This window comes from Macrobrachium nipponense, chromosome 17 (genome assembly GCF_015104395.2).
Source record: "Macrobrachium nipponense isolate FS-2020 chromosome 17, ASM1510439v2, whole genome shotgun sequence".
In the NCBI taxonomy this organism is placed as follows: domain Eukaryota; kingdom Metazoa; phylum Arthropoda; class Malacostraca; order Decapoda; family Palaemonidae; genus Macrobrachium; species Macrobrachium nipponense.
The window spans coordinates 58,629,962-58,702,050 of record NC_087210.1 but is presented as its reverse complement, the minus strand read 5'-3'; the positions used below and the strand labels follow the sequence as shown (position 1 = coordinate 58,702,050).

General features: G+C 37.3%; 4 protein-coding genes across 4 annotated transcripts; 3 read left to right on the top strand and 1 right to left on the bottom strand.

Annotated features, from left to right (window-relative positions):
- The first annotated feature begins 3,176 nt into the window (after positions 1–3,176).
- On the top strand, positions 3,177–5,642 carry LOC135195919 (golgin subfamily A member 6-like protein 24). The gene has a single exon (XM_064222423.1). The coding sequence runs from the start codon at positions 3,177–3,179 to the stop codon at positions 5,640–5,642; it is 2,466 nt and encodes an 821-aa protein (XP_064078493.1).
- A 17,764-nt stretch (positions 5,643–23,406) lies between these two features.
- LOC135196269 (acidic mammalian chitinase-like) lies at positions 23,407–29,118 on the top strand. The gene is made up of 10 exons (XM_064222973.1): positions 23,407–23,559; positions 25,210–25,355; positions 25,743–25,886; positions 26,227–26,358; positions 26,543–26,794; positions 27,055–27,240; positions 27,530–27,661; positions 27,999–28,169; positions 28,361–28,459; positions 28,917–29,118. The coding sequence occupies exons 1-10, from the start codon at positions 23,430–23,432 to the stop codon at positions 29,043–29,045; spliced, it is 1,521 nt and encodes a 506-aa protein (XP_064079043.1). The 5' UTR covers positions 23,407–23,429; the 3' UTR covers positions 29,046–29,118.
- A 2,454-nt stretch (positions 29,119–31,572) lies between these two features.
- On the bottom strand, positions 31,573–46,532 carry LOC135195918 (probable chitinase 10). Its single transcript, XM_064222422.1, has 18 exons — positions 46,374–46,532; positions 44,924–45,066; positions 44,125–44,268; positions 43,740–43,871; positions 42,784–43,035; positions 41,969–42,154; positions 41,528–41,665; positions 41,238–41,367; positions 37,437–37,580; positions 36,827–36,969; positions 36,017–36,160; positions 35,548–35,679; positions 34,835–35,086; positions 34,047–34,232; positions 33,486–33,623; positions 32,632–32,802; positions 32,318–32,416; positions 31,573–31,991 (listed from the first exon to the last, which is right to left on the bottom strand). The coding sequence occupies exons 1-18, from the start codon at positions 46,423–46,425 to the stop codon at positions 31,857–31,859; spliced, it is 2,721 nt and encodes a 906-aa protein (XP_064078492.1). The 5' UTR covers positions 46,426–46,532; the 3' UTR covers positions 31,573–31,856.
- Positions 46,533–54,503: 7,971 nt separating this feature from the next.
- Positions 54,504–63,902, top strand: LOC135196268 (acidic mammalian chitinase-like). The gene is made up of 10 exons (XM_064222972.1): positions 54,504–54,662; positions 57,835–57,983; positions 58,641–58,784; positions 59,625–59,756; positions 60,436–60,688; positions 61,075–61,259; positions 61,974–62,105; positions 62,360–62,533; positions 62,676–62,789; positions 63,582–63,902. The coding sequence occupies exons 1-10, from the start codon at positions 54,611–54,613 to the stop codon at positions 63,738–63,740; spliced, it is 1,494 nt and encodes a 497-aa protein (XP_064079042.1). The 5' UTR covers positions 54,504–54,610; the 3' UTR covers positions 63,741–63,902.
- Positions 63,903–72,089: the final 8,187 nt, after the last annotated feature.

Sequence of the window (72,089 nt, the reverse complement as noted above, 5' to 3'; positions counted from 1 at the left end):
TTATGTATATATTTACTAAGAGTAACAAGCAAAAATATCTATACGGGAACTCACTGTTACAGAGACTTGTATGTAAAAGATTGAATAAATCACTTTTGACACCAGGGGAAGCATATAAAGAGAGGAGAAAAGTGTAGAATGGGCAAATGGTTTATTAGGTAACGTTGAAGAGTGGTGCACCTGAACTGTTGTTGAGGGTTGGTGATAATTGTTTATTGAAGAGGGGCTCGAGTATGGGTAATGACTGGTTATCTGTTGCTTTAGATAAAATTATGAAATCACTATATAGAACACTGCGTTTACAGCCACATAAATACACTGTCGAAGATCGCATCAATTCTGATAGGGTGTCTTTGAACTTGAAAAGACTCCTGATTTTAAGTTGGGTACATCAAAAGTGGATGTCTTAGGCTAAAAAATGTCATTTAAAAACGCTTTCAAGATTTTTTCAAATATGTGAGACAAAAATTTCTACGAAAATATTTGTGCAAAGAAATAACCTCTTCAATTGCACGATGAATTATAAACTCTATGTAATCAAGTTTTACATGCATTAAGTTTAAAAATCAACGGACAGATTCTGAATATATTTATACCTAAACCGATAAAAGAGTTATTTATGAAAACACCCGTTAGAAATTGGTCATTACTCCGAAAAACTGTTATGGCTAAAGTGGCAGTTCGTTATTAGATTGTAAGTCCATGAAAGGAGTTTGAAACTAAGTAATAAATATGCATGTTCTTTATCGTAAAAAAATACAAAAGTATTATCTATGTATCCTTTACATAAGAAAAACAGGTTTAAAAGACGGACATTAATCAAGAAAATGCTCGCGAAAGTGGAACCAAAGGGAGAACCCATTGCATGCCGTCAGTTTGTTTATATACTTTTCTTTTTTTGTTAAAAATGAAATAGTTATACATCACAGGCAATTTCAGCAGTTTCAGAAAATAATTAGTAATTAAAACCTTCAAAAACACTATCTTGAGAGCGAAACTCAACATTAATTATTATATGTAATAGTTCAGTGACAGGGATGTTTGCGAACACTGAAGATACATACCGTAACTAACCACAAAATTAGTCGGGTGTTGCTGTAAAATCTCAGGTGGAGGAAATCATTAAGGCAGAAACGACAAGAGCAGATAAATGGCGTCATTCCATGCATGACAAATAGAAAGCAGGCAAAGACCACGTGAGTAAAATCACATTTTGGTCTCATACAGACGTTCCTGTCATGTCAACGAGTAAAAAAAATACATGAAAAAATTAAAGATGTCGTTGTCACGTCAAAGCTACGCGCAATATACTTTTTCTCTTGTCACTCACGTAATAGTACAAGCATATTTAGTTTCGACTGGGAACCATAAAGGAAACAAGGTGTGATCCGTCCTCCAGCTTACTCGGTGCGCGTATAAAATCTATGGTCAAATAGTACGTTTGTTTCACCAACGAAAACTTTAAAAATACGCTATATTTTAATAGAAATAATTTTTCTGTACTGTTTAACGTGCACATTATTTATTTTCTACATTTTCATTCTTAATAAATAAATCATAAATATCCTATCCTAAAATTCCTTTATCTTTAAACAAGGCAAATCACATTTTTCAGACATTTTTAGGCTTTTCCATTGGGCTTTCCTACAACCCCCATCCGATACCAAGAACAACAAAGTAGTTTGTGGGCTTACTTCCCGAGCAAGCGAAAAGGAAATACAAGCATTTTGAGCATAGGACTAGGGACAAGATAGAACACCGGCGCGAAATGCTATGAGTGACTAATTTTCTTAAAAAAAAAAAAAAAAAAAAAAAAGACACATTCTCTCGAAGGGTGTGCTTCCTGATTGGCGTCATGATTTTAGATTCACTGGTGTGCCAAGAATCTTTCTCCAAGTAATTTACTTTTCAATTAGTAGTGGTTAATGTTAACAAAACAAATGCTATGATGAGGTGACCCATCTATAATCACGCCCTGTAGCTTGCTGATATTAGCGACTCTGTCAACCGGGTTTTGTTATCCCATTCTAGCAGAAGCTTGTGATTAGTTAGCCCCAGTATCTTATAGGAAGGCTTGTGTTTAACATAAAAGTTTAGGCTAGTATCTTTAAATTGTCCTTATGACACAACAAACAACCATAACAGCAACAGCAACCATAACCATGAACAGTAACTATAACAACAGAGACTATCACAGGACAAAGGCAAGAACCGTAACAACGGCAGGAACAGTTACAGTAGACGTAACAGCAGCAACAAGAATAAACTTAACCACCATAACCAGAATAAAAACCACTGAAAATGAAATAGGCCTAGTCCTATAAAACAAACGTTATAAGCTGTCAACCGACACAAAGATATTGAACCTATAGGTCTACATCATTTTTGATGATTCGATTATTTTGAAAGGATATAATTTTTTAAGGGAAATTCGTAACCTAATTATATACAATATGATTCAATCATATGGCTATTTTAAATAGAGCAAAGGGCTGTTCAGGGCTATGAGTTTTCACAAGACAGAAGAATCCGTGGCCTAGCCTAACGGAACACTATTTTTAGAGCATTATGTTCAAAATGGAAGTCGATAATTCTTATGTACACTACAGCTAAAGTCATTTGGTATATGGATTGTCCATTTGTTATATATATGTATATGTATGTATGTATATGTATATATATATGTATATATATATATATAAATGTTTATAATATATATCTATATATATTGATATATGTATGTATATGTATTATATATATATATATATATATAAATATCTATATATATATATATTGATTGGTAAATTGGTATGACGTTTTAGTTGCTTAGCAATTCAAATACGTTACTGCTTCTCACATATTTACAAATATCCGTTGTCTGTGTGGTTAAATGTTATCCCCTACATTGTCAAAAAAGAAAACTTTAACAGTAACATAGATCTACCGACCCTTTATAATAATGTAAATCGCTCTTCTCCCAAAGATTTATCTAGAGGAGTATAAAACTACTTACCGTCATGCAGGCGATTAATAAGTCAGAAACGATGAAGAGGAAGAATCCCTCTGAGCCAAGCCGTGAAGCCCCTTCCGGAGTCTTCCCTGGAATGAAGACTTTGTTGGCTCCAGGAACAAACGCCTTCAGAGCCAGAATCCAACGTCCGTTTGAAAAACTAAGTATGGAGACAGCGAGAGTCTACGGGTATAACGCTTCATACATCATGATTGCCACTTACTGCTTTTTGCTACTAGTGCTTTATTTCTTGTGCTGTGACATGTGCGCTTCAATCTGTGAGGACTGTGTACCATTGTTTGGTTCTCAACAGATTAATGTTGGCGTACATGATATAATGTCATCTTATGATATAGCGGTTTCTCGGAATCCTGAAATCTTTGAGGAACAACCCAGCAGCATTGATGCGTCTCGCTTTGCTCTCGCCATCCCTGGGATGGCACTGTTGGCGGGCTTGGCGCTTGCTGCTTTCTGTTGTTACCAGATTAAAGGAACCCGAGTTGACGACTCGAAAGAAATCGTTTCGCTAGAAGACAGCATGGAAACGGAAGGCAGTTACGACAGTGAGGATGATGCAGACTTGGACAATGATGACGACCTGGACTCCGAAATTGACGACGACGAAGACAGCCTGGAATTGGAAGATGAAGAAGATACCGACCTGGACAATGATGACGACTTGTACCCCGAAATGGACGACGAGGCTAGGCTGGTAGACAGCCTCGAATTAAAGGAAATTGACGACGCCGAAGATGACCTGAGCACCGAAACGGATGAAGAGATGAGCCGAGAAGAGGACTTGGATAATTGTGAAGTCGCCGTAACACAAATGGAACACCTCTGGAAAGATGCTCAGCAGGAGATCGAACTGCTCCGAAAGCAGCTACTGGAGAGAGATCTGCTGCTTGAAAAGAAAGAAAACGACGGCAAGGAAATGAAAAGTCATTTCGAAAAGGAAATAAATAAGAGAGACGAAAAAATCGTCAACCTCCTCCAACAAGATGAACAATTCAGAGGTGAAAAGTGCCTGTTGGAACAGGATTTAAGATTGGCTCGAGATCAGCTGGAAACGACGGAAAGGACAAAGAAAGAGCAGACGTCGAAAATAAACTCCCTGGAGAACCACCTGCAGGAAAAAGACCTCTTCCTCAAGAGGAGAAACGAGGAGGAGAGCGAGATGAGACGGCTCTTCCAGCAGGAGATGGCTGAAAAAGAGAGAGAGCTGGAGGCCACCTCACAGAAGGAAACAGAACTCAGCCTGAAATTAAAGGAAAGTGAAAATACTAATGAGTTACTTGACTTGGAGAACGAAGAGTTCTGTATGATGACTGAAGAGTTGAGGAACGTTTTAGCTGAGAAAGAGAAGGAAGTCCACCTTCTGAAAGAATCCCTCTCCTTTAAAACTAAAGAATTAGAGGAAGGTCAAGACCAGCATGAAATAATAAAGAGACGAGTGAAGGAAGTTGAGGTTGATAACTCGACTCTCAGAGAAAAGCTGAGGATCACTGAAGCGGAGAATGTTAACATTCAGCAGATATTAGGAGATGAGCTTCAAGCGATGAAGAACTGGGTGGCCGAACTAGGAAGAGAAAATGCAATGAGTAAAGAAGAGTTAGAAGGAAAGGAGCTCGAAATAATGTTACTGGAAGAATCTTTAGAACAGAAGGACACCATTCTGCAAGATACTCTTCATCACTGGAAAGACACTGAAAAGTTGTTGGAAGGAGCAAAGGAAAAAGAGAAGGAGATGGAGGCTTCTCTAACGACCTTAGAAGAAGAGCTCCAGAAGAGGAACCTTCAAATCGAAGAGTTCCTCACAAAAGAAGAACAGTCAAGGTGTGAACAACAAGAATTCGAGGATAAACTAGACCTAGCTCTCCATTATGCAATCGAGCTGCAGACGTTGCTAAAGGAAGCAGAAGAAAGGGAGAAGAAAATCAAAGAAGATTTAGAAGAACAGAGGAATAAAAACCATCTGTTAGCTAAAGAAAAGGAAGAAGAGACTGAAATAAGAAGGCAACAGCAGGAGAGACTGAGGCAAAAGGAAAAGGAAACAGAGAAGCAGCGTGAACGCCTGGAAGAACTCCAGGATAACTTGGAAAGCGCTCTGCGTCAAGAACAGAGCCTGGAACGCTTGCTGGAATCTAAACAAGAAGACCTCATCTGTTTGAAGAAGAAGGAGAGTAAAGCCCAGCTGGAAGTGCAGAGACTTCTCAAGGACTGCGATATGCTGAAAGAAGAGATTCAGCTACAGGAGCAAAATAGAATGAGAGAAGAAAAACGTCTCAGGGAGCAGCTAAGAACACAGGAGGAGGCTTTGAGGGAACATGACAAATACATGTTGATGATGTTTCTACATGGGACTGCTCAGAGGAATTTCCAGCTAGAACACATTGCGCTGGAACATGGAGATGATATGATTGAAGAAGGGAAGAGAGAGAAGTGCACAGAAGGAGCAATAGGAAGGAAAGACACGGAGAGCGAGGAAGACCCCTGTGAGAAGGCCCGTGAGACAGAAGAGAAACAACGTAAGGAGTACTGGAATGCCCAGCGGGAGAAAAACGAGGATTACGAGAAACAATGGGAGGGCCTCAAGCACATTGTGGAAGATGTTCTTCACGGAGATGAATAAAGATCTTCAGGATATTCATCGTTCACTGAGGAGGAAGGCATTGGCTGCTGAGTTCCCCCAACTCATCAGCAAAGGCACTGTCTCAAGGAACGAACAAACTCGCCTGGTGAGAGTCAAAGGAAGAATTTTCTGGAGGTAGGAGGACAAGCTCTCGGTATGAGAGCAAAAAGCTATTTGGAGGTAGGAGGACAAGCTCTCAGCTTGAGAGTCAACAGCAGTTTGGAGGCTGGAGGAAGAGCTCTCAGCTTGAGAGCCAACAGTTGTTCGGAGGCAGGAGGATGAAGCTCTCAGTTCAAGAGCCAAAAGCTGTTCAGCGAACTAGAAGGCCACCAGAAGGCCAACAAAAGGCCACCAGAGGGCGCAAGTTCAATGCCTTTTATATATGCAAAATATGGGTTATGCAATGCATAATGGGCTGAATACTTGCATATACTACTGTGGCAACCTCTGGCGCGGCGTAAAAACCCGTAAGTTCAATGCCTTTCACATATGCAAAATATGGGTTATGCAATGCATAATGGGCTCAATACTTGCATATACTACTGTGGCAACCTCTGGCGCGGCGTAAAAACCCGTAAGTTCAATGCCTTTCACATATGCAAAATATGGGTTATGCAATGCATAATGGATTCAACACTTGCATATACTACTGTGGCAACCTCTGGCGCGGCGTATAAAAACCCGAAGTTCAATGCCTTTCACATATGGGCAAAAATAAGGGTTATGCAATGGCATAATGGGCTCAATCAATTGCATACTCTACTGTCGGGCACCCCCTCTTGGCGCGGCGTAAAAAAACGTTTAAAAAAAAAAAAAAAAAAAGTTCATTGCTTTAAAACCCACATTATGGCCAAAATATGTTAATGCATGCAAAATAATGGGCTCACACTGCATATCTACTGTGGCAAAACCTCGGCCGCGGCGTAAAAAACCCGTAAGTTCAATGCCTTCCAAACAATATGCAAAGATGGGTTCTTGCATGGCAATAAAAATGGGCTCCAACACTGCAATATACTACTGTGGCAACCTCTGGCGCGGCGTAAAAACAACCAAACTAAGTTCAATGCTTTCACATATGCAAAACCCAAATATGGTATGTTCAATGCATAATGGGACTCAAACACTTGCATATACTACTGTGGCAACCTCTGGCGCGGCGTAAAAACCCGTAAGTTCAATGCACTTCAAAATATTTGCAACATATGGGTATGCAAAGCATAATGGGCTTTCAATACTTGCATATAACTTACTGTGGCAACCTCTGGCGCGGCGTTTAAAAACCCGTAAGTTCAATGTCATTCACATATTCAAAATATGGGTTATGCCAATGCCATAATGGGCTCAACACTTGCATATACTACTGGGTGGCAAACCTCTGCGCGGCGTCGTAAAAACCCGTACGTTCAATGCCTCACATATGCAAAATATGGGTTATGCAATGCATAAGGGCTCAACACTTGCAATACTACTGGTGGCAAAACCTCTGGCGCGGAGTCTAAAAAACCCGTAAGTTCAATGCCTTCCATATTTGGCAAAAATATCGGGTAAAATGCCCAAATGCAGAAATGGGCTCAATAATTGCAATTACTAACTGTGGCCCAACCTTTCGGCGCGGCGTAAAACCGTAAGTTTCAAGTCACATTCAAATATGCAAAATATGGGTTATGCAATGCAAAATGGGCTCATAACTTGGGCATTATACTACTGTGGCAACCACTGGCGCGTGCGTAATAAAAACCCGTTAAGTTCAATGCCTTTTCACATATGGCAAAATATGGGTTAATGCAATGGCATAATGGGGCTCAATACTTGCAATTATACCTACGTGGCAACCTCTGGCGGCGGCGTAAAAACCCATAAGTTCAATGCCTTTCACATATGCAAAATATGGGTTATGCAATGCATAATGGGCTCAACACTTGCATATACTACTGTGGCAACCTCTGGCGCGGCGTAAAAACCCGTAAGTTCAATGCCTTCCTTATATGCAAGATATGGGTTATGCAATGCATATGGGCACAATACTTGCATATACTACTGTGGCAACCTCTGGCGCGGCGTAAAAACCCGTAAGTCCAATGCCTTTACATATGCAAAATATGGGTTATGCAAGTTCATAATGGGCTCAATACTGCACATCTACTGTGGGCAACCTCTGGCGCGGGCATAAAAAACCCGTAAGTTCAATGCCTTTCACATATGCAAATATATGGGTTATGCAATGCATAATGGGCTTCAAAACACTGCATATACTACTGTGGCAAACCCTCTGGCGCGGCGTAAAAACCCAACCCGTAAGTTCAATGCTTTCACATAGCAAGATAAGGTTATGCAATGCATAATGGGCTCAACACTTGCATATACTACTGTGGCAACCTCTGGCGCGGCGTAAAAACCCGTAAGTTTCAATTGCCTTTCATATATGCAAGATATTGGGGTTATGCAATGCATAATGGGCTAAACAACTTGCATATACTACTGTGGCAACCTCTGGCGCGGCGTAAAAAACCGTAAGTTCAATGTATTTCAAACATGTGCAAAATATGGGTTTATGCAAATGCATAATAGGCTCAATACTTGCATATACTACTGTGGCAACCTCTGGCGCGGCGTAAAAAACCGTAGTTCAATGCCTTTCACATATGCAAATATGGGTATGCAATGCATAATGGCTCAATACTTGCATATTACTACTTGGTGGCAACCTCTGGCGCGGCGTAAAAACCCGTAAGTTCAATGCCTTTCACATATGCAAAATATGGGTTATGCAATGCATAATGGGCTCAACACTTGCATATACTACTGTGGCAACCTCTGGCGCGGCGTAAAAACCCGTAAGTTCAATGCCTTCCATAAGGCAAAATATGTGGGTTATGCAATGCTTAGGGCTCAATACTTGCATATATACTGCGGGCCTCTGGCGGCGGCGAAAAAACCCGTAGTTCAATGCTCACATATGCAAAATATGGGTTATGCAATGCTTAATGGGCTCATACTTGCATATAATACGTCAACCTCTGGCGCGGCGTAAAAAACCCAGTAAGTTAATGCCTTCACATATGCAAAATATGGGTTATGCAATGCATAATGGGCTCAACACTTTGCATATATACTGTGGGCAACCTCTGGCGCGGCGTAAAAAACCGTAAGTCAACGCCTTTCACATATGCAAAATATGGGTTATGCATGCATAATGGCTCAAACACTTGCATATACTACTGTGGGCAACCTCTGGTGCGGCGTGCCTTTCACATATGCAAAAAATGCAATTGGCATAATGGGCTCAACACTTGCATATACTACTGTGGCAACCTCTGGCGGCGGCGGTAAAAAACCCGTTTAAGTTCAAGGCCTTGCTATATGCAAGAATGGGTTATGCAAATTGCATAAATGGGCTCAAACACTTGCATCTCTACTCTGGCAACCTCTGCGCGGCGTAAAAACCCGTAAGTTCAATGCCTTCCATATATGCAAGATATGGGTTATGCAATGCATAATGGGCACAATACTTGCATATACTACTGTGGCAACCTCTGGCGCGGCGTAAAAACCCGTAAGTTCAATGCCTTTCACATATGCAAAATATGGGTTATGCAATGCATAATGGGCTCAATACTTGCACATACTACTGTGGCAACCTCTGGCGCGGCGTAAAAACCCGTAAGTTCAATGCCTTTCACATATGCAAAATATGGGTTATGCAATGCATAAGGGCTCAACACTTGCATATACTACTGGTGGCAACCTCTGGCGCGGCGTAAAAACCCGTAAGTTCAATGCCTTTCATATATGCAAGATAAGGGTTATGCAATGCATAATGGGACCTCAACACTTGCATATACTATGTGGCACCTCTGGCGCGGCGTAAAAACCGTAAGTTCAATTGCTTCCATATATGCAAGATATGGGTTATGCAATGCATAATGGGCTCAACACTTGCATATACTACTGTGGCAACCTCTGGCGCGGCGTAAAAACCCGTAAGTTCAATGTCTTTCACATGTGCAAAATATGGGTTATGCAATGCATAATAGGCTCAATACTTGCATTATACTATGTGGCAACTCTGGCGCGGTGTAAAAAACCCGTAAGTTCAATGACTTTCACATGCAAAATATGGGTTATGCAATGCATAAATGGGCTCAAATACTTGCATATACTACTATGGCAACCCTCTGGCGTGGTCGACAAACCCGTTAAAAAAGTTCCCAGCGTGTGCCTTTCAACATATGCACAATTATGGGTTATTCAATGCATTAAATGAGGCTCAACACTTTTGCATATACTATGTGGCAAAACCTCTGGCGCGGCGTAAAACCCGTAAGGTTCATGCCTTCCTAATATGCAAGATAATGGGTTATGCCAATGCAATAATGGGCTCAAAAATACTTGCATATACTACTGTGGCAACCTCTGGCGCGGCGTTTTAAAAACCCCCGGGATTCAATGCTTTTCAAGATTATGCCGAAATTGGGTTATGCCAAATGCATAATGGGCTCACTACATTGCAATATACTACTTTTGCAACCTCTGGCGCGGCGTACAAGCCCGTAAGGGTTCAAGCCTTTCAACATTATGCAAAATAATGGGTTTAATGCAATGCCTAATGGGCTCAACACTTGCATATAATACTGTGGCAACCGCTGTGGCGCGGCGAAACCACCCCCGTAAGTTCAACGCCCTTTCACATATGGCAAATATGGGTTATGCATGGCATAATGGCTCAAAACCCACTTGCATAATACTACTGTTGGCAACCTCTGGCCGCGGCTGCCTTCACTATGCAAAAAATGGTGTAGCCATGCATAATGTGCTCAACACTTGCATATACGACTGTGGCAAACCTCTGGCGCGGCGTTAAAAAACCCGTAGTTCATGCCTTCCATATATGCAAGATATGGGTTTGCAATGCAGACTGGGTCACAATACTTGCATATACTACTGTGGCAACCTCATGGCTTCGGCGTAAAAAACCCGTAGTTCAATTGCCTTTCACATATGCAAAATATGGGTTATGCAATTCATAATGGCTCAATACTTGGCACATACTACTGGTGGCAACCTCTGTCGCGGCGAAAACCCTTAGTTTCAATTGGCTTTCACATATGCACATATGGGTTTATGCTAATGCATAATGGGCTCAACCACTTGCATATACTACTGGTGGCAAACCTCTGGCGGCTGCTGTAAAAACCCGTACGTTCAATGACGCTTTCACATATGCAAAAATATTAAGGGTTAATGCAATGCATTAATGGGCGTTCGAATACTTGTGCATATACTAATGTGGCGACCCTCTGGCGCCGGCGTAAAACCCGTAGGTTTCAATGCCTATTCCATATAATGGCAGCATAAAAATGGGTTATCCCAATTGCAATAAGGGCTTCAACACTTGCATTTATACTCTGTGGCAACCTCTGGCGCGGCGTAAAAAACCCGTAAGTTCCAAAATGTCCTTTTTCACATTTGGCCAAAATAATTTGGTTATGCAATGCATAATAGGGCTCAATACTTTGCATAACTACTGTGGGCAACCTCTGGCGCGGCGTAAAAAACCCGTAAGTTTTCAATGCCTTTCACATTATGCCAAATATGGTAATTGCAAATGCATAATGGGAGGCTTTCAATACTTTGCATATACACTATGGCAACCCTGGCCGTGGCGTAAAAACCGGAAGTTCAATGGGCCTTTCAACATATCAAAATATGGTTATGCAATGCATAATGGGCTCAACACTTGCATTCTACTGGTGGCAACCTCTGGCTGGGAGGCGTAAAAACCACCCGGTAAGTTTAATGCCTTCCAATATATGCCAAGATTTAATGGGTTATCATGCGAATACACTGGGCTCAAAATAACTTGGGCATTTATGCCTAACTGTGGCAACCATCAATGGGGCGCTGCGTAAAACCCGTAAGTTCAATGCATTTTTTCACATAGGGCAAAATTGGGTTATGCATGCATAATGGGCTCAATACTTGCATATACCTACTGTGGCAACCCTGGCGCGGCGTAAAAACCCGTAAGTTCAATGCCTTTCCACATATGCAAAATATGGGTTTTAATGGCAATTGTCCATAATGGGCTCGAACACTTGCATATAATACTGTGGCAACCTCTGGCGGCGGCGTAAAAACCCGTAAGTTCAACGCCTTTATCACATATGCAAAATATGGGTTATGGCAATGCATAATTGGCTCAGCACTTGCAATTATACTACTGTGGCCAACCTCTGGTCGCGGCGTGCCCTTTCACATAATGCAAAAATGGGTTATGGCAATGGCCAATAATGGGCCTCAACAGCACTTGCATATACTACTGTGGCAACCTCTGGGCGCCGGCGTAAAAACCCGTATGTTCAATGCCTTTCACATATGCAAAAAATGGGTTATGCAATGCACAATGGGCTCAACACTTGCATATACTACTGTGGCGACCTCTGGCGCGGCGTAAAAACCCGTAAGTTCAATGCCTTCCATATATGCAAGATATGGGTTATGCAATGCATAATGGGCTCAACACTTGCATACACTACTGTGGCAACCTCTGGTTGGCGGCCCGTAAAAACCCGTAATTTTTTTTAAAAAGTCAATGGCCTTCCATATATGCAAGATATGGGTTATGCAATGCATAATGGGCTCAATACTTGCATATACTACTGTGGCAATCTCTGGCGCTGGCGTAAAAAACCCGTAAGTTTCAATGTCTTTCACAGATGCCAAATAAAAATTATTTGGGTTATGCAATGCATAATGGGCTCAATACTTGCATATTACTACTGTGGCAACATCTGGCGCGGCGTAAAACCCGTAGTTTAATGCCTTTCACATATGCACAAAATATGGGTTATGCAATGCATAATAATTTAGGCTCACACTTGCATCATAATACTGTGGCAACCTCTGGGCGCGGCGTAAAAAAAACCCTTAAGTTTAAGCCTTTCACCATATGCAAAATATGGGTTATGCAATGAATAATGGGCTCAACACTTGCTATAATACTGTGGCAACCCTGGAGCCGGCGTAAAAACCCGTTAAGTCAAGCTTTACATATGCAAAATATGTTGCATGGGCAAAAAAAAAAAAAAAAAAAAAATGCAAAAAAAAAAAATAAAAAAAAAAAAAAAAAAAAAAAAAAAAAAAAAAAAAAAAAAAAAAAAATGGGCCTCAAAAACAACTTGCATATACTACTGTGGCAACCTCTGGCGCGGCGTAAAAGCCGTAAGTTCAATGCCTTTCACATATGCAAAATATGGGTTATGCAATGCATAATGGGCTCAACACTTGCATATACTACTGTGGCAACCTCTGGCGCGGCGTAAAAACCCGTAAGTTCAATGCCTTTCACATATGCAAAAAATGGGTTATGCAATGCATAATGGGCTCAACACTTGCATATACTACTGTGGCAACCTCTGGCGCGGCGTAAAAACCCGTAAGTTCAATGCCTTCCATATATGCAAGATATGGGTTATGCAATGCATAATGGGCTCAATACTTGCATATACTACTGTGGCAACCTCTGGCGCGGCGTAAAAACCCGTAAGTTCAATGCCTTTCACATATGCAAAATATGGGTTATGCAATGCATAATGGGCTCAATACTTGCATATACTACTGTGGCAACCTCTGGCGCGGCGTAAAACCCGTAAGTTTCAATGCCTTTCACATATGCAAAATATGGGTTATGCAATGCATAATGGGCTCAATACTTGCATATACTACTGTGGCAACCTCTGGCGCGGCGTAAAAACCCGTAAGTTCAATGCCTTTCACATATGCAAAATATGGGTTATGCAATGCATAATGGGCTCAATACTTGCATATACTACTGTGGCAACCTCTGGCGCGGCGTAAAAACCCGTAAGTTCAATGCCTTTCACATATGCAAAATATGGGTTATGCAATGCATAATGGGCTCAATACTTGCATATACTACTGTGGCAACCTCTGGCGCGGCGTAAAAACCCGTAAGTTCAATGCCTTCCATATATGCAAGATATGGGTTATGCAATGCATAATGGGCTCAATACTTGCATATACTACTGTGGCAACCTCTGGCGCGGCGTAAAAACCCGTAAGTTCAATGTTTTTCACATATGCAAAATATGGGTTATGCAATGCATTGGGCTCAATACATGCATATACTACTGTGGCAACCTCTGGCGCGGCGTAAAAACCCGTAAGTTCAATGCCTTTCACATATGCAAAATATGGGTTATGCAATGCATAATGGGCTCAATACTTGCATATACTACTGTGGCAACCTCTGGCGCGGCGTCAATACTTGCATATACTACTGTGGCAACCTCTGGTGCGGCGTAAAAACCCGTAAGTTCAATGCCTTCCATATATGCAAAATATGGGTTATGCAATGCATAATGGGCTCAATACTTGCATATACTACTGTGGCAACCTCTGGCGCGGCGTAAAAACCCGTAAGTTCAATGCCTTTCACATATGCAAAATATGGGTTATGCAATGCATAATGGGCTCAATACTTGCATATACTACTGTGGCAACCTCTGGCGCGGCCTAAAATCCCGTAAGTTCATTGCCTTCCATATATGCAAAATATGGGTTATGCAATGCATAATGGGCTCAATACTTGCATAAACTACTGCGGCAACCTCTGGAGCGGCGTAAAACCCCCGTATGCCCCAGGGGTGAGATCGCTTGCCATCACTAAAGGCTAATAATTATATATATTTATGTATGTATATATATAAATGTATATAATGTATTTATTATATATAATATACACACATAAATATATGTACATAAATATATATATATTTATATATATATATATATATATATATATATATATATATATATATATATGGCTAACTGTCTGAGTGAGTGTGTGTATGTGTACTAAAAATGGCTGTCTAGCTGTGTATCTACAATATGTAAATGTGCGTGTATATACCTTATGTATGTATGTATGTATGTATATATATATATATATATATATATATATATATATATATATATATATATCTATATATATTATATATATATATTATATTATATATATATATAATATGATATATAATATAAATAAGTGTATATATATATATATATATATATTATATATTTATATATATATATATATATATATATATATATATATATATATATAGTATATTATATATAATATATATTCATTCGGGTAAAAAATTAAGTAGGCCTGAACACTCAAACATAAAAAATCACGCAATCAATTGCAAGATAGAGGTTAAGAAACAATACTTCTCTCTTTTAGGCTCAGTTAAAGACTCCGATTACCTAACCACTCTAAAGTCATTATATATTAAACGTCTTGTTCCCTCATTGAATAGTGGAGTTTCATCTTCAACATTTTAACTTCTAGCCCAAGTCTAGTCAGTCTACCTCCTTCCTTCTCAACTACGGTTGGTTGTAATTAGTATTTGTTTTTTATTTGTACTTTTTACTTATTTGTTTTACTTGTGAATTTTTAGTCCTTTCTGTCAATTTTAAGTTAATTTTAGTCTTGTATTTTTTTTTTTACTATATTAAGAATCCTGCTCATATTTAATGTTAATAAATATTTGTTTTTATCTCAACAGACTGAAGATGTACATTGTATGTGCGAAACGTCTCAAATAAATGTTTCTTCTGATGTGGTTGTCTGTGATTTCCTGAATGGATGTAGGTGATATACTTACATAGACTATAAAACTATTATATATATATATATATATATATATATATATATACATATATATATATATATCTATTATAATATATATATATATATATATATATATATATATATGACTCTTCATCTAATTTCTTCTAAGATGTAACTTATGAATTTATTTCAGTGTCTAATATAACGCATCCTTTTGATAATCAGCAGATCTTATTTTAGCTCAGGAAAAATACCAATGCTTAATTAATGAAGATGAAAAGAACCACAGATTAACTAACTTTTCGAAACCATTGCCAACCAGTCAACTTCAAGAATGGTTGTGACGTAAGCAAAGAGCAGTGAATTTTATTATAGTTGAACTTACCAATGAATATCTTTGCCATGTAGCTACTCAGCCTTTCCTCCTCCGGGATTTATGAATGGATATAGTTTGATGCCGAGATAAAGAAAGTATGTAAATAATTTCAGCTGACTGGTGAGATGTTCGTAGATACTCGCAATTGTCTTTGTCGTTCAGCCTTGAATCTTCCTTCCATTACGATCAAAGGACATCGATTGCTTAATATTACGAGGTTATACTTGTCATTTAAAGGACATACTGACGGCAGTGTTCAACACTGAGTGGTAACATTCTACCCTATCGCATTCTAGATCTAATGGCAGTAGGCCTAGCTCTTAACCATAGTATCAAAGGTAATACGTTGTCAGCAGTCCTTCGAAAAGGGTCAAAGAGTTAGTTCATTCAAGAAAACTATTTTGCATATCGTATCTACTACTAATTACAGCCAAAATTAAGATTCATATTAATTTATAAGACCAAAATGCAATTATAGGGAAAGGTCAAGTGGATTTGATTTCAAACTGGGAGAGGAAATTATGACACATAAAAGTCAGGGATCGACGAAACCTCACTGAACCGTACGCGTGAAAAGAAGCTGACAATTGTTTGTTTGTAAGGTGCTTTTACGTTGCATGGAACCAGTGGTTATTCAGCAACGGGACCAACGGCTTTACGTGACTTCCGAACCACGTCGAAAGTGAACTTCTATCACAAGAAATACACATCTCTCACTCCTCAATGGAATGGCCGTGAATTGAACCCGCGACCACCGAGGTGGAATGCTAATACCATACCAACCTCGCCGCTAAGCTGACATTTGTGATTGATTTTACATCACAAGAATTCCCTTTAACTCGTCGTGTCTTTCAGATCATGAAACGTTGCGTATATAATCCTCTTGTCCAACTCAGAGTCAAAGTAATAGGGTCTGCTCAACTCGGCAGTGGGGGCGGAGCTGATACTGTGACGTCAGAAGAGTAACACTGCCCGTGCGTCTCCAATGAATTACTTAAAGAACCTTTAGTTTTTATACATTCAATCCATATCGCATGGTTTTTTTAATAAAATTTTGACAGAATCTGTAAAGAGGTCACATGTTTGATGGTTTATAATACCCATTCAAAGTATATAGGGTCTGCTCACTCGGCAGTCACAAGCGTAACACTTCGGTGCTTCTCAATTGAATTACTTAAAGAACCTTTAGTTTTTATACATTTAATCCATTTCGCATGGTGTTTTCGATAAAATCTTGATAAAATCTGTAAAGAGGTCACATGCTTGATGTTTTTTAATACCCTTTCTCTCCTATAGTCACCAAGCCTTGTTTTATTGCACATAAAATATACCAGTTTGAACACACATAGCTACTCCAGCTTTCTTCATATATTTATTCTTTACTTATTTATCTACTTACCTATATACTGGTTTGCTGTAGTCTCTTCAAGTCCATTATTTATAACATGGCACCTCTCTCTCTCTCTCTCTCTCTCTCTCTCTCGCTCTCTCTCTCTCTCTTTCAGTAATATTATCAAGATTTTAAATAATTCTTAAGAAATGTATTTAGTTCTGTCACTGTGTTCACACCTCACTTTGAAAAGCAACTTTTTTTTATGCTAAAGGTTAGAATGATAGATTAATTATATTTTCCAAATCTTCTTAAGAATACTTATTGTTATGCAATATCAAAGAAAATGTGGATACAGGCAGTGTAAAAAATGGCAGTTGCATTTGCACGACTTGACCTCAAAAAAGAAAACAATATCAAAAGTATAAGAATTACATCATATACGATATAAGGTATCAAAGGAATAAATGATGAAGAAAATGATACAGGAAACACATATCCAGCAAATTTCTCATTAACACTTCATATCACATAAATATACTTCCGAACACATAAGTTTACATATAACACAAACTGTATACATAAAGGTATTAATTATACATACCTCAAACAATTATAATATTTTCGAAAAAAAGTACAAAGAGTTATTCGTCAGTCTGGCTGGATGTATCTGATGACGTTTCACAAGGGGCGGGGCTAGATTTCAGATCTCCCACGAACGCTTTATTTTTTATAATTTTTGCGTGCGTAGATAATATTTTCTGTGCGCGATTATGGGTTTGAAAGTAATTGTAATTATAATGTGTCATATACCAATTGAAAGGGCATTCTTTGTACTTTTACATGGTATATGGCAAAATGTAATAAGATGAAAAATTATGTGAGAAAAATGTGGTAAATATTTACATAAAATTTAAAAATTTTGGTCCGTCTTTGACCTAGAATTCATCGAAAATTTCTGAGAACACCTATCAATTTTATTTATGCATTATATAGTAAATTTTATCAGCTTTCTAATCCATTTTTCAGTTTCTTTCTATCATCATTCCTTAGTCAGTTACGCTACGAAACGTGAATGTATGTAGGTTGACGAATGAAGTAATTGCACATTTTTGTGTGCGTAGATAGTTATTTCTGTGCGCGCTTGTGGGTTTGAAATTAATCGTAATTGTAATGTGCTATATATCATTTGAAAGAGCATTCTTTGTACTTTAATGAAGTATACGGCAACATGCAATAAAAGGAAAATTCATATAAAAAAACGCCATTGCAAAAATAGTTATATGAAAATGTTATCGTAAATATAGTTTCATAAAGATATGCCCGTATTTATCATAGCTCCTATGACATCTCATAAATATTCTCTGTTAAGTCACTCAATCACTCATAGTTAAGAGGAACTTCTAAGAGTGTTTTATCAACGCTCTGAGAGAATCTCTTAGCTATGAAAAAAGGTATGTTTAGGAGAAACTTTTAAGCGAAGATCTCGCTAACAATAGCGGAAAATATAGTGCTACAATCCATGAATATACGATTTTCGCCATTATTTTAATTAAAAAAAAGTATTTTAAAAATTCAATATATTCATTAATTATGATATTAACCTTGTGATCTGTATATTATTGTTGAATTCAAAAGTAGAGATAGATAGATAGAGATAGATAAATAGAGATAGATAGAGATATATAGATAGAGATAGAGAGGTAGATAGAGATAGATAGATAGAGAGAGATACATAGAGAGAGATAGAGATAGATAGATATAGAGATATATAGAGATAGATAGATAGATAAAGATAGATATATAGGCTCGGAATTAGGGGGGGGTAGGGAGAAATAGATCTTTATAAGTATTTAGCTTATTCGATTAGAAGAATTATATAAGTTTAATAAAAGATAGAATAGAGCTAGATACAGATAAATATAGGATAGATATATAAATAGAATAAAAGATAGATAGATAGATAAAGCTAGATAGATAAAAGCTAGATAGATTATGAGAATAGGAGATAGATTCGAAGATAGATAGAGATAGATAGATAGATGAGACAGATAAGATATTAAGTTGATAGATCTGATTATTATGTGAAATTCAAAAGTAGATAGCTAGATAGCATAGAGGGATAGAAGATAAATAGAGATAGTAGTTTAGATATATAGCGATAGAGATAGAAGATAAAGATAAATAGAATACGAAGATATATAGATTGGTAGATAGATCATATCAAATGTGAAAAGATAGAAGATAGAGTAAAGATAGATAGATAAGGATAATATTAGATATCGAATATAGATCGATAGATATGATAGAAAACAGGAATCGATTGATATAGGGAATAAATTAAAAGACTTGTGATCTGTTATATATGTTGAATCATAAAGTAAGAGAAGATAGAAGAGATAGATAAATATAGATAGCTAGAGATATATAGAATAGAGATAGAGGAGATAGTAGAGATAGATCGATAGATAGAGATAGGATGATAGAGAGAGATATAGATAGATATATAGCGATTAGAGATAGATAGATAGATAAATAGAGATAGATAGGGATAGTAGATAGAATGATATATATATTAGAAAAAGGAATAGTAGATAGATAAAGATAGATAGATTAGAGATAGAGATAGCTAGAGATAGATAGAGAGAGATAGATAGGATAGATAGATATTATAGAGATAGGATAGATAGATAATATAAGAGATAGATGTAGATATATAGAGATATAATAGATGAAGAGAGATAGATAGAGATAGATAGATATATATAGAGATAGAAGATTAGTAAAGAGATAGCTAGAATAGATAGAGATATATATAGATTAGAAAAAAATAGATAGATAAGATAAAGATACTAAGATAGATAGATAGATAGATAGATAGAGATATAGATAGTAGATAGAGATATAGAGATAGAGGTAGATATATTAGAGATTAGATAGAGATGAGAGATAGAGAGAGATAGATAGATAGTACGTATAAGATAGAGATAAGATAGAGATAGATAGATAGAGATAGATATATAAAGATATAGATAATAGATAGAGCGAGAGATATAGATAGATAGTATATATAGATAGGATATAGAGATACGATAGATAGATAGATAGATAGAGATAGAGATAGATGAGATAGAGAGATAGAGAGAGAAATAGATAGATAGATACACACATATATATATATACATATATATATATATATATATATATATGTATATATATATATATATATATATATATATATATATATATATTATATATATATATATACACACACAAATAAATGAGACATGAAAGAGGTGAAGCACTAGTACTATAGGCCTAGTGCTCCTCTCTCGCTACTAACCAAAAAAAGCTCTAAGGATTTTCATTTTCATTCCATTCTTGACCCTTCGTGTCTAATCCTGCGCCAATATATGTGATCAAATTAACTAATCCATTAATTTTGAGAGAGAGAGAGACATATGTTAGAAACCGCAGAAAACCTCTCTGTGCGGTTGGCAATCGCCTCTCTGATCAAGTCATTCACATACATGAGGCCACTTTGATCAACTTTATATCTTTTTTTAAACTCACTGTCGTCATACACATCGAATATATCCAGTCTTGGACGAAAATTCCTCGGGCGGCGAACGCGGTGTTCTTGTTCGTCTGCCATGTTTACATCTGTGACTACCACTATGAGAAACTCCAAAGTACTTAGGAGACCCCTCCACGGTCCACCACTCGGCCTGAGATATGAGTACTCATAGCACGTAAGAGGTTTCTTAAAATTCTCTTAAGAATTTTCATAACTTTAAAACTTTAAGAGTGTTTTAATGATTTAAGAGTACTCTTAAGGATTTGCGAGCTTTGATAAATACGGGCCCTGCTCAATTATCACGCGATTAGATGCCTAGTACGATCGGTGACATCCAAACTAACCACCCACTTTGTCAACCAGTCAAGTGGACACTGGATAGTCCGGGCCGGACCGTGGACGGGACACACCGTCACCTGGAGTACCCTACCGTCAGTGTTGGGAATGGTTCGTTTTTGTAAAATTAGATTAGCATAGTTAAATAGATCATAAATTGTGCTTGCTGGCTAATAAAGATATGGTATTTATTAAAGTTTTATTCTTGATAAATACGTGTAATGTGTTATAGTAATAAAGATATATACAAGCGAACCTGAATCAGTTGCATGTTGTTGTTGTTGTTGTTTGGGATGGTAGGAAGGCTTTAAAAGGTCCGAAAAGGGTGTTTCGCACTGAGTGAAGGATACAGAAATTTTAAGATAGGATATTTATGATATGCTTTATTTATTAGAATGAAAATGTAAAAATTAAATAATGTGCACGTTAAACAGTAAAGAAAAATGATTTCTAATGAAATATAGCATATTTTTACAATTCTCGTTGAAGAAATAACAGGCTTATTGTCCGTAAATTTTAGCATGTCATCGTTTATTTGATGTACTGAATTCAGAGGCTATATTTCTGTTCAATTATTTTGTGTTTATACTTATAACTGAGAATGTACGAGCGGGTTTAACTTGTATCCTTTTTATTTGATCCTTGTTGTTAGTATGAGTAGTGCTAATTATGAATAATACTTACACCACTTCACGTTAAGGCAGGAATATAATGTTTACAGCTTATGCGTCAGGGGAAAACCGTGCACAGTCCCGAGTAAGCTGGAGGTCGGATCACGCCTTGTAATGTGGAATATGCTAGATGTGCTATTAACTGGCCAAAAACACTTTCGGGAAGATAATAGGCCTGCTTGTGTTCTTAGGTGAGGTAATGGGTTCGTTCCTATACAACACACAGTTCCTCGCTGGACGAGTGGTTTTCGTGCTCGGCTGCCAATCCGGTGGTCCGAAGTTCGATTCCCGGCTCGGCCAACGCGGAATCAGAGGAATTTATTTCTGGTGATAGAAATTTATTTCTCGATATGGTGTGGTTCGGATTCCACAATAAGCTGTAGGTCCCGTTGCTAGGTGACCAATTGGTTCCTAGCCACGTAAAAATATCTAATCCTTCGGGCTAGCCCTAGGAGACCTGTTAATCAGCTCAGTGGTCTGGTAAAACTAAGATATATTTAACATAACTATACAACACACATAAAGACGGAATTATATAAATAACTTCGCCTCGGTAGATCACCCAGATATTAGCCAAATATTTCTGTGCAGTAAGTTCTAAATCAAAGGCTACTGGATGGTTTTCATATCTTGAATATTGATTCATTATATATATATATTATTATATATATATATATACTATATATATATATATATATATATCTATATATATATTATATATATATATATATATAAATATAATATATCTCTATAAGGATCTACTCTATTGTTTCATTGCACAGAAATTTCGTACCTCGATCTATATCGCAATTTTCAACCCCTCAGAAAAATCAATGGATGGAAAAATTACTTTGAAACTATTGTTAATTTATGAAAGATTCCTTGGCTTTTTGCTTGGTACAAGATGCACCATATGTCTACAAGGTCAGTTTGCTTATCATTGATGGGTAAAAAGCAGTTAAAACCTCCTATTTTTTTAAATATTGACTAGTGTTTATGAGTTTGCCTTGAAAACCAGGTGTTTTCGAGGACTGTAAGTTTATCTGCACCCTTATTCACACAGGCAATCTATGCAATTTTTCTCCAAATGTCATAACAGCAGAAGATCCCTTACACAATGCTTTTTGGTTTTCTAAAAAAAACTCCTACTCCGAAATCAAATTATTCAGTCAAGGCTAAAGAATCAATTAGGTAGATCGGGTAACATGATAGGTGTTATGTAGAAAGTCTGGGAAAGGGTTATATAATTATATTTGAATTTCAGTCACACCGATGAAAATACGTTTGAAAATTCGTTTTATGACTTTCAAGAAACGCGCTTAACAAAGTCACAAATTGAAAATGTTACACGTTGGACGAGTGGATTTCGTGCTCGGGAACTCGGTGGTCCGCAGTTCGATTCTCGTCTCGGCCAACGCGGGATCAGAGGAATTTATTTTTGGCGATAGAAATTCATTTCCCTATATAATGTGGTTCGGATCCCACAATAAGCTCTAGGTCCCGTTGCTAGATAACATAATGGTTCCTAGTTACGTAAAAATATCTATTCCTAAGGACCAGTACCTAGGAGAGCTGTTAATCAGCTCAGTTGTCTGGTAAAACTAAGTAAGATATACTGAACTTTTACTGATACAGTATTTTTCTGAATCTTAGTATCGAACTATGCACAACAAACTGCGTCACCGCTGTACACCGCAGAACGTTGCACTTGGGAAACAAGATAAACTCCTCTTTATTCTAGAACACAAGATAAAATCACCCCACATTTTTTTTCTACAGTATACTACACGTGACTGCCGAGTGAGTGGGCGATTCGCCCACCGCCATCTTGAATTCAAGATGGCGGTTCTTCGCCTCGATATAAGAAATGGGAGAGCTGTCTGCTCACAGTTAGTCACTGTCTTCACTCCATTCGCCATGAGGTTGTTACTATTGCTGGGGCTCCTTGCCATTTCCCTCGTCCTTACAGGTAATTATATATTACCTTACAGGTAATATACTAGTGAGTCACAAGCTCCAAGTTATCTTGTTCCCTGTTAGATAAGGAGGCTGAGTCTAAGCTCAATTACTTTACAGAAAACGTTAGTTACAGCAAGTTCATCCAGCAGCTCACTGGTAGAGAGACAATATACTCGCCTTGATAGACATATTTAGCGTAAAATTTTGTTCCAGATTTGGATTTTTTTTTTTTTTTCAAACTTCTTTCTGCTTAATTGGCCCTAATGCAGAAATTAAACCGCTAAAATAAGTACGTACATTGAATTGATGTAATCAATAAATTAGATTGTATGATAAACGGTCGACAGAGATGGGTAGACGGAGAAAAATCTTAATATTGAAATAAAATTCAACAGAACATGAGAGCCTGCCCTATTATCTTATCTTTACTTTTACACAAGGCTTCCTCTCATGACCCCAGCTGGTTTCCCACAAAGCTGAAATGGAAATGACTAAGATACAGAAAAGTAGGAGTTTGGTTACCGAATTAACAGAACGGATTAAACTATCAAGAATTCGAATGCAATGGGTTTCTATCCACAAACGACCCATATACAAATGAACGATTATTCTCCAATGGATTAGGTTGAATGTGATTACAAACGGAACACGGTGGTGATATAGCTATTTTTTATGTAAAATATGTCACCGACACCCAAATGGCATAGCTAACCCAACGCAGCAGAAAACCAGAAATGAAAATATTTAAAAATTAAAGATAATAGAAATAGAAGAGGAATTCTAACGTTCGACGGTAGCAGAAAAGTCACTGAACCTTAGACCTATACATTGAGCGAATTTTGATCCCTTGTCTAAGGTTAACCAGAGAATTAATTTTCCTTTTTCTTAATTTGCAGTCACACATACATGTTCCTTGCAAATAAATGTACGTACATTCACATTACATATATACTATATAAAACCATACGCGCATACTTTTATATACATACATACACATACGTATATATGTACGTATATGTATAGTATATATATATATATATATATAGATATATGCACTCATACGTATATATGTACGTATATATATATATATATACTATATATTTATATATATATATATACATATATAGATATATATATATAATATATATAGATATATACTATATATATTATATATATATATATAATAATATATATGTATATATGTGCACTCATACGTGTATATATGATACGTATATATATATATATATATTATATACATGCATACATAAGTGTATATATGTATGTGTGTAAAATACTTCCTTGTGAATAGCCAACTCATTCATAGTGTAGATATGTCTAAGTATTATATGATCAATACTTTCACATATTTTTCACTGACGCATTTCTACTTCCGAGAGACCTCTGGAGAAGATATCTGTCGGTCTTCTCAATAACTTTATACAGAAGTGTTTATCGCGTGAAACAACACAAAGAGTCATTGAGTACAATCTATAGTAGGCTTAGTTTATGGGAGTTACTAATACCACCAAAAGACGGAAGGAGACACAACGCTCTGACACAGATATTCAGTTTTCACGAGATAATGAATGAAGTCAGTGATTTTCTTAATAATCGCCCCGAAAGTAACTTTCAATCTTCTTCTTCTTCTCCTGACACTCAGAGGGGCTCACGCTGGTGTGTTACTTCAGTTCCTGGGCAACATACAGACCGGGAGCTGGCAAGTTCACAGTCGAAGACAATGACCCCACCCTCTGCACTCATCTCGTCTACGCCTTCGCTGGGCTGGGCAGCAACAATGAGATCAGGGTAAGATGTGGGCACGTCCTAAGAAATATCACTTTCCGTTAACTATCAGGAATTCTGTACATAATGAAATACCTCGCTAGTGAACATGTTCTGCAAGAGAAAGTGTAATATTCACATTAAAATTCATAAGATTGCACTTGCGACTACCGACGAACAGACCGATAAATAACTACATATACACACACACACACATATATAGCATATATGTGTGTTTATTTTACACTTCTTTTATGAAATCATAAATCATTAAATGATTAAATTACCATAGCGAATACAACAATGATGTTTGTTCACGCAGAGTGAGAAAATACCTTTCATTTTTTTAAAACTTCTTATTCACTTTCTTCATCTCCGCCTTCTCCCCCTCCCCCTCTTCCCACCACCCAGGTGTTGGATCCCTACAACGACCTGTGCGAAGACTACGGCAAATGCGGCTTCGATCGCTTCACCAACCTGACTCACAGGAATCCCAAACTCAAGACCACTTTGGGAATCGGTGGATGGAACGAGGGTTCAACCAAGTACTCGAACGTAAGTTGGCTGGAGAGTTGACGGAATCATTGTTTCTCTTTTTTCTTTCCCAAATTTGTATCTTGCTACATTTATGGTAGACCTTTTATTTGCATACTTCGAAAACCTGTGCATTGTTTTAAACCACAAAGTACTTTTACCTTGAGGAATAGGCCTTTAGAGAAAGACAGTTGCTGTCGTATGTATCCCTTGACTAAAATAAAAATAATTGATTTCGTATAGCATGATGAAAAATGTATGAGGTAAAGGTATCTTCACTGCAAAAATTGCTGCCGCATGCAAAATAATTTCAAAATCGAACATCTTCATGTTAAACTGGACTGTTTTTTATTCTTACTAGATGGCAGCTGATCCCGCAAAAAGAAAGACCTTCGTCGACTCTGTAATAGTTCTTCTGAAGAAACACAACTTCCACGGTTTGGACATGGATTGGGAATACCCTACACAGAGAGGCGGAAAGCCTGAGGATTATGTAAGTTCATCTTTTCATGAGATTTCTTTCGCAAAATCTACTGCTTCAAGGTATCTTTTAAACAGGAAAACCTTGTACATTCCACAGCTTAATCTTTAAAAATACAGATAAACTCATCAGAACTACTAACAGACTAATAGGCTATGCTAACAAAATATAATTTTTATTCAAACTCATACCCAAGGACAATTACATCAGCCTCATGAAAGAGCTCTACGAAGCCCTTCACGCCGAGAACATGATCCTGACAGCTGCCGTGTCTGCTGGGAAGGCCACCATCGACCCAGCCTATAACATCCCTGAGTTGTCCAAATACATCGATATCCTTCACCTGATGACCTACGATCTGCATGGCAGCTGGGAGCCATATACTCACCACCATTCCATTCTCTATGCTTATCCTGAGGATACTGGAGATACGCTTTATCTCAACCAGGTAAGAGTTTTCTCTAATGGTTTAAATCAGCAATAGAAAAGTATTCTTGATAAGATTAACTTACAGCAAGAATATTTATATATGTAAGATTACAAGAGTAAATTAGTGAAACATTCCTTATGACTAAGAATAGGAAAAATAAGTCTTCATTTCTGAAATCAAGACCAAATATCCATTATGTTCTCTTATCGCACCCAAAGACAAATACTAGTTTCCGTGATGTCATTTACAACGAGTGACAAAAAGTAAACATTCCCCAGGACTTTGCCGTGAACTACTGGTTGGAGAAGGGAGCTCCCAAAGAGAAACTGGTCATGGGCATCCCCCTGTACGGTCGTACCTTCAGGCTAAAAGACGAAACCGACACTGGAATCTATGCCCCAGCTACCCAGCCTGGTGCCGCTGGACCATACACGAGAGAACCTGGATACCTCGGGTACAATGAAGTAAGTCAGTGGTGTATGTAATTGATGAATCTCTTCATCATAAAAGATGCTTTAAGAGCTAAATCTTGGTTGCATATATAATGCGGTATGGCAGTCAGCAATCATATCCTTAACTATTATTGATCTTAACTTCCTGCATTCTTCTGTACGATTAGGAGTTGAATCATTTTACTCAATTAAGCAACTTTATCATCTTAAACATATTGTTATATCTTCAAAGCAATATATTTTCAACGTAATGAAAGGAGTTGGGCAGTTTTAAGCTAATGTTTTTTCACGAATCCCTCAGATTTGCGAGTATCAGATGACAGAGGACTGGACAGTGGTGCATGATCCCGCCATGAACGAGCCCTATGCCTACTACATCCCCAATAACTATTTGTGGGTCGGATATGATGACCCTGACTCCGTTGCCATCAAGGTATCCCTTTTTATCTGCCTCATTGACGTTACTTACATGAAAAATAAATGAAAAGCTTCTACTTTTGGACGAGTTTTCCGCTAATGTAATGAAACTCTCGTGAAACAGTAGTATTACTGTGTTTGTTGCGACAATTCTGAATAGTGATTTACCTGCTATCTTTGGTCTACCTGAAATTAATCTTACTGAAAAGGTCAAGATTTCTTTCTGTCGTCTCTTCATATTCAAAATGCTCATATAATAAACTGGAATCATTCAAGTCATTAGAATATTAGATGAATCTGATGAATCATTGCCTTTCCATAATGTAATCCCTCTAAACCTACCCGAATTGTAGGCTCAATACACCATGGACAAAGGCCTCGCCGGCTGCATGGTCTGGAGTGTCGAGACAGACGACTTCCACGGCAAGTGTCATGGCGTGAAATTCCCTCTGCTGACGACTATGATGGAAGTACTAAGCGGTGGAGCCTACACTAAGCCATCCACTCTGCCACCCACCACTTGGGTAAGGAGTCCTGCGTATTCCTTTGTTTTCTTTTTTAGATAGTTATAGTTCTGTATCTCTGTTAACCACTGCATAACGTTGCTTGGGAACGACTGTTCTTGAACGTTTTTATTCACCGTGATCCTTGATGATTTATTTTATGTTGAAAGGAATACTAATCAGAATAAAATTCTATGCTTCATCTCCTCCAGGACCCATTCAGAACTTCGCCCGACCCAGCCGCTCACTGCAAGCAGGCAGGACCCAACCCTGACCCCAATGACTGCACCCACTACTGGTTCTGTAACATGGTAAGACTCGGTTCATTATCTTCGCAAAGAAGATTATTGAAAGTTTCATTTCCGGAGTTCCTGGACTGAAAAAAATGCCTAAGTTTGAAGGCTAGAAATTGTAAGCAGTCCTTTCCATAATGGAAGGTTTTGATTCATTTTAAAACCGTAACGAAAGATTAGAAAATTTTGAATATTTAATCGAAATCCTGCATCTGTTATTGTATTGTAGTGAGTGAGTGAGTGTAGTGAAGCAAGTGCTAGAACTCGTGCAGTGTCCATTGATAAACAATGGCCATTAAAATTTATAAGTTCTAAACATCCCGCTTCGGTTCTAGTATTATGTGTTAATGTTAATGGCTATTTTTAAACTAGTTTTTCAACATTTACATTATTATATCCAAAATAAATCAGAATTAGGGAACGTGCCGTTTTTAGAAGACTTCCTCCATCAACAAGACTTCCTTTTTCTTTCCAGGGCGAACAGGGATGGGAGGAATACGAGAGGAAGTGCGATGCTGGAACACTCTTCAGCCCCACAGTCCTCATCTGCGACTGGAAAGACAACGTCTGCAAGGCTGGTTTCTGTCCCAACGACTGCGCATGAGCGATTCGGAAATAATGAATTAATGTAAACGTTCATTTTCTCTTAAAATAAACCAATAGCTTTTACCCTACAACGAGTCTTGCTTCGCATCCTATGTACGCTGCACCCTTCGGTCTAATTGTGGTACTGTTTGGTGTATGGGCTTTATTTATTCTGAAAAATTTAATCCTCTTTGTAATATGAAAATAACAGTACATAAATAAATCGTATGTCATGTGAAATTACCGTGACCCTAATAAACCATAAGAGAACTTAAGCATAATGATAAAAAATATTTGAAAGTTATGCTTTAGCTAACTTCTCCTCACCGAGGGAGCCCCATATTATTTATTTAGACATTTATCTAATTTTTTATTTTATGGGAAGGTTCTCTGCAATAGCACTGGCTGCATTTTGGAACTTTGAATTCCATACCCCACCATGATCCTGTTGTGTTTCCCTTTCTGAAGCTGTTCCCGAGAATGCCAAAGTTCTTCAGTACTAATATCAGGAGAACAATCCTAAATTGTTTTCCCTCTCGTGCTGGGCGTTAATCTTATCTAATGACCACAAAGCAGAACGCCACTGTATTGGGAGGAACAAAGTCAGCAAATGAAATGGCATGGATTGTTGATCAAATTTTTGATGTCATCTACTCTTTAACAATCTTGGCAAAAGATCTGTAATAGATTCAAGAAATCCTTTTCTAACCAAGCACTTGGATTCGAATTGATCTGTGAAGAGGAATATTAGACATAAATGTCACGGTGATCCTAAAGATTACTTTCGTTCTTTAGATTTAGAGCAGTAAATCACCATACAGAGTTCCAGCGAAGAAACAAACAATATAAGTAAGGAGTAAACTTTGAAATGAACCCTGGGTGCTGAATGGCCGCTGGAGATTTTAGTAGAATATCAAACGGCGATATTAGGCGGGACATTATGAGGTGGGAGGACGTTAGAGTTCGATGTGTCCTTTCTGGCAAAAGGAAAATAAAAATAAATAAATACAGAGAACCAGAGTCGGGGTCTAACCACAGTCAAGGTTTTCTGGAGGCATTCAGCCCTTCTCCGTCGTTCACTTTCATCCGTTATACGATAATGACAGATATTCGTCCTTCCAAAGCTGAAAGAAAAGACATTTTCTGCTACAATTTACCACAAATGTCATTAAAAGATATCTTATTATGGAAGGATAAATTATAAGAAGTATTAAGAATATCATATAACTAAAGGAAATTCCTGTATTATTTCTCTCAACACACATTTAATTCCACTGAGTTTTAAAAAATAATTTTCCTTCATGATAACAGAACCTTCAAGAATATCATTAACTATGTAGACTCTAATGGTCACTTTCGACCAGATACATATGTGATTGTAATAGCCACAGTGCCCTCTTCTCGAATTCTTTCCGCTTGTTTGGGATAAACTTATCCCTTCAAAGCCTTATGATGTCCGGTAGCGGGAAACGAACCTGCGTCTCATAATCACAACGAGGTCACGTTGCCGACCTGACCACGAGAAGGATACCATGGTTTCACAGAAACTCTACGGTACAATCTATCCACATTTAAATTGTTCCCCATTCCGAGCACCGGGAAGAGAGGTAAAGTTGACGGCATGTTCTTTTCCTGGAAGAATTAGTTAACTCGCCTGAAGTTCAGTAGGAGACGGCGTAAGAAAACAGTCCAAATCATCCTTTGCTCAGTTCTTAAGTCTGGCAACTGACATCATCTATCAGATATAAGATAATTCAGGCTACTCATTAGAAATTGTCTGACGTTCTTATCGAATCCATTTCTCTCTCCTCTCTCCTCTGCTTCTCTCTCTCTCTCTCGCTCTCTCTCTCTCTCTCTTCTACCTCTCTCTTTCTCTCTCTCTCTCTCTCTCTCTCTCTATATATATTATATTATATATATTATATATATATATATATATAAAATATTGAAATAATGAACCCATGAGAACGTGTTTCACAGAAATGTGTGTATGTATATGTATATATAGTCATATGCATGACGATATCTAAATAAAAATAGGACCTCATTTCTTTAAAAGAGCTTCGCTCACTCGCCGTACTCATTTTTTTTTCTCATTCACGTTCCATTTCACTGGACTCGTCCTGAGAAACATAAGCATTAGATTGACAGATCTGAGAAAATAAACTGTTATTCCATAGTTGCTTTAGTTTAACATGTCACTCAGCTGTTTCTTGATTCTTACATAATGTCTTCCGCATCTTATTTCCTCATTAACTTCATCGAAGCCTTTCCTTAAGGTTAGATTATCTGATTCCATCCTCATACTCGTCTCCAGTGTATTCTTGCACATATTTTCACTGGGTTTTAGATGCTCATTAAGAAAACAAGTCATTACTAATTTAGAACTGTTTTTACGGTTACTTTTCATTAGTGTTAAAACAAAGGTCTAAGGACCTTAGCTCTTGGTTAAAAGCGAGCGAATGTTGCTATGTTTACGCATCTTTATATCTTTCCACCTTAGATATCAGTTCTTCGCGCACTGAGAATGATAAGTTTAGATGATAAAGCAGCGAAAAATTATTTATTTATATTCCTTTTCATGGCTGAAACAGTTTAGCAAAAAAAAAAAAAAAATCAATAAGTATAAAAAATTACCGCAAACATTAGAACCATGTATAACTTGGAATCGGCAAACAATAACGCAAAATCTAATAATCAAGGATAAACGTTTATTGACATAACAGCGTCACTGGATTGCTCTGTTGTTACAAGACCACCATTCAGTGAAATCAAAGATCGAGACGTAGTTTATTTAAATATCTAAGATGACGACATGCTTCCTTGATGATTAGGCGCAGTCGTTGGGGCAAACGGCGGGGACCAGACCGCAGACAGAATCCTTCCAGTCGCAGAATTTGGCCACTGGGTTGAAAAGTGTCCCGTCCGAACACTTCTCCTCGAATTCATCCCAACCTTCGCTTAGCTGGAAAAGGAATTAAGAGCTTTCTTTAATCAACGTAAAAACTATTTCATTTTTTTTTATTCTATTCGAAAGGCTCTAAGGGTAATTAATGTTGAATCTGATCATTTTCGACATGACTCTCGTCTTGCGTGTTCTTCTAGAACGTTTATATATATTATATATATGTATAATATGATATATATATATATATATATATATATATATATATATATATATATATATATATATATATAATGTGCGTGCGTGCTTATGTATGCATGTACGTACGTTTAACACAAAATTAATTTTTTTTTTCCTGTAAACATGTTACATATTCCGAAGCTTACCTGGGTACAAAGGTAGTAGTGCGTGCAATCGTTGGCATCGGGGTTAGGACCGGGAACACTGCAGTGCTCCCCTGGAGCTGGTGTAGTGACAGAGGGGTCCTTGTGGGACGAAAAATTAAAATGAGCAATGCTTCTAATAACAAAAAATCCGAAAATTCCCACGAAATTTGAGAAGCATTCTAACATGGGGAATACTCGTCCTACGCTTGAACGTGTCTATGAAGTCTATGAAATTAATTTTCTCCAGTATTTGAAAATATAAAACGGATATACGTCAAAGAATGACGTGTAAAGGTAAATTTCGAAGGGCTCACCCTAGTAGTGGTGGGAGGTCGTGTTGGTTTTGTGTAAATGCCTCCACTCAGGACGTCGTTGATCCTGGTGAGAATTGGGTATGTAGTTCCTTCGCAAATGCCTCGGTAATCATCTGTATCGATACTCCATACCATGCATCCAGCTATGCCCTTGTCAAGGGCGTATTGTGCCTGAAAGATTAAAACCAATGTCAGATGCAAATCGTTTTTGTGGAACATCTGGACTCATTTCCAAGATTGCCCACAGAACTTTCAGACAACAATGGTCCGTAAGGTGACGTACTTCTTGGGAGCTTTCTTGAAAGTGACCAAAATGACATTTAGTTATTCCTGGCTAGATATAGAAGACATTGAGATTTGTAAAAGCGAAATTGATATTTCTGAAAATCCGGGAATAAATAATCATGCAAAACAGCTCAGTGGGCGATGATCTCTCTCTAAAAAACAAAATACGGAAAAAGAAATCCTCCTCATCTGAATGCCACAAGGCAAACTTTGTGGTATGAATTGCATGCTCCTGCTCTATGTCACATCAGCCAAAGTGTATTACTATGCTTCCGAGGAATAATCTGAGTTTTATAAATGTCTAAAATACTCTTAACAAACAGCAATTAGCAGTAAACATTATCTGAGCAGTAAGTGTTACTTTTCTCCTTATTGTTTTCTTATTCAGAATAGATGGAAAGACTTGTTTTTTTTTTTACTAAACTTTTAAAATAAAACTATGACCAAAATTCTTCTACTTCTTCGAAAGTAATGGATATACTAGATTTCACTAGAGTGCAGATGTGGGCTATAATGAAAAGGGTAAAAAAATGCATGTTCTTCTCTCACGAACACACTCGTAACCAGACCTTAATTCCAGCGGAATCCGCGTCTTCATAGGACGTCCAGAGGTTGCTCTGCTTCAGGTTGTAAGCGTAAGGTTCGTTCATAGCTGGATCATGGACGATAGTCCAGTCCCCTGGACTCGTCGTCTGGGACTCACAAATCTGCGCACAAGAACCAGATATTGACTGCTCTGGTAATGGGTGGCCATCTTAACTTTGGCAGCTTTCGTATAACAATCTTTCCATAATGACACGATATGATATGGTACTATGTGTAGCAAAACCTAAATTCTATATGTGATACAGTACTTGGAAACGTCTCTCTATATGGGTGATGATGAGTGCGATTGCAAAGAATGTCTCTTCTAAGTCAAATAAACTTTTGTAGTAAATCCTATGTTCTATGGTATATGATGATGGAAAAAACGTCTTTATGCTAATACTATGATTATGATATCAACCAGTGAAACTAGAGAAATGATTCATCACTTTAACAGATATCGTTAGATATTAGACTTCTTTCATGAAAAAGCAATATCATGATTCCAGAATCTTTCATTTCAGAATAAAATGTAAAGTAGGTACCTCGTTGTATCCCAGATATCCAGGCTCTTCCGTATAAGGTCCACGAATTCCCGGTCGGCTCGCAGGGGCATAGAAATCGTGTTGTTCGGGATGGTCAAGCGTCCAGGTACGTCCGTACAGTGGAATGCCCATGACCAGTTTGTCCTTAGGGGCTCCTTTCTCCAGCCAGTAAGTCACGGCGAAGTCCTGAGGGTTTGGATTTGATTGAAGTGACTTTCGTCGTATGATCTGGCCTCGATTTATACTTTTAGGGGCTTGTAATAAGTTTCACTTACAATCATCCGACTGATTAAGAATGTTTGATTGTAGATATTGTTTTTGGCAAGATGGCTTGATTTGTTGCTAATGAGAGACTGTGTTCGAGAAATTGTATAGTTCTGGATAATTTTGCCTTTTATTGATATGAATGCTCCTTTATGACAAAGGGATTCCCCCGTTTCCTTAAACGATAAGTAATTCCTACCTGGAACATCTTTAATGGTTCTCTATGATGTCACTTAGAAATTAGAAATAATCAACTAAAATGATAAGTGTGATTCAAGACGAATACGAAATTGTCTTATTCATTTATGAAAACTAAATTCAGAATTTAAAGGGTATTCATTTAACCACAGAGCGGGTTTCTCAAGCAATCGAAAATGAACTGACTGTATGAAACATCAAAACATATCGTAGTACTCATAGGCGGTTAACTAATTGTATTCCAAAATTCGTTGGAGCATCAACTAATTCGGCATGAGATACAGTACTAGAAAATGCTTGATAGCAAATGTCACTCAAATACTTACCACATTGAGAGTGAGTGTGTCTCCAGTATCGTCAGGGTGGGGGTAGAGACAGGACTGGTGATGAGTGTAGGGTTCCCAGTCGCCGTGCAGATCGTAGGTCATCAGGTTGATGAGGTCAAGCTGTTCAGACACGGCTGGCACGTTGTAGGCTGCGTCGATGGTGGGTTTACCCGCCGACACGGCTGCTGTCAGGATCATTCCTTCGGCGTGCAGGGCTTCCCTGAGTTCAGTCAGGAGCGTTACGTAGTTGACCTAGGGAAAGGTCCCAGGATTTCAATGCCGTTAGTGAGAGGTTATGAAGAGCCACAGAACGCTGCGAATACGTGTCGAAATAACTACTGTTTCTTAAAGAATTTTTTGCAATAATGCCCAAAAATGTTATCTGGCATCTGCTAGTAAATGAAGGTGGAGGACAATTGTTTTCGCTGAATACTGACCAGCATCTGATGAGTATCAGAACTACTCTTGCCCATCGCTGTTTTCCTGTTTTGGAAGACTTCCATAAGCAAAGAGTAATTCTGATCCTTTAAATCTCATCAAGAAATGTTATAGATATATCAGTTTTTGCTCTATAGAATATAAACGTTTTTTTATTAGACCTAGATGCTTACTTTCTGAATGATGCCACTAGCAAATGGTGTAAATTTGCATAGGAATGATGTAAGAAATTATATTTTGCAAAGGTACGCAGTACAAAATTCAATGATGCTTACATAATCATCTGGGCTTCCACCTCTCTGCGTTGGATATTCCCAGTCCATATCCAGACCATCGAAGTTGTGCTCCTTCAGGAGAGCGAGAGTGGAGGAGATGAAGGTCTGCCTCTTGGCGGGATCAGCTGCCATCTGCAAATTGAACAACAGACTTCCTGAAGATCCCGAGATGTATTTCGTTCCTCGATCTTTAGATGTTTCAGCTACAAATTTTGAGTCTTTCCTAAATAGTGACCCCCAACAAAGTTCGGGGGTCGTTATCTAAGACTAATATTTCTTGGGGGTCTTTGTCTTTATGTTTATGTCTGACGGACATCCCCAACGGGCTCGTACAAAACACGCCGCAAAGATGGATACATACCGGCTTAAAACCCTTGGGGTCACTGTTTCAGGAAAGATCCCAAATTTCAAATGATCATCATAGTAATGGAAACTATTAGGAACTACATAAGACTGATTTTGAGTTTACATTGGAATATTTTGTGGATCCTTCGTTCCAGCCTCCAACTCCCAAGGTAGTCTTGATATTGGGGTGAGTCTTCTTCAGCCCAGTAAAACGGTTGTATCCACACATGCCGTAGTCTTCGCACAGATCGTTGTAGGGGTCAAAGACCTATGTGAGGAATGAAGAAGATATTGTTTAGACAGAGATAATGATGCATAGATGGCTGTAGGGGTCAAAGACCTATTTGAGGAATAAAGAAGATATGGTTTAGACAGAAAAACTGTTGATGCACAGACAGTTGTAAAGGTCAAAGACCTTTGAGGAATGAAGAAGATAACGCTTAAAAACAGGAAAAGTTATATTATTCAATAAGTTTGAAATCACCGACCTTAAGAAAATAGAAGCAAAGAGTTGGCAAACAATCGTTTAAAATCCTAATTTCATAGAGAAATTAAAAAAAAAGAAATTAGGTAAAAGAAATATGAAAGCAAAACGAATTCAAGTCAAATAAGAATAATAAAGCAAAATTTTAAAAAATTTTGCTGAATCATGTAAACACAAATATGTTAATCAAGGAAGTTAATCCTATGATCTAAAGACTGAGTGAATAAATGTAAGTAAAGAATATAAGGAAATCTGTACCAATACTTTACAAAATCATTTCTTATTCATATCCTGATTCGCTAGACAAATAAGAAAAAAAAATTTTTTCAATATTTTTTTCCTTCATATCAATAGCTTAGAGTACTTTTAGACAGAGAGAGAGAGAGAGAGAGAGAGAGAGAGAGAGAGAGAGAGAGAGAGAGAGAGGTTAGACAGCCTTTGAAGCCTCACCATGATCTTGCCACTGCTCTTGAGACCGGCGAAGGCGTAGATGAGGTGGGTACAAAGTGACGCATCGATGTCCTCTACTTCGAAGATACCCTTGCCTGGTCTGTATACAGCCCAGGAGCTGTAGTAGCAGACAACTGTCCCCTCTGATCATTGCAAAGAAAATAACACTATTCAGAGGAAGGTGCGTGAAGACTGAAGAAGCCTATTCTCCCTCTAAAAATGAATGCATATAAAATATGGTCGGGTGAAATGAGGATTCATTCGTTGATGAATATATCAAGAATAGGTGGTAATGAGCATAAGATGGATGGGTGAAATTGTCTCAATTTGGCCGTCAGCATCACGTATGTTGTCCACATCATAATTAGGAAAGCAAGCTGGAGTGAATTCTTAGCAGTGTAATTGCGAATGACTTTAACAAATTGTTGCAGAATTTTCTCTTAGTTATCAGCTTTGCGAGGGTTCACCAAGATTTCTAGTCTGCTAAAACTGTTCAGGAAAGATTTCTTTTCATTTCTGTTTAGAGGACCAAGGTAGTGCTGTGAAATGATCTCGTAGTATGAAACATGTGTGATAAATGTAAAAAACGACAAATTACAAGTATGTTTACCAATATAGGAGAGGGAGACAGCTAACAGCGACAGCAGTAGGAGCAACTTCATGGCGAAGCGTAAGGAGAGAAACCCTGGGAGCCACAGAGCTGCAAAAGTCTTATAAAGCCTTGCTCCACCCACACGCACCGACCAAAGAAACCACAGTGACGTCCATCACGTTTTTTTTTATCTTACCTGCCTTGTTCCCACGATAACCATGTTTTGACTAACTTTTGATGAGTGCGCTTGAGTACTTTGAATAACACTAAAAATGACCTCGGCGACCTTTGCTATCACGGTATTGCGTAGTGCTGTCGTGTGGCATTGTCTTTCGCTATTTCATATCTCTTGGTATTGTCTTGGATGCAGGTTGCGCCCAACGCAAACAGACAGATTCAGTCAATTACCCAAGTGAGATTTGGTATTTATTTCTTTATGAAATTACTACATACTTAAAGTACTTTTAATGTAGAATGTCTTAAGTGTGCTAAGATGAGCTGTATCATAGCACCACAGAATACAAACGACTGATTAATTGCTGTATTTCATTTAGATCTATTCGTATCCCATTGATCGTCACAAGAATTTGATCAAAATATGAAAAGAAAGGGCCAACTTGTTCGAACAAGGACAATGAAACTCGTGCAACATCAAGCTAGAAGCAGATAAGCAAGTAAACAATCTATAAAAAAGGCAACAAAAAAATCTTGGGGCCGATGAAAAACTCCTCAAACCTTATGATGGTTCTCATGACAAAAGAGAGAGAGAGAGAGAGAGAGAGAGAGAGAGAGAGAGAGAGATGCGAAAAAACAAATAGTCTGATGAAGACTGTGATAATACTGAAGGGGAAGAAAGAGTAGTGTGCTCTTTTTTCTAATTAATTTGCGTATTCAATTACACGCCTAATTATTAATGCACTCATTCTTTGATTTAATTACTTGCTTGGTTTGCCTGACAACAATTAAATGAGCCTTTTTATTTTATAGAAATGAAAAAGCTATGTGTGTCTGTAACGTTTAGAGAGGTATTACTTTATAATCGCCCGCTGAGGAAGACTCCTACTTAATGCTACGAGAGAGAGAGAGAGAGAGAGAGAGAGAGAGAGAGAGAGAGAGAGGGGGGGGGGGAGGAGAGAGACGAGAGAGAGAGAGAGAAGGGGGGGGGGGGTTATAACAAAAGCTTTTCGTGATCCCCTCATTGCCAAACTAGTGATATTATTTTCAGGATAAGACGATAACACAAATACGGCCACTTATACAGACGCACACACTTACTAAATATATTATATACGTTATATATATATATATAACATAACTCACTTTATTCTTAGGTACGTCATAAATTCATAAATTACATTTACCACGTAACCAAAAACCGCAAAAATGCAAGTAAGCTCTTTGGGAATGAAGTGTCTACAAATCTCAATGAAAAAACGAGAGAAGTCTGGTAGAAGTTACCTACAGATCAGGCTAAGGATCCTTGTTCCTCGTTGGACGAGTGGATTTCGCGCTCGGCTACCAATCCGTTGGTCCGAAGTACGATTCTCGGCTCGGCCAACGCGAAACCAGAGGAATTTATTTATAGTAATTTATTTCTGGTGATAGAAATTCATTTTTCGATATAATGTGGTTCGGATCCCACAATAAGCTGTAGATCCCATTCCTAGATAACATATTGGTTCCTAGTTATGTAAAAATATCTAATCCTAAGGGCCGGCCCTAGGAGAGCTGTTAATCACCTCAGTGGTCTGGTAAAACTAAGATATACTTAACTTTTTTAGGCTAAGGATCCACGAAATGAAGACCAGAGTCTTACAGGATGCTTGCGTTTTGCAGGAAGCCAGTGTTGATTGGAAGGATGCAAAAGAGACAGCACTACCTAATTATCAAGGATTCCTGTTCGCAAGCAGTTGAATTCCTTCTGCTAATAAATAAAAGCCACCAGAAAGGGATTTTCAAATTCTACAAAAGCATTTCATATGCGCAACTCCTATCTTTTTTCTACAACCGGCTTATTTATCACTATGCATTTTATTAGTTTCTTCTTCCAGCTTTCTGAAATAAAGCATAATCAATTGTTTCATTACAAAAGACGCAATTGCCATGCCTTTGTAGTTGCCATATCCAGTCAGGCCACATTCCTTGGGTATCTATATGGCTTCCAATTCCCAGGCCGGACTAAGAATTGCAGCGGAAAAGAATAAATAATAAACTAGAAATAACAGCGAAAGAAAAATAAGATGAGTAACGAAGAAAAATAAGCAAGAAAAAACAATATACCACGAAACGAAAATCACACGAGCCTGCAATACAAAAAAGCATTTATCCCAACTTTGAACCTATGAAATCCAACAATTTAACCATGCGATTAGGATCAGTCGTTAATTTAGTTACAGGTGGAGCAAAAATTCTTTTAGAAGATCGCATGGTTTGACCCGTGTAAAAGGAAAGGCAAGACTTAGCGTTACCAACATCTAGAAGTACTATGCACTGAACAGTACAGACAGAGTAGATTTTAATGCAAAGTACGATCATAATATGAAGTATGAACGATACGATGAAAACTATAGATATGGAAGAATGTGCAGAATTTTTTTGTGAATGGAACAAGCGATAGACGGAGAAATGTTTCTCAGAGGAGAACTTGCAATCAAGATTGATACCTAGAATGCTAGCTTTATTAAAGAAAACTAAACTATCAAAGAAAAGATCTGGTAGAGGGACATCAGAGACCAAGACTTACTCACAATTATATTTTCTGTTTTGTTAGAGCTCACCTTCTTCATGTATTTGCACTGTTTTATTTAGAGATTCAGCAGCCACTTGTGTTTAAAGGTCCTACTGGCTACCGACTATTTTTGTTACCTACTTTTTATCATAGTCTATAATAGCGTTCGCCCAAGAACACAGTAAATTCCGGATTAAATGTTGTAAAAAGGGAATTCGATTCCTTTTGATACACAGAAAAGAATATGCACCATTTTTCGACAAAATTTGACATTTTCATGCTGCAATATATCTGTTGATGCAGTGGCTCATAGCTTTACATGTCACAATTACAGTTAGACTAATCTGTTTTGGAGATGTGGCACTACTACATCAACACATAATTCACTGTCTGCCCATAAAAAGTTTCTGAAATTCTGTGGCTCACTGAATTTTAAATATAAAGGAGGCTGGCATATGAACAGTGATGCTTATTCTCGCAACCAGACGTGCTTTTTCTTTGTGACCGCCATACTTGCCAAGGCTTCACCTGACAGTATCATTACATGACAACTAAGCGTTTTGTGAAAAAAATGAAAAATAAAAATATTGGTGCTCTGTGAGGGAATCATCGTAGGTGAATATTTTGACGCACCAAATATTGCTTCCAAGCTTATATAATCTGGCGGGCGCAAGCATGGAGAGTATGATATACCATCAGTACGGTGTGAGTCCTGCATTACTTGAGTCTAGATATATTTCCTATTCTGTCAGTTAACCTCTGTATATAACCTTTTTTCAACTTTACTGTTGTATCTTCTAATCCGTGCCTTTTTGTTGACCTCCTTTCCGAGTTAGCAAAAATAGCAATTTTTGATTCACTGAATAAATCACCAAATCAATTTATGTCATCAGATCAGCAGATCTTCACGCATATATAGATAACTGAATGGTCTGGTTTGGTTTTGTTTTTACGAAGAAATAACAGTCCATTAGAAGATTACATGAAAATGCAAAGGCTTTGTCAGTTGTTTATTCTTTTATCTTTATTTTTCTGAACATAAGAAAGTTTGGGAAACTACATTTTCTAAATTACAATGGAATCTCCCTCTTAGTTTGGGAAGACAGCGTGGATCTGTTGCATGAGTGGGTAGGCGCCTGCACCGCAAACGTCCTTGAAATCATCAGTGTCGATGCTCCATACCATACATCCAGCGATGCCCAGGTCCTTGGCATAATTGGCCTGTAAAGGGATGAGTGATTACAGTTTATTTCGAAAACAGCACTGACGTACGAACACATATGGCTAGAGAGATTCCAACAGCGGCTATGAAACTTCAAATATTATCGATTTGTAAAAGTGGAAAACTGGCATTATTATTCCTTGAGGAAGAATTGTTTACCTTGATGGCGACAGAATCTGCATCCTCATAAGAGGTCCAGAGATTGCTCTTGTGGAGGTTGAAGGCGTAGGGCTCGTTCATGGCTGGGTCGTGGACAATAGTCCAAGCTGCTGGGCTCTTTGTTTGGGATTCGCAGATCTAGAAAGAAGGACAATTAAAATAAATACGCTATATTTTATTTGAAATAATTTTTCTGTGCTGTTTAACAAGCACATTATTCTTTAAAATTTTCAATCTAAAGAATAAATCATAATTATCCTCTTCTAAAATTTCCGTATTTTTGACTAAATGCGAAACAGCTTTTTCAGACCTTTTTAGGCTCTTCCATAGACCTCTTCTACCAACCCCCCTCCCCCAACAAGAAGAAGAAGAACAACACCAACAACAAAGTTCGTATGCTTACTCCCCGAGTAAGCGATAAGCGAAAAGATAATATCACACCTCATTGTATCCCATGTATCCGGGTTCCTCAGTGTATGGTCCACCCTGTCCAGGCTGGCTGGCTGGAGCGTAAAATCCAGTTTGGGATGGATCGTCGAGGGACCAGGTGCGGCCATACAATGGGATGCCCATAACCAACTTGTTCTTGGGTGCTCCCTTCTCAAGCCAGTAGTGGACGGCGAAATCCTGTAGAGAGATGTGGTATAGTTTTACTCTTTGAGGAATGAAACTCGTTTTCTGCTTAAGGCGTGATATATATATATATATATATATATATATATATATATATATATATATATATATATATATATATATATATATATATATATATATATTATATACGGCTAAAATATTTTGGCACATTTCAGAGTAGATAATATCTAGATCTGCCGTGTGAGCACTGATACTTCTCTCTGGTGTAATACTTGGTGGTGAAATAATGGCGTGTACGGGAATTAAGTACAATAAGAGTAATGGTATAATAAAAAAAAATCAGGAATGCATTTGGGAACTTCAAGTTTTTTAACAATTGGTCTATTTTTTTAATCTGACTCGTTTATTTTGACCTGATAACAATCGTTCTTGTAGAGTGCTTTATGGAAAATAAAATCTTGTCGGAAGAACCTAACAACGTACAAACATTGGAATATTAAAAGAAAATTCGATAAAAAAGGAATCTTTTTTTAAGTTCACCTCTCAAAGAACGATTTCCTGCCACTAGCGAATAACAGGAAGGAAGATGAAGCATTCCAAAGTTATTATTGGTTATGAAAGGAAAATATTATTGGAGGAAAGAACTTTGAAGATAGCCTTACCACATTGAGAGTGAGTGTGTCTCCAGTATCGTCAGGGTGGGGGTAGAGACAGGACTGGTGATGAGTGTAGGGTTCCCAGTCGCCGTGCAGATCGTAGGTCATCAGGTTGATGAGGTCAAGCTGTTCAGACACGGCTGGCACGTTGTAGGCTGCGTCGATGGTGGGTTTACCCGCCGACACGGCTGCTGTCAGGATCATTCCTTCGGCGTGCAGGGCTTCCCTGAGTTCAGTCAGGAGCGTTACGTAGTTGACCTGAAAATGAGCAGGATACGAAGTCAGTCAGTGGATGATATGAAGCAAGCATAACCCATATGATTTTTCGTGATTGATTTTGAGTATAAGACTTGACATTCCTTTGTTATTTCAAATGGAAAAGCTCTTGAACTTTCTGCTTTACATTAATTAATCGTGAACAGGGCTTCTTTTGCTGCCATTTACAAAATGGCGACGTTACAAGCACCTACCAGGAAAGGCAAGCAGTCAGTTCATACGTTACTTTTCATTTTGTAACGATTCCTTTCCTAATTCTTCAAGGATTTAGGTTATTCTTCATCGAATGAACGTTGCTTGGATGGGTGGCCGGTAATAAAGTCAGAGAGAAAACAAAAAACTCACAATTTTTACTAGGAAAAATTCATATTAACTTATGGTGACCGGTAATAAAGTCACAGGGAAAAATTCACAATATTTCTGGGAGGTCATGATCTTTTTGATATTGACAGTGTTTTGTTTATGTTTCTACAGTAATTCCCAACCGGCTTTTGTGCTAAACACGCCTTTGCAAAGGTAGATTGCAAATCGGTTTAAAACCCTTGGGGGTCACTACCTAGGAAAGATTAATGTGATTTCTTTTTCTGTGACTTTTGTTCCTATGACTTTCTTACCTGTGACTTTTTTTTTTTTTTTTTTTTTTTTTTTTTTTTTTTGGCCTGGAATCGTTTGGGTGCAATACTCACATAGTCATCGGGGCTTCCACCTCTCTGTGTTGGATATTCCCAGTCCATATCCAGACCATCGAAGCCGTGGTCCTTCAGGAGCTTGATAGAAGAGTCGATGAAGATCTTCCTCTTTGCTGCGCTGGCTGCCATCTGGAACAACCAAGAAGAAGTAAAGTTTCGGGAAGACAAAGGATTTGTACCGGGAGATTCCCTCTCTCTCTCTCTCTCTCTCTCTCTCTCTCTCTCTCTCTCTCTCTCTCTCTCTCTCTCTCTCTCTCTCTCATGAAAATATTCCATAACAGTTATCTCACATTGAAATTAAAAAAAAGAACATCTAAAAGGAGGATTATTTACAAGATAAAAACACACCAAAAAAAATACGTAAAAGCACAATATACTTTACATTAGAATATTTGGTGGATCCTTCGTTCCATCCTCCAACACCCAAAGAGGTCTTCAGTCCTGGCCTCACTTTCTTCAGAGCAGTGAACCTGTCATAGCCGCACATGCCATAGTCCTCACAGAGGTCGTTGTAAGGATCAAACACCTGTAAAATAGTATTTGAAACTGTAATGGTGGTGATTCGATAATACCTACGTAGTTGGATCATCTATATTTCTCGAAGAAGCTTCTACTAAATTTGTTTTTAGTTTTCTGTAAAAGAAAACTATTGACATGGATATTTGTCTGTCCATCCGCACTTTTTCTGTCCACCTTCAGGTCTCAAAAACGACCTAGGCTAGCTGAATATTGGCAGCTGAAATATACTGAAAATTAAACAAGTAAAAAAGCCACCGAAGTTTCTTCGACGCGATCGAATTTTCTATACAGTGTATAATGCTGTATGAGCCGGGGTCGGTGAAACTTTAACCACGGCCTGGTGGTGGTGGTCTATCCTATATCGTTGCCAGAAACAAAATTATGGCTAACTTTAACATGAAATAAAATAAAAACTACTAAGGCTAGAGGGCTGCAATTTGGTATGTTTGATGATTGGAGGGTGGATGATCAACATACTCATTTGCAACCCTCTAGCCTCAGTAGCTTCTAAGACCTGGCTGGAGGCGGACAGTAAAGTGCAAACAGAAAAAACTGCGGATGGACAGACAACAACGCCGCCATAATAGTTTTCTTTTACAGAAAACAAATAAGCTTGGATTTATCATCTCTGAATCCATAAGAGAACCTCTATCATATCGTACCATGATCTCGCCGCTCTCCTGAAGCCCGGCGAAGGCGTAGATGAGGTGGGTGCAAAGGGTTGCATCGATGTCTTCTACTTCGAATTTCCCTTTGCCGGGTCTGTAGACAGCCCAAGAGCTGTAGTAACAGACGACTTCCGCCGCTGCGTGATAGATGAATGTGCATTATAATCTACTCATTACCTATTCATTTCATGTACTTCAGAGTAAAGCAACGGACTGTCAAATTTTCTTCAGTATACCAATATTGCACAAAATGACTGAAAAAAAAAATTCTGAGGATTTCTTTTGCTGTCTTTGTACTCCACCACTCCACATAGTAACGTGAAAACTATAGTGGTAAACCTATCTATCTATCTATCTATCTATCTATCTATCTATCTATCTATCGTATGCGCTAGTGCATGCGTGTATAATAATTACGCCATCAGAAACCTTTCAATCCGTTCTTCAAAAATTAAGTGAACTTTAATTTATTTCGTTTCTTCTGTAGACCGAATCTTTAATATTGTAAACGTATTTGATGCAAACTTGGTACATCATAAGACTATCTCAGTCTATCCGTAAGGTAATGATTAATCCTACTGAAATTGCAAAAACTCTGTTTCACTGGTGACCAACTGAAAGCGAAAACTACCGAAGCTATCTTTGCAAATAATACTGTCTTCAGCTGAATGGCGAAGAGTTAAAGAGCTGATGGCATATCGTTACTCCACGGTGTGTTACAATCAGTAACTAACCTGGCTAGTTTGGGGCCTTTCATATTTCGTAATACAGTAGATTTAATACAGTTGCTTTAGTACATCGAAAGTACAACGCATTATAGAAATTGCAGGCGTTTAAAGAAATAAAGCATCTACTGATAAAAATAGAAATTATTACTATTAATATATTATTATTATCCAGAGGATGAACGTTATTCATGTGGAACAAGCCCAGAGGGGCCACTGACAAAATTCAAGCTTCCAAAGAATATGGTTCTCATTAGCAAGTAAGAGAAGGTAAAGGAAAATACAGAAAAAAGTGAACTGACTTAAAAAAATATGCTGATAAATTAATAAACTAATGCAAAGAACACACACACACACACACAAGACTCAAAAACAAACGCTAAAAGAGAAATCATGACGTTTTTTGTAAAGGAATGAATTGAAAATAGAATTGAGGCCAACGGTCAAGCACTGGGACCTATGAGGTCATTCAGCGCTGAAACGGAAATTGTCAGGTATAGGTTTGAAAGGTATAACAGGAGTAAAACCTCGCAGTTGCACAATGAATCAAGTGTTAGGAGAGGGTGGAAAGTAAGATAGGAGAAAGAGAATATGAAAGGAGGTACAGTAAAAGGAACGGTAGGGGTTGTAGCTAGGGGCCGAGGGTGCGCTGCAAAGAACCTTAAGAAATGCCTACAGTGCACTTTGCAAAGGTACGAGAGGCTGCTGATTGCACTCACCTGTGTACGTGACACAGACGACGAGGAGGGAGGCCAGCAGAAGTAACTTCATGGTTGCTGAGGAGGAAGAGGAGACAGGCTACCTGTAAGCACAGGCTGCACCCCAAGGCTTTTATACTGGCGTTTTGCACCCTTTCATACACCCACACGTGAGCGCCAGGTGACTTTATCAGTTTCTTTTAGTTTAATGTGAAATCTGTAAGGAATTCTTTTTAATGAGCGCTTCTTTTTGTCTCGTTCACTTGAAGTTGATTGTTAACGGTGCTAAATGTATAATGTTGCGTTCCAGTGACCCACTAGATTTAATAGCTGAAATCTAAATCGACTTTAGAGGCAGTTTCTATTATTTCTCCTTCTATCGTTGAAAATTTCACTCTGGTTATGCAGACAAGGCTTTGCCTATGGAGAATAGAAAGGTGGTGAGCATACATGCACGCATACAAATATATAGATACATATACATAAATAAATACAGCTGTGCGACTGTGCGTTTGGATTTTTACACACCTACACACATATATAGATATATATATGTGTGTGCGTGTGTGTGAGTGAGTGTGTATATGCGTGTGTATACATATAGATAAATATATAGACAGATAAATACAGTTTTGTGAATGTGCGTTTAGACGTATATATATATATATATTATATATATACTATATATATATATATATATATATATATTATATATTTATATTCCACACACACCACACACACACACACACACACACACATATCTATATATATATATATATATACCAAACACACACCACCCACCACGCACACAAACCACACCACACACCCACCACACATATATAATATTATATATATTCATGTATAGATAGGTGGATAGATAGATAGATAGATAGATAGATAGATAGACGGATAGATAGATAAATGTTTTTACCCCTTGCTAACTCCCCACTCAGAATCCTAAACCAGCAGTAGAGCAAAGTTGATGAATATTGTGCTTTCCCAGACGGGACTGGAGTCACTAAGGGTGTTGAGAGAGGTTAGATATTTAGTGTTAAAATCTTCCTTATCTCATTTACCCGGTCTTTAAGAGAGCGTCCCCTTGCCACATTCGTCAAAATGAAAATAAAAGTTTTCATTTGTCTAGGTTTACATATAGAAATTTTATGTATGTTTTGCGTGAATTACATCATAATTGCGTGCATGAATGTTTGACATTTTTGGTATTAATGAATGGGCATTATCCAGTCGCAATTATTATTATTATTGTTATTCTTTAGATGGAACCTATTCATATGGAACAAGCCCACAGGGGCTATTGACTTGAAATTCAAGCCTCCAAAGAATATGGAGTTCATTAAGAAGTAAGAAGAGGTATAGGGAAATATATAAAGAAGAGATCCCACTTATTAAAAAAAAGTAAATTCATAATTTAACAAATGGATAAAAAATGCATTTAAATGAATGGAGAATAGTATTAGCCGCATTTACTTTAAAATATTTTGTCTAGTAGCAATCGTGAATATTCATTTGTGTACACCTCTATATTACCTGCTCAATGTAAGATTCATGCGATATCTCCAGAAGAACACATACAAAAAAAAAATATTTTATTTCATACAACATCTAACCTAGTTTAGAGCAAACACTTAAAAATTGTTTGAAAAGAAAAGGCAAGTGTCCTAACAGATATGAAAACCGAGTTTCCTTATCTTCGAATTTAAAAACTGTGGGGAAAAAATCAAGTCTCCTTTGACATAGATAACAGAAGGTCCCCTGCATAACTAGTAACGCATATCTTTGACCTAAAAGCAGAGATAGTTACAGGCACCACTCAAACGAATTTATTGATGCATCCGGCAATGCTTGAATATTTTCCCAAGAGGAAAAAGTGAACAGAAAAAATAAAATGTACTCTGAAGGACACCACTTTACAGTCAAATCTGACGAGCGAAGGACAATAAGAATTCTACTTAAGACTGTACTGGGTTAATTTACGCCAAGATTCTTTAGCTGAAAATTCTATCAATTTACGTTGCATATTTTCGATATGTTGATAAGTTCAATTCTGTGACCATATAGAGAAAAATGTCATGATCTGAATCTGAATACCTAGATTCCTACACTTAACACTTTCAGAAATGGAACTTCATCACTCAGATTCCTAAAAATGGGTATTTGTAGTTATAAGAAGAGTTATTAAAAAATAAATAATGACACTTTGGTCTCTAACCTGAGAGAATTTTGCTACGATATATTTCAATATCTGTCCTCAGAGTCAGAAACTCTGCCTCTTCTGTCTGAATGAAAAATGTTCATAGGAACTACATCATTATAAAATCAATTATTATAAACATAACAATCTTTAAGTAGTTATTATGAAGTAACAAGAGAGAGAGAGAGAGAGAGAGAGAGAGAGAGAGAGAGAGAGAGAGAGAGAGAGAGAGAGAGAGAAAACGCAAAATTAGGGTTTTATAAAGCGCACAGAACCTGATAGCTGTGGTAATGGCACGTATTCTCATGGGACTAATTCAACACATCTAGTTCGTTGCCGGAGACTTTGTTTTGATTCCCTAGTTATTATTCACAAGTAATTTGTTTTAAGCTCTACGCAACAACCGCAGAAAAGTCTTACCACGCCACTAAAAGATCTAAAGTCTAAGAGGAGAGACTAAACACCCAGAACTCTGGGACTTCCTGGCTTGTTTGGTAGCTAACTTGAATTTTCAGATGCAAATTTCGTCTAATGGTGTACTTGTTTAGACTTTAAAACAACCATAAAATTCTGAATGTAATACTGTTAAAATTGTAAACTATTGCATATTTTCTCTCATAACAGATACAAAACAGAGCGACTCAGCTTCGTTACATTTCAGTATGGGTGAATAATAAGAGATCTTGCGGGCTTCAGAAGGTGCTACTTATTCTTGCAAGCTGAAACATTGCGCTCAGAGTTCATGTTTGGAGTTTTAGAAAATTTCGGTTTCAAGCACAAACAAATGAAAAATGCGCCGGTGTCTTCGTCGCAATGGACTTTTCTGTATGAGCAGCGGCCAATGAAGCTTTCAGCCACGGCCCGGTGTTTGCAGACGCACGATCATAGCTAACTTTAACCTTAAATAAAACGAAAACTACTGAGGCTAGAGGGCTACAATTTAGTTTGTTTGATGATTGGAGGGTGGATGACCAACATCCCAATTTACAGTCCTCTAATGCCACAAGTTTTCTTATACAGAAAACTAAAAAAAAAAAATTAATCTTTCTTGCAATTTTCTTTTCTTAGCGATTCTCTGTAAGTTTGTTCCTGGTGTTATTCTTTAACCTTAATATGCTAGTATAGTAGCACGATAAGAAATGTTTATCATGAAGCCTCGCTTTTACACTTGCGTGAGAAGCATTTAGACTCTCATTTGATTTTTTTTCCCTCCTCACCCGTTCGAATGTAGTCCTTGGGTCGATGGCTTATCTTGCAGGTTATTCAGTTCTTTTTGAGATCATCAGGGACAGTTATTTCTGAAAATCAGCGTTGCAATTCGCAAGAAATGGACAGACAGGTGTAATATTCTCATAAACAATCGTACGATGTGTCAGGTTTTGTGTTTTCGATTCCTTTCTGCGGTTCCGTAATAGTTCTGCATTTGTTTTACGTTGAAAATAAACATGCTGAAATGTGATTCGTTAATGATGGAGAAATACGTTTTTCTTAATAATAATAAAAGAGCTCTAGAGAGAGAGAGAGAGAGAGAGAGAGAGAGAGAGAGAGAGAGAGACAAATTTTTTTTTACATGTATGCATACGCATACATATATACATACATTGTATATATATATGTGTATATATATTATATATATGTATATATAATGTTTGTATATTTGTATATGTATAGTATACATATATGTATACATACAGTATACATATATGTATGTGTATAGTATACATATATGTGTAATACCTTCAGCGCTTCCACTACGTGAATTGTGGAAAAATGTAGCAAAAGGAATAGATCGATTTTTGCAATGCCCATATGAGAATTTCTTTCGGCATCTCTCGGCTTCAACTTGGATACCTGAAAGTAATTTTGTTACGTGGTAGTGTCCCAGTTTTTTGTTCCGAAATAATACACTCAGTAATATGTATATATATATATATATATATATATATATATATATATATATATATATATATATATATATATATATATATACGTACATACATATATAAATAATAGGATCAACCTTTCTAATTGAGCCTGGGACTCTGACCAGATAGACAATACCTTCCTACAGGCAACGATGAAGTGAACTGAGGCAATTAGCAGAACCATCGGCAGCTTAGAGGTGACCCCAGGCATCACCTAAGGGCGTATCTCCCACTATATATTTCGCTAATGAAACTCCTTTTCTGTCATTTCACTGCTTGATAAGGGTGGAAGTGAGTCTACCGAATATAGTCCTTAGCTTTAAACCAGAGTGTTTTATTGGCGTTATATACTTGAGACGTATCCTGTTTTAACAGAAGAATTTATATATATATATATATATATATATATATATATATATATATATTATATATATACACACACATATATATATGTATATGTGTTTGTGTGTGTATATATATATATATATATATATATATATATATATATATATATATATGTACGTATGTATGTGTGTGTACGTGTGTTTGTGTTTTCTTTATATAGATAGTGTATTTATTAATCACGCCTTGTGGTGACCACATAACCCGTGATCTCAAAAGCTCCCGTATCATGGCTTTCCGTAATCATTAGCTAGAGTTCCTTTGTTACAGGGTACCTTCCAAGACACTCCTGTTTATTTATTGATCTAGCAATTTATTTATTTACTTGGGTGTAGTTTTAATGATGGTTATTTACATAAACCATTTTAGAACTATTTTTATTATGTGAGGAATTGATCCACTTCTAGTCCATTTTTCTTTACTCGTTTCACAGCCATGTACTGTCGTGATACTTCGAAGCTTCTCCTTAGAAATACATTCGCACTGTGAATAATAATAGTAACAAAATTTACTCCAAATAGGTTGTCTATGGACGAAAATATCCTTCGGACGACAACATCCTTTCTTTTGCCTAATTTCTCATGTTAAAAAACTCGCACTGCTGGCAAGGTATGACGATTATAAACAACTACAGTTTTGCCGACAATATTGATAATTATGCTTCCCGTCGAGTTCCCAAAAGACGAGAGGATTGGTACTCATGTGACACATTTCCTTTAACTTTTTTTCCTTTTTTCATCTTTGCACACTGACAAAGCTCTCTTGCCAACGAAAACAACGACGGAGCCGTGGTATATCACCACGTGACGCTGTTTCTTTCTTTTACTTGCTTTTTTTTGCATTGAAAGGCATTTCATATTGCGAGATAAAAGTCACTTAGGTGTGGGAAATGAACATCAGGCAAACGAGAGTCATTTGTTTACCGCTTTATCGCGAGATGCATCAAGTCAGTTCAAGGCTGTAGTAGAGGAACGTGAACAGTTTATTTTTTTCAGTTACTGTCTCTCTGTCTCTTAACCTCTTTCCGTTTATCTGTCTGTTTATCGAACAGTTTTATTAGTTTTCTTCTCTTAACTTCAAAATCTTCTACTTCATCGTGTTATTTGAAGGTATCCATCTTCTTTTATTATCTGCGATTAATTGTCATTTGCTTTTCAACAGAAAACGGAAGAATGGCAATTCATTCTTCGGTTAATTGGGCTCATCCCGTCATTTTTTAAGCAATCTTGATAGAGATGGGCTAAGAATCTTTATCCGACCGGTAAATAAAGATTAAATTTATTTTCATCGAACTATTTCGTGTCGTTTCCAAGGATACTCTGCTTAGAAAGGGACAGATGTTACATTGTTTTGTCAGTTAATTTTTCGTTTTGAGGGATTTCATAGATAACGAGATTACGTGCGTCAATTCGCCCACGCTTGACCTAACCAAGTGTTGTACGTACCGTCCTTGACAATTTAATTCTATAAGTATTTGCCATCACAGTCAAATCTAAAGCTTTACGTTTCATCATTGTTAAATCTAAAGCTTTGGTTTTCATCACTGCTAAATCTAAAGCTTTACTTTTCATTACTGTTAAATCTAAAGCATTTCTTTTTATCATTGTTATATCTAAATCTTTACTTTTCATCACTGTTAAATCTAAAGCTTTGTTTCTCATCACTCTTAAATCCAAATCTTTAGTTTTTATTACTGTTAAATCTAAAGTTTTTCTTTTCATCATTATTAAATCTAAAACTTTGCTTTTCTTCACTGTTAATTCTAAAGCTTTAACCTTTATCACTGTTAAATCTAAAGCTTTGCTTTTCATCACTGTTAAATCTAAAGTATTACCTTTTGTCACTGTTAAATCTAAAGCTGTGCTTTTCATCACTGTTAAATCTAAAGTATTACCTTTTATCACTGTTAAATCGAAAGCTTTAAAATTGAATTCACTATACTTCTGGGATAACTTGAATCCGAAATGAAATGATATACGGGTATCTGGCCTGACCAGGATTCGAATGTGTGCTTTTTCGGTTTGACGTAGAACACGGAATAACCATTTCGAAGGAAGAAATATTGATCTGATTCTGGCGTCCATTAGCACAAACCTTTTAAAAATGACACGGTGAGAGAAACTTCGTGTTTAGGACCATTAAAATTTCTGAAGCTCAACGAAGCTTCTTGGATGCCAAGAAAAACCTAAGACGATAACTTGACAGTTAGTTACTGTAAAGTGTCAACAAGAGCGAAGTTAACAGGCTGCTGACTAAAGACGGCCCTGATCAATATATTTATAAAAGCAGATACGAATATAACTTGCTCCAGAATATGTTTACTTATCCCGTCACCCGTCAGTTGAAAATAGATTTTTTTGCTTGAACAGAAGAAAATCTCGTAACTGGAAGCAGTGAAGGCAGAGTGCTAGACTTGATTAACTCAAACGATATCATTTCCAACTGAAACTAACCCAGAGCAATTTTCTCATTACTGAGGTGGCCGATTATGTTCTAAAAGGCGACCAGTTCTTGCATATATTGTCATTTTTACCTCGTTTTCTTTAATGCCCTGCCCTAAGGTACGTAGGTTGCTGATGCCTACAACCTCAATTATTGATCTATCTATTGTTCCACGAAGCCAGACTAATATTTCATCAAATCTGGTAATGTCTCCTTTCGGCAGCCTTCTGAAATAGCCACTATCTACATTTTTCGTTCTCCAAGCCCCACGTTTCTATAACATTGGTGCAAGTTTTATTATGATTATATGAATACCGTCGTCCTAATATGAGTAGTAGTAAGTGAAAAAGGAATTACTAAATTAATTTTTTGTTGTTGCTGTCGCCGTAGTCGTTCAAACTTTTAACAAAATTTAGAATTAAATTGTGTTCAACATTGTATTGATAAGGACTTTGAAGTGGGAATCAAGGTATGGCACTACATTTTTGTAAGGCCATTTCAAATTTGCATTTTCCTTATTTGTTTTCATACGAAAGTAAATATAACCTCTAACGCTTGTCTCTTAACTTAGATTTATTCATAGGCATTGACTGAGTATCATACTCTCTCTCTCTCTCTCTCTCTCTCTCTCTCTCATCCTGTATATTTATCTATCGATATATCTATCTATCAAAGATTGGCGATGCACTACCAAACAGCAATAGAGTGAATCTTGTTATAACAGCTCATTAAAGAAACCGTGAGTTCTGTAATATGAATGAAATTTTAGCTGTTTGGTGCAAATTATTTATATACCACTGCTTATCTACGTATTTGGTTATAAATATATCTGCCTCTTATATATATATATATATATATATATATATATATATATATATATATATATATATATATATATATAAGACATATGTGTGTGTATTCATATGTATATTGGTTTGTACGTATACATCTATATATAAACAAAAACGACAGATCTACTGTATATACATTGAAATATACACTGTATGCATAGATACACACACCCACACACTGCGGGTAAAATCTTGAGTGTTTCAAGTGCAAATGAACTAAGATTGAAGGAAGCCTTATCAGTTCGGCATATGCAGTACATACAGAAACATTACTAAAAAAAAGTTCCAATTACGAAACCGGACAGAACGTTCGAAATCACTCCGTACCCACGTGACGTCTCTCCTGTCGTGAGACGGGACAAATTCGTCTTCATAAGACCCTCCACTCCACTGTCGTGCCTGGAGCTCGTCTCGGCCGGTTGCACCATGAAGTTGCTGCTACTCCTTTCACTCTTCGGAGTATTCCTGTCCTCCATAGGTAAGGAATCCTTTTTCTTTCAGTCTCTTGAAGGATTCGCCCCATTGGAACGAGTCGAGGTAACTTTGCAAGAGTTTATCACGAAAATACACGCTCACTTATTATAGAACTACAGACACGTTTAAAGGAAAAACTATTCTTTTTTTTCATGAATTCATCCAAGCAAAACAGTGATCTATAATCATTACACCAAGAAACTTTGTTTACCACTGTAGTTGTAGCCTGTCGTTTATAAAAGAATGAATATCGTTATGCATAAGATTCGAGTTGACATTAACCTTGAAACTAATGCACCACCTCGCACAGAACGATTCGCATGACATCGCAAGTCATCCCAGGGCGTGTCCTCTGAGTTTCCGGTTTCTCACGGATTAGCGTTACCCCTCACTTAGAACATAGTCAGTGTTCAATTATTTATTGCTGAATATCTATTATAGGTCACAGAAAGATTTATATGCATTCACGTCAAGCCTCACTGCAGTACTCGTGCCTTTTTCAAAGTTCATCATGGGAAATTTTACGGCTGCTCCTGGTGACAAGTCGTCGTCATAATAACCAGATAGCGCAGAACTCCTCTCTCTCTCTCTCTCTCTCTCTCTCTCTCTCTCTCTCTCTCTCTCATTGTATGGTGGAGAAGATGATTCAGATACGACTACTTATCATATTGAATACGGACTACCGTACAGACGACCCATAGGTAGCTCAGAGATAAACGGATAAGGTTTGAATTCAGCACATGGGAAAATAGATGAAATCAGACTGATGTGGGAAAACAATACACATATTGATGACTTATCGCGTAAGAGCTTTTAACGATATTCTGCGAATAATAACAGATTCGTATGAGTTTTATTCGAGCATCGAAGTTTCTCTTCCCGTCAACCTCCTCCTCTCTCTCGCTTCTTCTCTTCTCTCTCTCTCTCTCTCTCTCTCTCTCTCTCTCTCTCTCATTGCCGCCCAGCTGTAACTTGAAACTTCAAGAACATAAAAATCATCGACGTGAATTCCCAAACCTTGCTCACCGATTAAGTAGTAGTCTCATGAGAGTTGAGATCGTTTACCTTCGCCGAGCCGGCGCGAGCTACCCCTGACCCCATCCTCCCTCCCCCAAAGGAAATCCAGGATCTGATAAACCAACATCCTTGCGATAAACTTTTCCCTTACCTGTTTGTCTTTGAACTGAACACATAAACCAGCAGAGACATTCACGGTAGGTACTGCTATTTAACTTCATAGACCTACACTAATATTCGTTTCACCTTTTCCAAATATTGAGTTCAACTCGATATTTCATACCCGTTGCCTTGAATTAGACAAGTTTATGAGTAAAGAAGAATTTTCATCAGAGAGTAAATGTTCTACTGATAGCTACCTTTCTAATTTAGTGGACAGTATAGGTAGTGCGAGGGAGGGGCCGGGGGAGTGAAGCAGTGCTGTTACTAATCATTAACATTATTTTTAACAGTACTATTATTCCTAAGTAACAGATTGTGCACAACAAGAATTAATACTAAAACAAGGCGTGATCTGATTTCCAGCTTACTTGGGACACGTAAGTTGTAAACATTATATTCCTAACTTTTAACGTAAATTAAAACGTGCTAAAATCTGCAGTCAAATAGAGGGGTTGCTTCACCAACGAAAATTAAAATAAATCATCTAAAATTAATTAGAAATAATTTTTCTGTACTGTTTAACATGCACATGATTTATTTTTTTACATTTTCATCCTAATAAATAAATCATAAATATCCTATCCTAAAATTCCAGTATTTTTAAATCAACGCCAAACACCTTTTTTAGACCTGTGTACGCTCTTTCATAGACTTTTCCTAGCCCTCCTAACAGGAAAAAAAACAACAACAAGAACAAAGTAGTTTGTAAGCTTACTCCCAGAATATGCGATAACTGTGGCAGATTTTAGAATTATTGGCCGCTATTTCTTTCTGGCAACCTTGAGTGGCAACCTACATAGCTGGGAAAGTTAGAGGGTGAGTGGAAGTGGATCCATCATCCACTGTCTAGACCGTGAGTGGATCCAGAGTCCAGACCATGGGTTTGTCGAAAGTTTGGATTCGTGGGGTTGGGAATTGCTTTCGGTGAGCGCCCGCTCAGGGTAGTGTCGGATTCTCTAATTTGTTGCGTGGCCGTTCTTCCATCGTAAATAAGTTAAGAGTTTACAATAAAATCATAATCCAAATAAATTTTAAGATAAGAAAACAAATGTTATGTTCAGTTTACGTTTTTACGATGCATTCATTAAATATTGCGATTCAAGTACAATTAACGATGTTAATTATTCTAGATCAAAATCTGTGATGAAAACTTTTTTTTCCTCCATCTCTGAATGCTAACCACTGGTACCGGATCTGCTCATATCAATTCGATACGTTTCGTAGCCTTGTTAAAGACAACTGTCCGTATATTATCATACACAAATTTTAAATGAGAAAAAATGGCAAAATAAATTAAAGAATGTGATGTGACCTAAACATGAAAGAAGCAAGTGTACTTTTTGAAAGAATGAAAGAAATAACAGATAATCTTGGATGCCTCAAAGCAAATAGAAACATGTAATCGTCATACCCGGGAGGACCTACTATACTGTTTTTTTTTTTTTTTTTTTTTTTTTTTTTTGTTTTTTTTTTTTTTTTTTTTTTTTTAATCTGTCCACCCGCCTGTGGTGTTTGCGTATGGTAACACTGCGTCCCGGGCTTTAGATAGTTACGCTATGTGTAAGTTTTAGGTAAATAAAAGGATATCTGGCCGTACATTTGCAACTGAAAAGTATTTTAATAATTTACTGTATGCAAATTACACTGTTAATGTTCGAAATAGGGTTATTATTATTGTTGAATGTAAGCTGAATGTAACTATCTAAAGCCCGGGACGCAGTGTTACCATACGCAAACACCACACGCTGGTGGACAGATGGAAAAAAACCGAGTACAGTCTTAGTGGGTCGTGGTCAACCATCGAAACTAGCTAATGAGATCGCGGAAATATATTCGTCGTCGGGCTACGCATGATTTTCGTATTTCCTATACATTTCATTGAAAAACGACTGAAACCACGAAGGTGTATGGATTCCACACCAATAACTTTTGATATAAAGCTGTTCATTCCACCTTTCTCAAACAAAATATTTATTTATTTCGCTTTCTTTCATCAGAAGCTGAGGTGGTCGTCTGCTACTTCAGTTCCTGGGCTGTGTACAGACCAGGAGAAGGAAAGTTTGACGTGGAAGACGTGGACCCAGCTCTCTGCACCCATCTCATCTATGCCTTTGCCGGACTGGATCCCACTAGCTATGAGATTAAGGTAAAGTACTTATGTCACATTCTGTCAATGCAGTATACGAAGTGGGCATTTTCAAAGAATGTTATATCAAATATCTTTCTTTCATTCTTCATTTGTGAAAGATATCTTACAACATATCTTTCACCTTCAAGTCTACTGACATGATAGGATTTTGCGGTTTAATGACAGCAAGGAAGGTTTTCCTAATAACTAAATTTTCACCCATATCAACGGCTGAGAAGTTATTAGGGTATGTTCATATGTTAGTCTGATTTGAATAACAGAGAGTCTGTTATTCAACCCAGTGAGTGTTATGTAGAGTCAGAGAGAATAGTGAGAAAAATCTTTAATTTATCTTCAGACTACTGATGATCCTGTTGTTTGTATGTGTTAAAGCTATTTTTCGCAATGTGTGCTTCGTCTTTAGTCATGATTTAGTGTAGAATAAAGAATGTTTAATAAAGGAAATGGCATTAGCGTCATACTTATTTGAAATCTGCTCAGTACTTATTACTCATAAAAAAATCAGCAGTTACGCACATTCTCATGACATCTAGCAATCTGTAAAGCTCGAGAGTGGTCTGTGAAATTTGATTGTTTATTATATTTTCTTATCGGTCTAGACTGAGAAATCAGTTTCTTTTGGAGTACAAGAAATCTTACTCAATGCCAAAACAGGTTCTGGACCCCTGGAACGACTTGTGTGACGGCGGAGGCAAATGTGCATATGACCGCTTCGTGAAACTCAAGAAGAGGAACGTCAACTTGAAGACCATCTTGGGAGTCGGCGGATGGAACGAAGGTTCAGCCTCTTACTCTGCGGTATACTACCAGTTCTTGATTCTGTTGTTTACGAAAATCTTTATTTTTTGTGCTTAAGAATGAAGTGTTTTGTGTTTAGATTTCTAATGCGTCATTTTCAATTAAATTTCTTTTGAAAACGGCGTGATCACAGTCATAAATTTATAGCACATAAGAGATTCGTGACAAATTTGATTATTATTACATAATTATAGGTAGAAATCGAGATTTTCCTTCTGCAAAATTTCATATGAAAAGTACTTTATAGGTTATGGATGATATTGACTATATGTAGGCGAGATGAGTGTCCTCACACAATACCATCCGCTGCTTCCGATTCTCCCTTAAATATGACTGTCATTGATAGGAATTATATTCCTAGATGCAGTGTAAAATGAAACATCTATTTCTCATACCAAGTTTCATCCCACGGGAAAGAATTGCCATAATACTTTAAAACTTATTTCATATTGACTAGTACATACACACGAGTTCATTAATAACTGGCCTATAAGGCTGAATGACACATCTAAGTAATCTTATGAGGAAATGCATTCATATTACTTTGGAAAGATGGTAAATCTTTCTTTACGGCGGAAAGATGTTATCCGCAGGTTTCTGGAAGGTTATGCAGCGAATTTGATTTCTTATTCTGCGGGAATGAATATAAGGTTATATTAGTGACCTAACATAACCTTCCCCAACCTTGAACTGACATAAGTAATTCTACCTGATAAGAACCAGTACTTCTACCCATACCTTAACCTTGGGTAAGCGCATATTTGATATGAATCACATCTGTGTAATAATAGAAAAGGGTGTTTCTCTAATGACAGATAAGAAATTTCACCTCTTTCCCAGATGGCAGCAGATGCAGGGAAGAGGAAGACCTTCGTGGACTCTTCAATTGCTTTGCTGAAGACCCATGGCTTCGATGGCCTGGACATGGACTGGGAGTATCCTACACAGCGAGGTGGCAATCCTGAGGATTACGTAAGTATCCGCAACTTTCAGTTACATTTCAAGGAACAGGGGCGTTCACAGACTTTCAGAAGGTCAGGGGCTCAAGTGGAAAAAATGGCACTCCCTTAGGTTCTGAAAATGAAATCTGCCATGTTTTATATGCTACAATTATCTATATAATATACGATATATATAAAAAATAAAAAATGTTGAAAGAATAATGTGACAAATATTGGTCCAATATCAATAAATCTATGTATAATATCATCCAATTAAATTTCTGGCAAAAAAAGCACCTTAGCTATGAAGAAGAAAAAGGAGAGTGACTCAAGCACCCGAAGCCCCCCCCTGTACACGCCCCTGTCAAGGAATTGGTGTAAATACTACAAACACTCCTTAAAGTCCAAACATTCCAATCCTCATGTTCCAAGAATTTAAGTCAAATGTGCATCATCTAAAAGCAAAATGTTAAGTGCAATATGAGTAGATTACAAAAAAAAAAAAAGTTCTATTATGGCACCTATTACTTGAAATTATTTGAATGACCAAAGTGGATAAAAGAGCCTAAAGTAACAAGAAAGCTAAAAGATAGCTACATAGATTATAAAGTACTATCATCCGATGAAAATGACTTTATGCTTGATGTAAAACAGAACAGAGAACTGTTAGAACACCGAACGGTAATAAACCTCTAACCTTTTTTTTACAGACTAACTTCATCACCCTCCTAAGTGACCTGAAGGAGGCTCTGCACGCAGAGGGGATGATACTCACAGCTGCTGTGTCTGCTGGTAAACAAACCATCGACCCAGCTTATGACGTCCCAGCTATGTCCCAACACCTTGACCTTATCAACCTGATGGCTTATGATCTGCACGGCAGCTGGGAGAAATACACCCACCACCAGTCTTGCCTTTACCCTCACCCAGACGATACTGGCGACAATCTCTACCTAAATGGGGGTGAATAAACTTTGGATCTTCGCAAAAGATTGAAGTCATTTATAATTTTCAAGAGAGTCTCTCTACAGAAGTAGTTAGTTGGTCAGATAGATGTGTTACAAGCAATTATCAGGGAGTTTACTTCCTCAAGCAGTGAACAGATCTCAATAGTTTCGTGTCAAAAACGCCTTGTGAATTTAATTAGACCTACTGGCAGTCCGATTAATCTTTCCATGAACGAAATACTTTCAGGTAGATTTCTCCTTTCCCTCATGTAATAATTCAGATGCGGCATTTATTTGACTCCTTTGTTTAATAAGTTTACCTACAACAATGAAAACTTAGAAAGAATTCAACATTCAGCGTAAAATATGCAAGCTTTAAAAGAGAACTTTTTTTTTTCTAGGACTTCGCTGTCAACTACTGGCTAGATAAGGGTGCCCCGGCAAACAAGCTGGTTTTGGGTATTCCTCTGTATGGCCGAACATGGAGGCTTGACTCTACATCTGAAACTGGATTCTATGCTCCCGCGTCTCAAGCTGGCACTGCAGGGCCATTCACTAGACAAAACGGATTCTTGGGCTACAACGAAGTGAGTCTATAACAACGGACTGATTGCATTTTTCACGAATATCTCTGTAAATAACTTATCGTGTTATCAGTTTTAGTGGATACAGGACAGATCACAGTTACCTAATGTGATCAATGATACCCAATGTTTTTAGTACATGGTATGCCATTTGGATGATGAGCTATTCAGTTACTATGATAGAATTAGCGTCACTTCTTTTCAAGAAGTGCAAACAGATGTAATCTAAGGCTTATATCCTTTGACAATCAAGTTTACTATTCAACAGTCTTGAAGATATTATCATTCAGAATCATTACTTACTTCCCTGTTGAATTCCCTCGTTTCCTTTCTTAAATTGAGAAATCTGGATCCTGATCATTCACTTATTCTTGCTAGCGTAAGTGTTTTTGGACGGTATCTTCGGAAACACTGCGTAACTTTTCATGAGAAATGATAACTTACGAGAGTTAACAGCCGCCCGCCATCAATCCCCTCCTCCCTCCCCCTCCGCAAACAGTAGTCAAGAAAAAATGAACGAGGTTTACAGATCTCATCCCAAGAGACTAATTATGATATTTATAGATAGATAGATAGAAAAACTACCTTCCAATAACTGGATTTTTTTTTTAAATTATAGCAGCAACGTATATACTTGATGAAGTCTGTTACTGGCTAAATAAAGGCATTCAGATGAGTTTGCATACGTATAAAGCAAATGGGATTCTCTTCTCTCAGATCTGCGACTTCCAAAGGACAGAGGACTGGACCATCGTTCATGACCCTGCCATGCACGAGCCTTACTCTTACTCCATCTCCCACAACCAAATATGGGTATCCTATGAAGACCCTGATTCCGTAGCCATTAAGGTAGGTGGAGTGGTCACGTCTTTTTCGCGGAGGTTTGCCCATAAATTCTCAATGTCTGCTAACCATGGTGGTCAACCTTTTGTACAAGAAACCATTGTTAGCCTAATTCCACTGCTATTCTTACAAACAAGGGATTTATGCTCCAAACATTCCAGTTGAATCCTACAGTTAATGCATTCTTCGTGAAATGAAAATGAAGGTCAGTGTCCAAATGTCCAACATTTAAATTTCGTAACTGGTCATCTCTCCCACAGGCCCAGTACGTTTTAGACAAGGGCTTGGCTGGTTGCATGGTCTGGAGTGTCGAGACTGACGACTTCCACGCCAAATGCCACGGTGAGCCGTTCCCTCTTCTCATGTCCATCAACGAAGCCTTGAGTGGAGGCCACTTCACGAGGCCACCAACCTTGGAACCAGATACCACTCGGGTAAATACTGCACTTCCATAGTTCCCGTGGCAATGATACGAATAATATGTATGATCTTAGAGCATATTGTGTTCAAAGTATTCCTTATAGCTGGGGATTTCTTGTTGACAATAGTTCATGAAACATCTCTTTTTCTTGAAAGGACCCCTTCGCAACCACCCCTCCTCCAACTCCACCTCCACCATCTCCTCACTGCAGCGTAGTAGGACCCAACCCCGATTCGAACGACTGCACCCACTACTACATGTGCACGATCGTAAGTATTGAACCTTGGGAAATCATGTCAGAGCAATATTTCTCAGATGTTTGGCACGATTGGTAGGTCCTTGAACGCAGTTGTTGTTTCTTCCCTCTGCTTCGCTTTGGATTTCTACCCCTGCCTCCAATTTCCATGAAATCTGTGAACTTTTAACTTATAAGTGGCAGATCTATCGCCCCATTTTTCTTCCTTGTGTTTGATGTTCTCATTGGCCTTGATCGTGGGAACAGACTGCCATCCCATCAGCTTCCGAATTATTTCAGCAATCTAAACAGATTACCAAGTTCTTCAATCATCACGAACGCTACTAAATCTAATCGCTTAAAAGATGTCTTTCTGAGACATTTCTTTTCGTTCCCCATTTTAACTCCGTAAAAAAATTCCTGGCTATTACTTGGCTCTGTAAGACATTTGTACTTAGAAAAGGCTCAATAGCTGTGATTATAACAAAGTCACACATTCATACATACACATATAAATGTGTAACTGAATCACGAAAGTTTGGAACGTGATAAATACATAAATAAAGGTATAAGCCACGAAAGAAAAATAAAAAACGGAGTTCTGCAAGATCTTTCGACTCAACGTCCTTTACTCAGGAGACAAACTGCAGAGTTGAGTCGAAAGATCTTGCAGCAACTCCGTTGTTTATTTTTCCTTCGGGGCTTATACCTTTATTTACATATAAATGTGTGTGTGCGCACATTCACGTACACGTTGGTGTTTCTCAGGGTGTGAGAAAAATCATGTTTTGCGGTACTTAAGAATTCTTTGTTACGCCATTTACAGGACACTGCAGGATGGGTGGAACTTGAGAATCAATGCCCAGCAGGAACACTCTTCAATCCCAATGCCCTGTACTGCGACTGGACAGACACCGTGTGCTCATTGCCGGATAAGCCTTGCCCTAATGATTGCCCAGCTTACCTTACCAATAACTTAATATAAAGACTATTACCCGATTCTGGGTATCATATCACCTTTTACAACAAATATTGACACTTTGACGTATCAAGTGTACTACAAAAAGTTATTGTATCTTATCATAACTTTTTCTTATATCATGTAACACGAGTTTGTTGCGCACGAAGAATAAAGTATTAACCATTCTGACTTGTATAATTCATCTAAACGTATTGCTCACAAAATTATAAATTATCGTTGATAGATGACATGTTTGCTCTGCACAGCTACCTAATATGCTACTTGCAAATAACAAAATTCATTTGGGAAATAGTATTTCATTTCAGTATCAGTGAAGAGCGTGAAAACAGAAATGACAAAGTTGAGTGAATCACTTCTACCTGTCCAGGCTCCAGGGGCGTCATTTGGGGATTGGGGGGAGGGGTGCGCTGGGGGAGGGGGGCAACTATCCCCCCCCCCCCCCTCCACCAAGACTCAAGTTGCCTCAACTTGCCCACCTCACCTCACAAGCCCCAAGAAGTAACGGCATGTTTTCTTTTTAAATGTGTGCAATCATAAATATATGAAATTTCTCGGAAATATTACATTTCTTGATCCTTGTCTGTGATGATGAGATAAACAAACAGTAGTGGGAATATATAATTTTTGCTGAAATGCCTTGCTCGTGTGGCTTCAAAAAAACACATAAAATAGCTCCAAATAAAAACCCCGGCTGATTAGGCTCTTTGCGCTCGCCAAACCGTCTTAGCCCCCCAACAAAAATCTGAAATGACGCCACTTATAATTTTAGGTTAAGTACAACTTTAAATGGTAATTTATATGTAGTATAAAAGTTATATGTATTTTAATAAACAAAAATCTAACCGCCAATGACAAAAAGACACCAGAAAATGAATCAAATCCCTTGTTTAGAAAAGGCAGGAGATAAAAAAAAGCACATGCTCAATGCTGTTTTAAAAACTTCACTCCAGATTCAACCCAGCAATTAGAGCATCTAAATAAACCCCCTTTGGAGTCCACTCAATTCATTCTTAGACTGCTTACAAACACAATTACAAATTCATGTTAGATAGATAAGGATAAAAGTTTGTTGGTAGCTTCAGTGACGACATGCAACAATTAATAGAGAAACATATGTATGAAGTATATTTGTGAACCGCGATAATTATTAATTAATCTCAAGGTTACCAACTGTATATGTGTCAAATAAAAAAATCCAGATTGTCTGATTAAAAATTTGACACCGGAGCCCTGGAAATTTCCTCACTTCAAGGGAAAAATAGGGAACTCTACAAAATTAAAGATATTTGGAGACCTGAAAGGAAACAATAAATAGTATACTACTCGCAGTATAAGTTTTGACAATTATTAATAAAAACTTATTCGATATTTCTTTTATTTATAACGTGCATGATTCCTTTGTAATGAAAAAGTTTAAGCTATAAGAAATAACAGAGCAGGCAGTTTCCTGTTCAAATTTCCAAGGTATCTTTTTCCATCCTGATTGCAATTATGGTATGATGAACGGGTTTTAATCGCCAGAATGAGTAAAACACTTCTCCAAGAGAAAATGGGATTACATTTTACAAGTAAACAAAATATAATCGATTAATCACAAACATTAATTATGATACACACACACACATATATATATATATATATATATATATATATATATATATATATATATATATACATATACATCGAAATGACCCTACTTCCACTGTCATTTTACGCTACGCCCGGCCTAAGATATATAAATATTTAATAAATTTGTAGTTCATTGGTTACTTTTTAATAAGATACAAGACAAGCATCTTGAAATTACCCTACTACATTTTGCTCAGATTTCGTGACATTACCCCATTACCCTACAGACCCAGATTTAAGGCTGAATTATCCTATGCATAGGGTAATTACCCCACGGTTAACGATTGCACACACGTTTGTGCATAAATGAATGACCGTTTATTTGGCGCTTCACTGATTTAGTGGTTATAATGGTAATCTGAAAAGGTCATTATTTCGAGGACGGAGCTGTAAGATTCTATACACACACAGATGCATACATAAATACATACATGCATACATACACACACACATTATATATATATAATATACATTATATATATATATATATATATATATATATATATTATATATATATATATATATAATGTGTGTGTATGTATGCATGTATGTATGTATGTATGTATGCATCTGTGTGTGTATAGAATCTTACAGCTCCGTCCTCGAAATAATGACCTCTTCAGATTTACCATTATAACCACTAAATCAGTGAAGCGCCAAATAAATTCATTTATGCACAAACAAACGAGTGTGCAATTGTTAACCGTGGGGTAATTACCCTATGCATAGGATAATTCAGCCTTAAATCTGGGTCTGTAGGGTAATGGGGTAATGTCACGAAATCTGAGCAAAATGTAGTAGGGTAATTTCAAGATGCTTGTCTTGTATCTCATTAAAAAGTAACCAATGAACAACAAATTTATTAAATATTTATATATCTTAAGGCCGGGCGTAGCGTAAAATGACAGTGGAAGTAGGGTCATTTCAACTTAGGTAGGGTAAGGAGCTCTTAGATGGTTGGCAACACTGGCCCACACACGAAGTCAGGTTTGCGCATTCATCACTCGTTGCCTGTCTATTAATTAATGTCGAACACTCCGGAACTACGGAATGTTTTCAGTTCATTATCTTCAAAATGGTGAATTGTGCAGCTTAAAATTGCAGAAATGACACAGGAAATCTTCAAGAGACAATCGAATATTTCAAAGGTGAGTAAAGTATACTTTTGCCACGCGGATAAACATTTTGGTAGTGGTTAGGCCTACATTTAGGCTATCAGTTAACGTGTCTTATATTTTATGGATATTGCAATATAAGTTCGTTAGCTATTTCATTTGGGAATCATATATTATATTAAATAGCCATGTTGCTCGTCATTACAAAATTCCTTTTCGTAAGTAAGTCTGTAAGGTACGTTATTGGTTGAGCTAATAAGTTGCATCATTGTGGTGTTACTGCAATGCAAAAGGACACTTAAATTAACATATTTTGTCACTCATTAAGAATTCTTTGCAGTAGGTAGGTCTGTATGATAACATCTACTATGAGATTCAGGGCTTCTGTAACACGGTTTTTTGGCAATAACTTTTTATCTATGCATTTCATAGATATAACGCTTATTCAGAATACACATTATATCTACTCATAAATTTTGACTGTATTCTGCATTACGTAGGTTGAATAAATTTGGTACTTATAATGTAAAAGTGACTTTTTTTTTAAGACGGGCCAACTTACTCAGAGATAAGGTTTCGAACGCACTCGTTACATAACTTATGACAGCATTTCTTCCCTCTTTCTCGATGGATGGTTGGCTATACGTAACAAAGGCTATACTTCAGGCAACAATGACAAAAATTTAAATACAAGCAAAGCAGTACATCTTTATGAACTCTGAATCCTCTCCACTGATAATTGTCATAATGAACAAACCAACAAAATATGTTAATAAATACAAAAACACTTTGATTATTAGTCTAACTCCCAAAATAAGTGTCCTAAGAAAGTATAATCTACTTTATAAGTTACAATCAGATTGACAAGATGTAGGGAATAGTTGGTAATTTTCAAAGACATAGTAGACAAGCTTCATTTGATAACTGCTGTATCCAGTGTCAAGCAATTTTTATTTATCGGCTATCTACCTATTTACTAAAAAAAAAAAAAAAAAAAAAAAAAAAAAAAAAAAAAAAAAAAAAAAAAAAAAAAAAAAAAAAAAAAAAAAAAATAGACGGTACCGTATTTTGGCTTTAAACCTTCACCAATAATTATCGTCAGAATGATGACTTCATGAGGCTCCACCCACTTTGGCCTCGTTATAATTCAGGATAACACTGAAGGCTACCTTGGACATTGTTGTATTAGGAAATCTAACCTCTGGCTATAAAAACTCATTTCTCGAGTAGCTGTAAGAAGTGCTAAATGATCCTCAGGATCCCAGCAATTGGCCTAAACGTTTAATTCATGTATATTGCTGCTATTACTAATTTTGCGGCACTACTGCTACAGTAGTATTACTACGCTAGCACAGATACCCCACCCACATCTATGTATCGTTCCGCCATTCATAAAAAAAAAAAAATAGACGGTACCGTATTTTGGCTTTAAACCTTCACCAATAATTATCGTCAGAATGATGACTTCATGAGGCTCCACCCACTTTGGCCTCGTTATAATTCAGGATAACACTGAAGGCTACCTTGGACATTGTTGTATTAGGAAATCTAACCTCTGGCTATAAAAACTCATTTCTCGAGTAGCTGTAAGAAGTGCTAAATGATCCTCAGGATCCCAGCAATTGGCCTAAACGTTTAATTCATGTATATTGCTGCTATTACTAATTTTGCGGCACTACTGCTACAGTAGTATTACTACGCTAGCACAGATACCCCACCCACATCTATGTATCGTTCCGCCATTCATAAGTCTTTATATCCAACATGGTCGTACAGACTAAAGAAGAAAAAAAAAATATATCGGATGATCCGTTGGTTTGCTGGAGATTTTAGCACATATAAGCTTGTATTTACTTTGGATAAAAATCTTATTTTAACAAAAATAGTTATATAAAGACTGTTTACATACAATCTCTCTCTTTCTCTCTCTCTCTTGGAAATGTTCAAAATCCTGAATGACATTACAAGTATTATAATCACGTTACGCTAAATACAAATCAGACCATAAACATTGGATTTAAACTAGAAACTGACTACCTATTCAGGCTATAGTAAGTATGGTCACGGGCTTTCTCTTGACTGTATAAAGTTGCAAGTCGTAAGACAAATGCAGTTTTGCAACCACGGGGACAATTCCAAATCCTGTTAGCCATTCTTGACTACTATGGGTTTCAGAGCAGATGGAATAAGGTGAATGGGTTTCTGTCTGGTGGATGGGCGGGGCAACATTTCGTAAAATGATGTTTACGTAATGAATGTTTTTCGACTCATGTCTCGCAATCATTGGCCATGGCGTCGGCTAGATCATTTTTACTCTATAAAAATTAAAACTATCGGGTTTAGGTTATTGATAATGCTCACAAAATTTGTGTGTAGTTGTAAAATATACATATGTCAACTTTCAGCTACATGCGATGCTTTGATAAGGAGCAAAATCCAAAAAACCGTGTTACAGAGGCCCTGAATTTCATAGTAGTTAATCATTATGTCAGTTTTAGACATGTAAGGGCAGCCTTGGAGGTAGTTTTTTTTTCCTTTTTTTTTAAATCATAAACGTTACATGGCGAGATTATTTCGGGACAGTGTCAGCAAACGGTAGGTACAGATAACTATTGTTACTGGAATCAAATTAAAATCACTTGTATATTTTAAGTGAGTGAAACAAATCTTGGTGTAATTATGCTTTAACCAAACGATATGTCTCATAGACATTGCGGCCACTGATCCCGGAATACGGCCACCCTCCCGAAAAAGTACTTGAATTTGCTGCCGTGAGCATCAGTCAAGAGTTGTGACCCATCCTGGCAGCACACCGAGACCTCTACGTCCCTCTCGAAGTAAGTGTTTTCTCCTAAATTGCGAAATAATGGCATACTTCAAGCGCTTTTTTATAGTGCAGTGGTTCCCAACCTTTTCAACTTCACGGACTAGTCAAGAGAGCACAAAAAATTCTGCGGACCAGTACATACATCCAGGCATACACTGGCATTTTATTAGTCTACAACCAAAGGCATAACAAATGCACATATCCTCAACATATTGATTTTTTTTAGCAATTCAAATTTCTATGCAAGAATGCCATGTAATTATACTACGTATATATTATATGTTTTACATTATAAAAAGTAAATTGATTAAAAAAATTTCCAAATCAAATGCATGCCGTGGTGGTAAAAAAAAAATAGTACTGTAGAAATGGGAGTCATGGTGACATATTCCTGTATTCAACTGTATTGCAAGAAACTATCAATACACTATCAATATACTTTGGTTCCTGTAAGGTGTTTAAATACCCCGGACATGACAAAAATTAGAGGCCAGTATTGCCACGGAAATCTATCACAATTAGATAACATAGTTTTAACATCTTATTTTTCAAACATCTTGATATCTCGACGTATCCTTTGCACGCTTTTGCCTTGAAACAATTTATTTAGTTTCAAGTGATCCTTCTCGAACTGACTTATAGACGCAGTTCGTACAGTTATGGGTTGCTTATGAGAGACATTACCTTACTCATTTTGAGGAATAATTCACCCGATATGATTAGGTGAGAAGGAAAATATCACTATTTAAAACTAGAGTGAAGGAAAGACTAATTTATGATGATGGCAAGGACAGTGGGTCAGTGATACCACAGAGCTAAGTAACCTGTATTCGCAAGATTTGGCGCCATTGGATTCTCTCTCTCTCTCTCTCTCTCTCTCTCTCTCTCTCTCTCTCTCTCTCTCTCTCTCTCTCTCTCTCTCTCTCTCAAACAATAGGCAATTGAATGCAAAAGTTAGCTGGTCTCTCGTCCAATGGTTGCTGGTAGTGGTAACATTAAGCCATTTCACTCTTCGATCTGGAAATACCCACAGTGAAAGCATTTAGTACCACTTACAACTTGGAACTAAACCTGGACCCATTTTCCTTCATTTCTGTGACCAGACCAATTGACGAAAATACGTATATCATCGTTTTGGGAAATATTGCTACAAAAATGTGACGAGGGAAGTTTTTTTCTTTAATTTATGTGAACAGGAAATTGTATCACACGCATAGCAAGGCAAGGAAGAAAGTTTCTCAGGAAGGTCATGTTTTTTAAGTTAAAACTTGCTTGTCAGTTGAACAAAGGTTAAAATGAACACGAAGATGTGACGTCATTAGTAATTTTTTCTTTGTAATAATTTTTGTTATAATATTCGTTCCTCTGACTGTTAACTGATGAAACTTAGTTTGAATTGTTCTTTGGTAGCTCTCAAAGTTATTCTCCGTAGGGGGTTAGTGCCTTCAGTGCACCTCTTTCGGTGCAATGTAGGCATTACTTTAAGGTTCTTTGCAGTGTCCCTTCGGCCCCTAGCTGCAACCACTTTCATTCCCTTTACTGTACCTCCGTTCATATTATATTTCTTCTGTCTTATTGCCCACCCTCTCCTAACAATTGCTTCATAATGCAACTGCTTTGAGGTTTTCCTCCTGTTACACCTATCAAACCTTTTACTTTCGATTCCCGTTTCAGCACTGAATGGCATTAGTTGCCCCAGTGCTTGGCATAATGCCAAAAAAATCTGTATCTAACAACAGTAGTTTTCAAGATCTGATGACTGACAGAAAAAGTGCGGACGGACAGACAAATTGCCATTTCAATAGATCTCTTTTATAAAAAGCTAAAACTTAAAAAAAAAAAAAAAAAAAAAAAAAACAATATACTTACAATGCAACACAACGTTTCCTGAAAACACAACTTGGTCCAACTGTGTCCAAGACATAATTTCCTTCTCACCTAAATAAAAATATCACTTTTTCTATTACACATACATACATACATACATACATATATATACGTTTGTTAAAAATATAATAAAAAGGACAGTAAAACTATAGAATGCTACCGAGGCCTCTCTCCAAGAGGCTGGTAGTACTAATCAAGGTTCATTTTGAGTGTCTGGTAGTTACCGAACCACAAAGGAGCGATCTTAAATTATATATATATATTTATATATATATATATATACATAAATTAATATATATATCTATATATATATATTATATATGTACATATGTAGTGTATGTATGTATATAATATATAATATATATATATATATATATTATATATATGTGTGTGTGTGTGTGTGTATGTATGTATGTATGTATGTATGTATGTATATATATATATATATATATATATATATATATATATATATATATATATATATATATATATATGTAATGTCTTATGTAAATATATCAATAAATGTTTTTCTATGCAAAAATAGTCTCTCTCTCTCTCTCTCTCTCTCTCTCTCTCTCTCTCTCTCTCTAAACTTACTGAATGCAAAGCCTTAAGACTAAATGAAGGAACAAATGAAGAATTCCAGACCTTCGGAGAAAGAAAGAAAGAAAGAAAGAAGAAAGAAAGGAGAAGAGAGAGAGAGAGAGAGAGACGAGAGATGAGAGAGAGGAGAGAGGGTCCCGGGGCGGGTGGGCAATTGCCCGCAACGCGCCTCAGGATGGGCGGGCCGGTCTGGCCGTGGGATTACGGGGGGGCCGGGCCGGCGGCGGGGTTCCGGGGCGGGCCGGGCAGGCCGCGGGGTTCCCCAAACTCCATGGGTCCCAGGGGTGCAGA

Excerpts from the sequence above, each read along its gene's own strand:
- LOC135195918 (XM_064222422.1), bottom strand. The coding sequence starts at position 46,425 with ATGAAGTTACTTCTGCTGGCCTCCCTCCTCGTCGTCTGTGTCACGTAC. Across the intron at positions 43,872-44,124 it reads GATCCACCAAATATTCTAAT|ATGGCAGCCAGCGCAGCAAA; the intron begins GTAAAGTATATT and ends TGGTTGTTCCAG. Across the intron at positions 35,087-35,547 it reads GTGGAAGCCCAGATGATTAT|GTCAACTACGTAACGCTCCT; the intron begins GTAAGCATCATT and ends ACCTTTCCCTAG.
- LOC135195919 (XM_064222423.1), top strand. The coding sequence starts at position 3,177 with ATGGAGACAGCGAGAGTCTACGGGTATAACGCTTCATACATCATGATT.
- LOC135196269 (XM_064222973.1), top strand. The coding sequence starts at position 23,430 with ATGGCGGTTCTTCGCCTCGATATAAGAAATGGGAGAGCTGTCTGCTCA. Across the intron at positions 25,887-26,226 it reads GTTCAACCAAGTACTCGAAC|ATGGCAGCTGATCCCGCAAA; the intron begins GTAAGTTGGCTG and ends TATTCTTACTAG. Across the intron at positions 28,170-28,360 it reads CTCTGCCACCCACCACTTGG|GACCCATTCAGAACTTCGCC; the intron begins GTAAGGAGTCCT and ends CATCTCCTCCAG.
- LOC135196268 (XM_064222972.1), top strand. The coding sequence starts at position 54,611 with ATGAAGTTGCTGCTACTCCTTTCACTCTTCGGAGTATTCCTGTCCTCC. Across the intron at positions 59,757-60,435 it reads GTGGCAATCCTGAGGATTAC|ACTAACTTCATCACCCTCCT; the intron begins GTAAGTATCCGC and ends TTTTTTTTACAG. Across the intron at positions 62,534-62,675 it reads TGGAACCAGATACCACTCGG|GACCCCTTCGCAACCACCCC; the intron begins GTAAATACTGCA and ends TTTTCTTGAAAG.